Here is a 71,360-nt window from a genome sequence, read left to right as displayed (position 1 = left end):
TTTTGTTTAGTTAGGAAGTCTCTTGCAGTTGTGCTTGAGCAGGAAGTCTCTTGATTGTGTTCTTGAGCAAAGGAAGTCTCTAGCTTGTGTGCTTGAGCAAAGGAAGTCTCTTGCTTGTGTGCTTGAGCATTTGTAATCAGATATTACTCATAGTGAAATCTCCTTGGAAGTGCAAGGGGGACTGGACTACTTCCGGATTGTGGAAGGAACCAGTATAATTGCTTTGTGTCGTTCTTCTTCTCTCTCTCTCTGTTTTATTCCGCTGCATTTAGATTCTGATTATCACTTCAGAAGCTGTCTCACTTAGCTTCTGATCAGTGTGTTCAGTTTTTAGGAGAAACGAAGAATTTTTCAAAACACAATTCAACCCCCCCTTCTTGTGTTTTTCTCACCTTCACATCAAACATGAGATTTAAGCATGATATGATTAATGTATCATATCCTGTTTCCCTATCCTGACCATCAAACGAACCCTAAAAGTATTCAGTTGTTCTTAGCTATGAAGATTGAGAAATGATAATAAATTACGAATATTAAGGAAGTAATTATTTTCAGATTATTAATAGAATTGGTTTGCATTTTTTCTATAGAGTAAACAAGATGGCATGAGGAAGAAGGATGATCACAATTTGACAAGTAAAAGTAAGAGCCAAAAGGTACTACTTTTGTTCTTTTGATATTCATATTACCATACAATGATACAACTCTTCAGAATGATATTACTTAATAAATCTGAAACAAAATAGTGTATTTATCGAATGTTCTAACCAGGAAAAAGTTAGAAGTGCATTTTCTTTTCCCTCATTTTTATGACTTTAAATATGGAACAATTTTAAACAGTGGTTTTAGAAATAAATACTAAGTAATAAACATGTCATAAAAGAAACCAAACAACATTTTTAGATTTATGTAATACTGGTAAGTTCTTTGTTTACATTTATATTCTTGGTCAGTAGGCTTAGAAGTTTTGGAATATTTTTCAGGAAAGAGTCGTTGATCTTGCAAACAAGTCGCCTGACTCTGTCGCTCAAGCTAACATTCCCCCTTTTAAGAAAAGAATCGTTGATCTTGCAAACAAGTTGCCTGACACTACTGCTCAAGCAAAGATTCTCCCTTTTCAAGAAATAGTCGTTGATCTTGCAAACAAGTCGCCTGACTCTACTGCTCAAGCAAACACTCTCCCTTTTCAAGAAATAGTCGTTGATCTTGCAAACATCTCATCTGACTCTGCTGCTCAAGCAAACTATCCTCCAGAAGAGTTAAGGATGAACAATGATGGTGGCATCTCTTTGGAAGGTTGGTTCCTTAATAACTTTAAAATCATTTGATATTTGAATACATAATTTATCTTTTGGAATATTAAGCTTGGCATCTTATCTATTTGCATGTCCATTTTAATTTTTAAAGCATCTCCTTTGAACTTTGCATTTTGCTTTTGCAGCAATTTTAGGGGCCGCAAAGGCACTATTGGAGCAAAACAAACAGATCTTGAGTTTCATGGATGGAAATCTTGCTTCTATTGAGACTTTGAATTTAACGAAGGTAAATCTTGCTATTTTTGATCTGAACTAATAGTTTTCAATCTTATATCTATATTGTTTGCATTCTTAATCCATTGCTGTAATACTGACCGATATAATTTTTTTCGTTTCTTTGCTAGTTCACGGAGCATGAGATCAATTTTTTCGGCCAATTTTTGTATGAGTAAGTTGCAAACAGTTTTTAGTTGTTTATTATTATTAGTCTATTTTTAATAAAGCATAGCCGTACAAGTCCTATGATTGTCTTCTTACATTTTGGATGGTAATTGTTGCAGACGGCAGGAAGCCCTTCTAAGTAAACTCAAGGAGGATAACATGGTTCTTTTCGAAGAAATCAGATATAACATCAATAGAGTTTTGAACGCGTAAGTTGTAAACAGTTTTTAGTTTTTTATAAATATTAGTCTATTTATAATAAAGCATAGTATCACAAGTGATATGTTTCTCTTTTCACATTTTAAGTGTTCAAATGATTATAAATGTCAATTTATTTCAATATGACTCTAAGTAATCTTTTCTTTTTTCTCCATTTTTTCTGCAGTATGAATAGCAAGCAAATGCCACCTCTTTCTGATCGTCTAAATGAAATGGAGAAGAATTCCTTCCTATGATGGGTAAATAACGGATTATGTTCACAGCTTCGTATCTGAACTGAAGATGAACAAGCATTTATCACTGTACAAAAAAGAAGAAATTGGTGTTTTGCTTGTAATTAACTTTGTAACTGCATTTTGTAATGGGGTAATATATAAGTTGATATTATCCTTGTAAAGTCTTGTACACATTGTTGTTGCTGCATTCAGTTTGATCATAGTGATCTGCATATATAACTTGTGCATGAATGTACATCAGATATGTAATTTACATTTTAAGTTGAATATAATTAGTATATACTGGTTCAACACAAGTGTAACTTCAATTTGTTTTCACTCATTCACACCTATTGAGTTTTTGTCTATGAGATTGTTTTCTTTCCTTTTGTCAAAATTGTTTCTCAGTTTTTAACTATCAAGTCCAAATATTTCAAAAGTGGAAAATTATTGGTGTCGTGTTTGATACATACCTTATACCGATACTCATCACTTAAAATAATTATTGGTGTCGTCTTAGAAAGTATCCAATCATTTTTTATCCTCTTAAAATATTTCTTCAATACTTCTTTGGATATATACGACTCACAAACTAAAAATATTTTCGTCAAATGGAAAGAGACAAACATCTATGCTGCATCGACACTTCAAATTGAAGACATGTTTAGTGTCGGACATGTAGTTACATTCAATTACTTCTATTCTTTTAAATTAGGGTTAATAGTGTTTTTCACCCCTGTAATATAAGTCATTTCCGGTTTTCGCCCCTGTAAAATTTTCGGTTTGATTTGCATCCTTGTAAAACTTTTTTTTTTCCAGAAAACGCCCTTCCCACATCCAACTCAGCAATTTCACTTACGTGGCGCTGATTTGGCATTTTTTTTTTCATTTTTTTAATTGGCCACGTCAGATTTTATTTTTAAAATATTTGAAAATAAATTTTAAAAAATAAAAAATCCAAAAAATCATAAAAATATTCAGTTTTTTTTTTCCAAAAAATTTAAAAAATCGAAAAATAATTTTTAAAAAATTCAGAAAATATATTAAGATTTTTTCCGAAATATAAAAAAACAGAAAAATAGTCATATTTATTTTCCAAAAAATTTAAAAATGGAAAAAAAATTAGATTTCTCCAAAAATTTAAAAATTATAAAAAAAGCTATTAGGATTTTTTTTTGAAAAGATTTTTTTTTTAAAATTCTTGAATTTAATTTTCAAAATACAAAAAAAGTAAATTTTCAAAATTTTAAAAAAGGTCAGATTTTTTAAAAAAAATTCTGGAAAAAAATTTAATTTTTAAAAATCTGGATACAAATTTAGAGGGTTTTATATTTGTATAAAGATTTTTAAAAAAATTTCAATTTTTTTTTTTGAAAAAATCTGACCTCTTTTGTAATTTTGAAAATTAAATTCCAGAATTTTTAAAAATCTTTTTAATTTTAAAAAAATCTGATTATATTTTCTGATTTTTTTTCTAATTTTTTAAATTTTAAAAAAAAATCTTAATAGTTTTTTTTCTTATTTTTAAAATTTTTGGAAAAAAATATGACTACTTTTCTGTTTTTTTGTATTTCGGAAAAAATGTTAATAATTTTTCTGAATTTTTTTAAAATTATTTTTCGATTTTTCAAATTTTTTTGGAAAAAAACTGATTATTTTTATGATTTTTTGGATTTTTTTCTATTTTTTAAAAATAAAATCTGACGTGGCCAATTAAAAAAAAATGAAAAAAAATGCCAAATCAGCACCACGTAATGGAAATTACTGGGTTGGATGGGGGATTGCCGTTTTCTGGAAAAAAAGTTTTACAAGGATGCAAATCAAACCGAAAATTTTATAGGGGCGAAAATCGAAAATGACCTATATTACAGGGGTAAAAAACACTATTAACCCTTTAAATTATTATCAATGTTGTTGTTAGTGTTGTATTCGATGTCCATATGTCTATGTCAGGACATATAATTATATTCAATTACTTATATTTTTTTTCAAATCTCTATCATTGAAAAAATTAAGATTTATTTGCAACTAGAATATCATTTGATTTGTTATCAAAATGAGGAACCTTTTTTTTTAATATTAGATGAAATTTGGCACATCATTAACAACACTTGAATTATCATCAATTTTCTAATTTTCGTTTTCATGATCCAATTGTTCCAAATTTTTCTATGGCTTACTTGATAGTGAAATTTAGGGCTAAAAACACTTGATGGTGGAGTGGTATATATCAAAAATATCATTAGGTCTAAAAACTATGTTTATGTTTGGCCCATGGTACGATTTGCTATGTAAACCCTCCTAGGGTTGGATCCAATTCATGGGTACTTGTAGCCACACCAAAATTCTCCCATTTTTTTTTTTTTTACATATGAAGGATGTCTATAAAAATAAAATGTTAGAGATACTTGACGTCTTATTTTGTCACAATTAACAATTCTTAGGGTTATAAATAGACACACACTAATAAATTTGGCCCAATTAAACTACTAAAAATGTCCTTTAAAAAAAAAACTACTAAAAATGTTATTTTGAAAGAAATAGTATAGTTTTTAATTTCATTGAGCAAATTATTTTTTTTACATTATTGTTTTAGCCACACCAACAAATTAATGCTGGATTCGCCCCTGAACTCTCCTATAAAAAAAATCCGCTCCATACAAACCTGGCCCTAGGCCGTCGGCCCAAGGCTGGCCTTTGCTCCTCCCTCTTGTTATATTCATCCACAAAAAAAAATACAACTTCTGAACCTGGTTCATCAAAAGATAATTTCACTTATTCACATTTTAAATTAAATTATATGCATCAACGCTGAATTCTCACAGTATTGTCTCACCTTTCTTTGCCCTTCATATTTTCTAGAATATGTATAACTGAATTATCTTGTAAGTATTTGGTAAAATAATTTTTTAAGAAATTACAAAATGAAATTTAATACTCTGTGTGTACGTATTTGTGTAGTATATGTATCCAATACCAATCCAATATGTATACATCTCCATATCTGGAGTGTCCGAGCTTAGTAGGTTTTACTTGTTTGATTTTTTTTTTTTTTATGGTATATTAGTTTTACTTTTATTATTTTCCGAAATACATCATTCATAGTTAAAATATCATCTTCTTTTCATCAAAACAACTCATCTAAAAAAACACTTATTATAGCAAGTTAAAATCAATGCATATTCTTAAATATTATATTTTCCTTCAAAAAAATATCTGTTTTATATTATATTTTCCTTCAAAAAAATATCTGTTTTTTTTTCTTGCTAATAATATCTATATTATACACGCTCCGATCACTATTATAATAAAAAATTTACATTTTAGATTAACTTAATAAATTGTGTATGTGGTTTATAATGTAAACTACATACATTATTTATTAAATGAATCTAAAATATGAATTTTTGTTTATAATAGTTATCGGAAGATGTATTTTTTGGTGGTGGCTGGCCGGAGTATTAGTTAAAGGAAAAAAAGTTACATTTCCTTATAGGTGCTATTTATTTATCTCGTAAATTCTTCAATTGTATAAGTAATCTTAGTAACGACACGTGACAACCAATTCAACAAAGTTTCCTTAAAAAAAAAAAAAAAACAATTCAACAACGTCAATATCTTTATTCACATAAAATAATATTTTTCTTAATTCTCCTATGTTTCCTCCCCCCTGAATTTTGATGACTCTTTCTTGTCTATAATGACGACTGATTCAATGACTGTATGACGCAGTCATTTGTTCATTTCATGAAACAAAGGAAAGTAGATGAGAAAAAAACACGGAAAAAGAAAAACATGTCACTTTCAAAATTTATTACCCACATACACACTACTCTTAGACCTTTGTTGTCCCTCCTTTCCTTACCTTTGATAGCTTTCTTGACCTTTTCATTTCATTTCCCTTTTTAACAATTCATTTATGAATTCACACGTTCTTCCAACCTCACAATATTGCTACGTACCATCATTCATATATTATAAAGTAGTTGGTTGCCTTTCTTTTTCTCATAGTAAAAACCTTAGCTTTTCAATATTTTTACACCCCTACGAGTTTCAAGATTCAGGATATATAGGATCTTGAGTTTGTGAAAGAAAAAAATAAAATTTTCTATCTACCTTTTATTCTGAATTTAGTGTTTTCAAAGTTTCCAACTTGGTTCATTGATTTGCAAGTTGGTTAGTTTTTGGTTTTCACCTTCAATATTGGATGTTGATATGTCTGATGAATTTTGTTAAACAAATGTGGTTGGAAGATTATTGGTAGCATAGTCATGATTTGCAATTGTTTTGGTCCCTTGAATTGGTGTAAAGGGAAGGGTGAACCTGCTGAGCAGCCACATGAACAAGGTACATAAAATAAATATGGATTTAAAATTTTCATTAAGGATCAATTGTTTGCATCAAAATGTAGTTGTCATGATTTAGTGTTTGTTTGTGCCCTTTTATTTATCCTTCTAAGTTCTATCTCTTTTGAGATAATTTTTTTTTTTTTTTACAAAGATTGAGGTTAAAGTGAGTTCAAGGTAAAGTGATTTATCTTTATATAAGTTTATATAAAAGAGAGTTGAACAAACTTTTGAGACTAACAATCAATTCTAGAGGTAAAAGCTACAAATTATAGATTCAAGTAGAATCAATTCCTGAAGTAGAATCAATTATCTTGATAACATTCAACCATGTCAAAGTCAATTTTACACCTCGAGTACATTTTTGACTTGTTCAAAAGTGGAACTAGACATACATGTATCTTAATCTTAGTTTTTTAGCTTTTCTAAGCTTCATGATATGCTATGGCTTCCATAAGTTCTCTACAATAGCTTATTTCATGTTTTGTTATATAAATAGCTTATACACAAGCATTTTGATAAGTGCTTATGCTATAACTATTTAAGTAAGTTAAGAAATGCTTTAATACTCCTAAGTCCAACTTTGTGGGACTGATAGTTTGATACCCTTTTTCAAATTTAAATTAATGTTAATAGAACGATCAATGCTATCAGAGGTAGAAAATTCCTTGGCAGTAACTATTTGTACAAAAGTTAGAATATTTTTGTACTATCAGTATCAAACATTATCCATATTAATATTTAAACTATTTCTTGGTTATGTTATATATCTAAATACTTTTATTTTAGTGAAATTCTTCAATATATTGAAAATTATTGCAAATTATATAATCAAAATATGCTTGTGAAAGTGTTCTGATCTAGTGAGACTTCATTGACTTGGACACCATCCTAAAACTACATTCTTGACCCTTTGAAAATGTTACATATTTGAGAAATTTTGTATTCATTGTTTTTCTTTTGTGTGTAAAGCTTTCTGTTTTTGATTGATAGTGATGAAAACTAAAAGCTTTAGCTATAACTCATTGAGATCTGCTACTGGAGATTTTCATCATTCATGCAAAATTGGTGGAGGAGGTTATGGAGTTGTCTACAAGGTTAGGATCATAACCAATGCTTTTTTCGTCTTTTGTTTTTGTCTTATTTCTTAGTGTTTACTACCCGAAATTAATTTGTTTCATTATCATCAACATTTGTAGGGTGTTTTAAGGGATGGTACTCAAGTTGCTATCAAGTCTCTCTCTGTAGAGTCTAAACAAGGAACTCATGAATTTATGACAGAAATTACTATGATATCTAATATACAACATCCAAATCTTGTGAAACTAATCGGCTTCTGTATTGAGGGTAATCATCGAATATTGGTGTACGAGTTTCTCGAGAACAATAGCCTTGCAAGTTCTTTGCTAGGTAATGTGTACTTTTATACCATAATTATCTAACTAAAATGGCTGTTCAAACTTTCCATTTTTAAACTTTCCTTTTTTTTTTTTACAGGTTCAAAAAGTAAATGTGTTCCTCTGGATTGGCAAAAGAGGGCTGCTATTTGCCTTGGTACAGCTTCGGGTCTAAGCTTTCTTCATGAAGAGGCTCAGCCAAACATTGTTCACAGAGATATCAAAGCCAGCAACATATTGTTGGACGAGAACTTCAATCCAAAAATTGGTGATTTTGGTCTTGCAAAACTTTTTCCTGACAATGTCACACATATTAGTACTCGAGTTGCCGGAACAATGTAAGCATAGATGCATAAATTTACATTAATATATACCATATTATGTGACTGGTACCAGAATTTTGCTTTTCAAATATCGCTTGTTAGTTTAATCTTTGTTTAACATTTACTGAGCAGGGGATATCTTGCGCCAGAATATGCGCTTCTAAGACAGCTTACAAAGAAAGCCGATGTATATAGTTTTGGGATTCTGATGCTTGAAATAATCAGTGGAAAAAGTAGTAGCAAAGCTGCATTTGGAGACAATATTTTGGTTCTGGTCGAATGGGTATGATTCTGGATCCTTTTGTATGAATAATGTTGATTTAGTACATGTTGGGATTTCATCTTAGCTTCTTTTTTTCATGCCGTAGGCATATTGACACAATACGAATAAAGTCAAAAGTGTAGGTAAAAGAGGGAAGCTTCTTCTTTGTTTCTCCTAACATAGTAACATGTCATTCATATGTGCAGGCATGGAAGCTTAAAGAAGAAAACCGGCTTCTGGAACTTGTTGATACAGAAATAACCGACTATGACGAGAACGAGGTGTATCGGTACCTTGTGATTGCTCTATTTTGCACCCAATCAGGAGCTCAGCACAGACCAACCATGAAACAAGTTCTACAAATGCTTTCCAGACAAGTTCATCTTAATGAGAAGGCATTGACTGAGCCTGGAATATACAGATGGAATGCCTCCGCAAAGACGAGTGGTTCTTCGAATGAGATGTCATCGTCATCTCAAGTAATCAAGCACAAAAAATATGAAAATCGGTGTCAAACCTCTACGCAATTTAGCGGTACAGATATTGTGACAGAGATGTTTCCTAGATGATGGTTACCATTGCAAATGATGTTGGGTTCATATTTTTGGTATGGGAGGTATTTATCGTTTAGTTGTTAGGATACATGTGGTTCCAAAGGGAATCATGGGTTAGATTCATTATGATGAATCTTATTTCTTATGTTGTTGGATACTAAATTAAATAAATGTTCATATATTCACATCGAATAAGCGAGACTTCTGAATTATGGTTCAATCGCTCAAACCGGGATGAAATTGCAACCGAACCGCTCAAGTAACTGAACTGTAAACAGTGTCATTTGAGTTTGTTTTGATTTCTAAAACATTGATTTTAACTACATAGCAAAATAGTGTCATAAACATTTTGTAATCTTACATGTAATACTAGTGCATGTTTATTTTGGAGTTATGTGTTTTGTCACTTTCAAGTTTCCACTTTAAAATTGTAAGATCATTTTAAATCTATTTCCTGTTTTTAAAATTTTGTAACAAAAAACATAGTGGCTATCTGCAATAACATCACCTTAAAATGTTGGGAGAGGGATAATCCGGTGAGAAGAGTGCATGATATGATGGTGAGAATGAGATAAATTCAAAAGTTAAAACATGTTGTCAACTCTAGATGGCGATTCTATTGTGGACTACTTAGATGGTTTGCGATAGACATTAACGTCTCTCTGAAGTAGAAGCTCGCGACCCTCTTGTCTTTATAAATATGAGTTAAATTTTAAGAAAAAACATATTTTCGTCAAATAGGCATCAATCAAGTCAGGCGGGGAAGATCACAAACTTCTACTTCCAATAGGTGATGTAGTCGTCTTTCATAATTGAACTTCAGAATGATTTTGAAGTATCAGTTTACCTAAGACCATCAATCAATCAAATTAGTTTACTCTAGAATTTACCCAAAAAGGTGAAACCATATTCCATAATATTTTTTGGATCGCCAAAGTAGAGAATGTTTTACTAGTATGCACTTGAGACAGTTAAGAGACATACATGTCAAGAATGGTATCAATCGGACCAAGATTCAAAGGAAGTAGAGAAGATTTCTTTCTCATGGAAGAAGTCAAATGTTCCATGTTATCTCTTTTACACAAAGCAGGAAAAGAAGGTGAATAAAAAAATACGTAGAAAAATGCAGAAATGTTAAAAGGAAATTAGATAAACAAGTTTGAGCGAGTTATGTTTCCGATATCAAACTAAAATAAATGAACTCCTAATGGCATGTTGGTTATTGGATGTTTTCTGTTAGAGGTTGTGATTGCAACAGGGTTGGATTCTCAACTACCGTGTCTTTAGATTCCACCCAGTCCTGTACTTGAAGTACTTAAAGACGAAGATGTTTTGTCTGATCTTATGTTGTTGAAAAATCAATCAAATACAAATTCTGGTACTACATAATTTGTCTCAAATTTTTTCCCAAATGTGTTCGATCCAACATTCCAAGAACAGAGGGCGACCAAAATTAATAATATTGTCATGTTTTTAATTTTTTTTTTTTTATGTGATTAATATGAGGAAAATTGAGACCGAAACTGAGTGTACTACTGATAATCATGTAGGGACAATTTTCGATCCAGAAGCAAATGAGATATTAATGTAACAAAGGACCACTTAATAATAAATCACAGAGAAATGCAAATAACATAAAATCAAAATGCACCTTCTTCGAGCAACGAAGTTGTAATTGCGGTTCATAAATCATAAAAGCCATTCATGACGATGGTATGTGAATGAATTCAACATTATTTTCCAGATTCTTTGAATAAAAAATGCCTCTGAGTAATTGTTCATGTCATGAACCATATGAATATAACTATTGGAGTCAACTACTCTATGGTCAACTCCAAATGATATTGTGCGGAAAAAATCCATCAGTTCTTGATTGCTCATTTTGATTTGATCCACAACAATTTACTTGTCATTAAGAAGTTGTACCATTTGGCTTTTGTTGTTTTTGTGATATGAAGTTGTTCAATTTCGAGTTTTCCATTTTGAAACTTAAAAGTAAAAGTCCAAACCTTTCATTTCTACTTCTTCAGGAATATGATCCAAGTCCAAGTGCTTACCATTATATTGCAAAGCTATTACATAGTGATGAAGATACTAATCACATCACTTAGTTTTGCTATTTCTTGCTGCGCAAGTAACTGATATTAGGGTTCTTATACTCTACTGTTTGTACACTTTAGACTATCATGCACTAAGATGCTTGTATATATATCAGTTGTAATCATTTCTATCATCAATAAGAATTCACTTTTATTCATTTTCCTTTGTTTCCTAAAAAACGTCCACTTAAACTCTTAAACACCAAATTGAAGCAAGAAAGACCAATTGTATGAAAGCATAGCGCTTCAGTTTATGCTTTACCATATGTTGTTGCTGAGTATCGGTTATGTCCTCGCAGTCGCAGGATCTTCCTGGTGTTACCCATCCAAGTATTTGGATCAAAACCCAATTGTATGAAATGAGCTAACAAAATATTAAATTGATTGAAAACATTTTGAAAATGAATACATGATCTATTAAATGGATTGTAACTAACTGATTGTAAAGCACTTACACAAACACTAGGCATAGACAATAATTTGAGAAACTGAAATTATTGAATGTTAACACCAAAATATGCCTCCAATTTGAAGTGTCTGGGCTACAATAGTCAAGCAACTAAATTTTTTCTAAGTTTCTATTACCTGGTAAATGCAACCCTCTGTTTAGCTTTGCCTCTCACCTTTCTCGTTAACAAAAAAGTGGACAATATTGATGAGTCATAGATAGTCTTATTTATTGCCTTATTTAGTTTAGTTTTATTTTAGATTTGATTTTATTTTATTGCATTTTATTTTAGTTTAGAATATTTTACTTCAAATTGTGTTTTATTTTATTTTAGGAATAAATATATGGTGGAAGGTGCCTTGGAGCAAAAGAAAGAGGACTGGAACAAATACAGCGCAAGAATACGAAGATACGGGACAAAAATATGTTCCCCCAAAGTCAGAAGCTTGGCACGGCCCGTGCCAACATGTGGCACGGCCGTGCCCGTCCCAGAATCCACTTTTGCTGCTTTTCTTCAAGCCCAAGTTACCCTGTTGCAGCTTTACTGTTTTATCCCTTTAGTTGCTTAGTTTCTAAGTCGAATGTAAAGCTATAAATAGAGTAGCTCTCCACCATAAATAATCATCCTTTACTTTGTTTATTTCAATTGCTATTTTAATAAAAGTCTTTATTTTCCCTTTTACTTTCTTCGCAATTTACTTTACTGTTATTTTCTCTCTTCTTCCCCCATGTCTACGATGAACATGAGTGAGTAGACTTCTTCGTCTTGGGATTGTTGGGGAGTCTAATGACTCAATCCTATACAAAACATGTCTAAACCCTAATTTCTATGTAACCCTAATTTCTAATCTAGATTCACCGTCTTAACGTGGATTAACAATTATCAAACTGTGGAAGCGAAAGCGGAGGGTTTGATAATGGTTAATCCATCATCCCAAACATCAATTCATAAAGCGAAAGCGGAGTCTTGATGTTGGAAAAAGTGAATCTAGACAATAATTGCAAAACAGTGAAATAGTCTTTGCAATTATTGAGACAAAGAGTAGTTTCAATCCTCTATGCATCTTCTAGTAATCATGTCAATGAAATAGGCTTGGTTACTAGAAGTAAACTCTCACTGGACTTTCATCGGAAAGGTGAGGGGCTAAGGGAAACCGGTCTTTAGAAATTAGTGTGTAAATCATGAAATTAGATGTTTAGGTTTTGTCTAGTGAAGGATTAGTCATTATGATGAACCAATGATCCTAAGGCCCTTTATTATTATTGTTTTTACCTTCAGCAATCAAACTCTCTTTTATTAACTCTCTCTCCTCTAATCATTCATTAAAAGTTAATTAAGTTGAACAACTCCCTAGCGGAACGATAACTCTACTTACTACTATTACTTCGATAGGCCGTGCACTTGCGGTTTGGCTCTATCAAGTTTTTGGCGCCGTTGCCGGGGAGTTAACTAATTTAATTAGCTATTTCTTAGTGATTAGAATTCTCTCTTCTTCTTTCTCTTTTCTTTTTATTTTAAATTTTTATTTTTCTGTTGTCGTTAACTTCTTGGGTTCTCGACCTTTTATGCGAAGAACTAGAAATCAAGCGGTATTCATACCCGAGATCGAAAGGTTCTTACATAGAAGAAGGAGAGCAGCACAAATAACACCGCCATGGCCAATCGCACTCTCAAAGAGTATGCAACGCCGTCTACGGCTGAGGCACAAGCTGTTATTGTGTACCCAACGGTTGAGGATGAAAATTTTGAAATTAAGCCTGCCCTACTTAACTTGGTGCAGCAAAACCAATTCTCGGGATCCCCCACTAAGGATCCCAATCTTCACATCTCTATTTTCCTACGAATTAGTGGAACCATGAAGGAGAACCAAGAAGCCGTAAGACTTCATCTCTTTCCCTTTTCCTTAAGGGATAGAGCTAGCGCTTGGTTCCATTCCCTCGAAGTCGGTTCCATTACTTCATGGGATCAGATGAGGCAAGCATTCCTTGCCCGTTTCTTTCCACCATCTAAAACCGCTAAACTTAGAGACCAAATCACGCGGTTCAACCAAAAAGATGGGGAATCTCTCTATGAGGCGTGGGAGCGTTTCAAAGAAATGCTAAGACTTTGTCCCCACCATGGCCTAGAGAAGTGGCTTATAGTCCACACTTTTTATAATGGCTTGTCTTATACCACTAAGATGTCTGTTGATGCAGCTGCAGGTGGAGCACTTATGAACAAGAATTACACGGAGGCGTATGCCTTGATCGAAGACATGGCTCAAAATCACTACAAGTGGACCGACGAGAGAGCCATCACTAGTTCTTCACCCTCCAAAAAGGAGGCAGGTATACACGAAGTCACTAACTATGACCACCTTGCTTCTAAAATTGATACACTAACTGAAAAACTTGAAAAACTCAATGTTAGTGCTATCAATTCTGTTTCTACTCCTTCTTGTGAAATATGTGGTATAACTGGTCATGCAGGTGTTGATTGCCAACTAGGTAGTGCTATTAATGGTGTTGAGCAAATGAATTATGCTCAATACAACCAAGGGAAGCGACAAAATCAAAATTTTTATAAAAACCAAAATCCCTATGGACAAGTAGCACCACCCGGTTATGCAAACAACCAAAGATTCACTCAAAAATCCAATTTGGAAATTTTGTTGGAAAACTCTATTGCCAACCAAAACAAACAACTTCAAGAACTTAAAAACCAAACTGGATTTCTGAATGATTCTCTTTCCAAGCTCAATACCAAGGTTGATTCTATTGCTACTCACTCTAAAATGCTTGAAACTCAAATCGCCCAAATAGCCCAACAAGTGGCTACCTCTTCCCAAACACCGGGAGTCTTTCCTGGTCAAACCGAAGCCAATCCCAAAGCCCAAGTTAATGTCATATCTTTTGGGGGTAGTAAGTTAGGCGAAACTTTTGCTAAGGTTAAAAACATTGGGAAAGAAAATGTCAAGCCCTTAGGTGATAAAGTTGTGATAGAAGAAGAAAACCACTTGAAGAAAACAAAACTCCACCCCCCTTAAATCCTGAAAAGCTTAAACTAGAGGGTAAGTTTGAAAAATTTGTTAACATACTTAGGAAGATTTGCATTAAACTTCCCTTTGCTGAAGCTTTGTCTAGGATGCCTCTATATGCCAAGTTTTTAAAGGAAATTTTTTCAAAGAAAAGGGCTATAGAGCATAATGAGACAATAGCCTTGGCTAAGGAAACTAGTGCAATCATCCAAGAAGCACCCCCTAAGCTTAGAAATCCAGGTAGCTTTGCCATACCGTGTGAAATTGGGAATGAAACCATAAACAAAGCCTTATGTGACTTAGGAGCTAGCGTTAGTTTGCTGCCTTTGTCTCTTCTTAAAAGGATAGGGATAGGAGAGTTGAAACCTACCGAAATGGAATTAAAGTTAGCTGACCGTTCTACCATGAAACTTGTAGGATTTGTCGAGGACATACCTGCTAAGATAGAGGGGATATACATCCCCACTGATTTTGTAGTCGTTGACATTGAAGAGGACGATGACGTCCCTATAATCCTAGGTAGACCTTTCCTCGCAACTGCGGGAGCTCTCATTGATGTTAAACTTGGTAGGATAGTCCTTCAAGTGAGTGATAAGATGGTAGGTTTTGAATTGGAAAATGTTATGAAGGGTCCCGCTCTTTACTCTTGTTGCATGCTTAACGATCATGTTGTGAAAGAACGTTTTATAGCGTCATCTACACAATATGATATCTTTGATCCATTCTAAGGACTCTTTCTAACCGTCAAGCTAATGACATTAAAAGAGCGCTTCGTGGGAGGCAACCCACGCATTTAATTGCTTTTGTTTTGTTTTTCTTTGTTTTAAGCGTTTTTGTAGGTAATTGTCCAAGTTGATTCGGAAAAAATGGAAAAATTTTGAAGCCCCAGGACCAGAGAAGAGGCACGGCCCGTGCTAGGTATGGCATGGCCGTGCCATGTTTTGAAGCAAAAAAATGATGGATGAAGTCAGAAAGATGGCACGGCCCGTGCCAATAGGTGGCACGGCCGTGCCCGACCTCTTGTTGCCCATATATACAAATTTTTCTTTCTTCTTCCTCATTCTCCAACACAAACCTCTCTCTACCTTCAAACTTCTCTCTAAACCTCCATAACCTTCAAACCTTCAAACCCTCATATCTTCCTCAATTCTTAACCAATTCACTCAATTCTTTTACCAATCAATCACAAATTTCATCCAAAACAAAAACCACCAATCAAAAACATCTTGCATCCATCCAAACCCATAATTCACCAAAACCCTAATCTTTCACAACCTAACCCAAACACCACAAAACCTTAACCAAATCTCCACATCCAAACCAACAAACCTTCCTTAAACATCAACCCCAACCCTAAACCAATCCTTTCCACCAAAAATCCTCCCAAACCCTAAACCTTCAAAACCAATTCCAACAAGGGTCAATGGCTTCAAGAAGAAGTGGTAAAGAACCAGCAAGCTCTCAAGGAGGACCTCCCCCAAAGAAGCAAGCACAAGTGAAGAATCATGGAATAAACTTCAAAAACAACAAGCAAAGGGACAGGTATAAAATTCTAATCTCTAAACACTTGCATCCTTCTCGTTATCCTGATCCCAATACTTTAGATGTGCTAGAGCTGTTTGATGATGTTTCTAGGTTGATAGGAAAGTTAGGTTGGACTAATTTGCTGAAACCTATGCGGGGTTATGAAAACTTCACTTATGAATTTTTAAGCTCAATTGTTTTCACTAAAGATAAGTTGAATTTTGATAACCCTAACCATAAAGTTGTTTTTCGGTTGATGAATATTGATTATGACATGTCACTTCAGCACTTTTGTGAGGCCTTAGGTTTTGCAAATGAAGGATATATTCATGATCATTGGGATCCTAGCCTAAAACCGGATAACTATGACCCAACTGCCTTTTGGACACGTATCACCGGCGTTTCCAACTATGTTCCTAGAGCCAACAAAGCTAGCAACATCCACAACCCCGTACTTAGGTACCTCCAAAGGGTAATGGCTTGCACTATTTGGGGTAGAACCGAGCTAGGAAACACTAGAACCGACGAATTGTTCATGCTATGGGCAGTGCTCCACGACCACCCCGTCAATACTTGTTTTTATTTGATTGATTACCTAGACTTTGTCGGTACTAGACCGGCTGGTAGAGGAGACATAGTGGTGGGTGGCATCATTACATATATAGCTAGGTGTTTTGGAGTAGGTGAAGATGAGGGGATCAAACCAATTGAGGGAAACAATAGGCTTAACATAGAAACCCTTATTGCTATGAATTTCATCAAACATCGTCCACCCCTTCATTACCAACTTAAGCTAAATGTGCCAATCATGTTTTTATTGCCTAACCCATCTCGGACTACCACCGAGGTGGAAGAAAATTGGTTGTATGTTAATGATGTGCAGGTTCTTGGTGAGCAAGATGATGATGAGGGAGAAGGTGCTAACTTGCACCATGATGAGGGAGAAGGTGCTAACTTGCACCAAGAGGGGCACCATGGCCATGAAGCCGGTGAGCTTAATGAAAATCAAAGATGGACAAGGATTCACAATGAAATCGAGAGGATAAGCACCGAGCAACAAAGGCAAGGTGTTGAGATCTCCGGCCTTCGCAATGAAGTTCAAAGGGGCAACCGTGTCAATGATGAAAATAATGAGATGCTCCGTCGGATGATGCAACACCTCCAACTCCAAGGTCCTCCTTACGGACCTCAATAAATTGTGAGCTTTCCTCTTCCCTCTCTTCCTTTCTCTTCACTCTTTCTCCTACTCTTCTTCTACTCCTTCTTTCTTTCTTTCTTCTTCTTCTTCTTTTTAATTTCTTTTTCTTTGAATCATTGAGGACAATGCTTCCCCTAAGTGTGGGGGGGGGGGGGCCTAATAAAATGTCTAGAGTCGTAGTGTTCCCAAACTCCCTTGAACTTTATTCTTTTGTTTTGTTTTTAGGGCAAGAGGCATGACTAGTAGCTTGTTTTTAATATAGAAATGGAATGAAAATTTTTTGTTTTGTCTCTTCCTTAGGTTGCTTCTTGTACATGAAAGTAGTTTCATATGTTTCTTGTGTTCTTGCTATACCCATATCTTGTTTTAATGTGAAAATTCTCCAATGAGAAAAGCACCCGGTTGCAATCCTTGAGTAAATGTATGAATAGGTATTTTAAGGAACACGTTCTATCTTTAGTGTTAACTTAGACCCTTTAAAGTCTTAAGAGTAAAAGTAGTATAAGTTTGTGTGGGAAAATTAATCAAATTGTTCTTAATTGTTACATTCTTTTTAATTTGTTAATGATAAATGGGGCGGGAGAATGGCACCAACATGTGGGGGAAAGGACAATTACATCCTAACTTCCTAATTGTGGTGGTGACTCCTTAATTTGAGCTTAAAGTGAAACAAATTCATCAATGCTAGGGGTAAAGGACAATGACATCCAAAAATACTTCCTACGCGGAGATGAAACAAATAAAATTTTGCAGCACTGCTTAGGGTGATTTTGAATCTAGGGGGAAAGGACAATTACATCCGAGAAGACTTCCTACGAGGATAGATAGCCCCTAAGCATCTGCAGCCCCCTTGTGCTTAATTGTTAAATTAATTCAATCTTAACTTAAATTCCCATCACTCTTATATGAAATGAAGAAAGGACTTTTCTCGGTTACTTTAGCACTAAGGATAGAACCTATTCCTCATAATATCTGTCTTATACAGGAGCAAGAAAAGGGTTGGACTGCACACACACACACTCACTTGAGACTTGATGTTGGGTAGAATAGGTTCATGAGAAGTATTTGAAATTGTAATTAGTGTACTTGAAGCAAAGCCTTTCTTTTGAGACATTTGTTCTTAATATTGCCATAATCAAATCTTTTGTTGCTGCTATGTTTGCTGCCTTTTGCTTGAGGACAAGCAAAGATTCAAGTGTGGGGGAGTTTGATGAGTCATAGATAGTCTTATTTATTGCCTTATTTAGTTTAGTTTTATTTTAGATTTGATTTTATTTTATTGCATTTTATTTTAGTTTAGAATATTTTACTTCAAATTGTGTTTTATTTTATTTTAGGAATAAATATATGGTGGAAGGTGCCTTGGAGCAAAAGAAAGAGGACTGGAACAAATACAGCGCAAGAATACGAAGATACGGGACAAAAATATGTTCCCCCAAAGTCAGAAGCTTGGCACGGCCCGTGCCAACAGTGGCACGGCCGTGCCCGTCCCAGAATCCACTTTTGCTGCTTTTCTTCAAGCCCAAGTTACCCTGTTGCAGCTTTACTGTTTTATCCCTTTAGTTGCTTAGTTTCTAAGTCGAATGTAAAGCTATAAATAGAGTAGCTCTCCACCATAAACAATCATCCTTTACTTTGTTTATTTCAATTGCTATTTTAATAAAAGTCTTTATTTTCCCTTTTACTTTCTTCGCAATTTACTTTACTGTTATTTTCTCTCTTCTTCCCCCATGTCTACGATGAACATGAGTGAGTAGACTTCTTCGTCTTGGGATTGTTGGGGAGTCTAATGACTCAATCCTAAACAAAACATGTCTAAACCCTAATTTCTATGTAACCCTAATTTCTAATCTAGATTCACCGTCTTAACGTGGATTAACAATTATCAAACTGTGGAAGCGAAAGCAGAGGGTTTGATAATCGTTAATCCATCATCCCAAACATCAATTCATAAAGCGAGAGCGGAGTCTTGATGTTGGAACAAGTGAATCTAGACAATAATTGCAAAACAGTGAAATAGTCTTTGCAATTATTGAGACAAAGAGTAGTTTCAATCCTCTATGCATCTTCTAGTAATCATGTCAGTGAAATAGGCTTGGTTACTAGAAGTAAACTCTCACTGGACTTTCATCGGAAAGGTGAGGGGCTAAGGGAAACCGGTCTTTAGAAATTAGTGTGTAAATCATGAAATTAGATGTTTAGGTTTTGTCTAGTGAAGGATTAGTCATTATGATGAACCAATGATCCTAAGGCCCTTTATTATTATTGTTTTTACCTTCAGCAATCAAACTCTCTTTTATTAACTTTCTCTCCTCTAATCATTCATTAAAAGTTAATTAAGTTGAACAACTCCCTAGCGGAACGATAACTCTACTTACTACTATTACTTCGATAGGCCGTGCACTTGCGGTTTGGCTCTATCAAATATCAAGAATGTGAGGGGCTTCAATGCTCTGAACCTGAAGCTGAGAGTAGCCTAAAACAGACATGATTTATTTTATTTTATTTTCCAGAAAGCTCGTTCCTTCAATAGGGTATAGAGGACCAACCATTAGGGCCTTGCGGAGAGGAACCACCGATTGTGGTATCTGATGTTGGGTCTCCTCCCCAGGAGTGTCGAGTGGAGACGGAGAGCCATCGCAGTTGACGCAGGGAACTTCGCTTCTTAACTGGGTGGATGCACCGTCATCCGTTTTGTAAGTATGAATGTTTTTGGGTTTTTTTTGTGTAATTTTTATATGCGCCACTGGTCTTACTTGATCAGCAGAGCGGTTTCCAATGCGGTGAGTTTGTTGGTCTCATAAGCTTGGGACGGAGGGAGGTGGTGTACCAGACACTCCAACGCCCAAGTCATCATATGATCAGAAAAGGGTGTTAAGGGTGAAATGAATCATTCCTTTGAGGACCGTATAAAGTCCCTCATATAGAGGGGAGTGCAGGTTGTCGTAAATACCACGTTCGTAGTTGTTGCTTGGCCGTCACGAATGCAGGATTTGTAACGGAGCGTTACAGCTTGCAATCGTTGGAGGCAGTCATGAGCTCCAGATTGCTGTGAGCACCCCCTCGCAAAGAGGGGTGTGATGCAAATAATTGGACCAATATCTGAATTGGGCCTATGTTGTGGGGCCCTGGACTGTTGCAAGCATGAGCTTTTGAGCAGTCCAGAACAGGGTCATAGTATTTAGAGGATTGCTTTTCCGACAATGAAAGTTTCCTATTGACACATGGAAAATACTAAAATGCCCCCAGCGGTAGTTAACTACCGTTGAGGACCTGGCGGTAGTTAACTACCGTTGAGGACCCAACGGTAGTTAACTACCGCTGAATTCATTTTATGTCACTCTCTCTGTCTTCTTTTCTTCTTCTCCATCTTTGTTGCTTTTCATTTTATGTCACTTTCTCTGTCTTCTTTTCTTCTTCTCCATCTTTGTTGCTTTTCTTCAATTCACACTACCATGTTGGCATCAATTATACATCATATTTTCACACTGCTCACAACCAGTCTTACAAGGCTCACAAGAATGGCATCAAGAAGCCAAAGAGGCATCGGCACACTTCCACCAAAGGGATGGATCCAAAGTTCTTGAGTTATGAGATTAACATGACTATTTTTATCTGGTTTTTAATGAAGTAAAAGCCATGAAAGAGAAGGATTTGGGTTTTTTTTTTTTTTTTTTTCCAGAAGCAACAACAAAAAATACCCAATTCAAAAAAATCAATTTTTTTTTTTCAAAATCATAATGGGTAGTTTCATAAACAACAATAAGAAATAACCAATTCAAAAAAAATGGAATTATGAAACATTAATTGATAGACTCCAATTCAATTATTTTACAGGTAAATTGACTGATAAAAGTGGTGTGTATGCCTATGGGGTTGTACTCCTGGAGCTCCTGTTTGGAAGGCTTTTCTTGTGGCTGTTCTTCCAATTTGGCAATGATGGCTGTTCTTGAATGATGTCTTCCAATGCTCTCATTCAATGGATGTTGAAGTGGTAGACGAGAAAAAGGCATCTGCAGAGGAAAATGACAGTAACAACAGAAGTCCAGACATGAACAAGACCAATATCAGATCTAGCGGTAGTTAACTACCGCTGAGTGTCCAGCGGCAGTTAACTACCGGCGCTTTAATCAGCGGCCATTAACTACCGTGGAGGTAATTTGGTCATTTCCATGTGTCAATAGGAAATATTCTATGTCAAAAAAGCAACCCTCTAGTATTTAAACACCCCATTATTATATGTAACTATAAGCATTACATATACTAATACTAGAGTTGCCGCTCTGTTGTCCAATAAATGAATGAATACAATTGGACAAACTACATTACCGTTAATCTCTTATGCTTTTTTTCAGTTTTCACATCAGAAGAGAGTCAATGTTGAAACTTTAATTGAAATTCGTGGGAAATTAAAGAGCAAACATGAAGTCTTAAGACTTTGAATTAGAGTGTGTGAATTGAATAATAGTGGAAGTTCTATATTGAAAAATTAGCACAAAATAATAGTGTTTATACGGTTAGAAGTGAGAATCCAATGGTGTGCCTTTGGAAGTATCAACTTTTGTGAACAGAGGTGAACAAACACAAATATTAATTACCACACGTGCTATTTCAATTGCAAAGTTCATCTACAAATAAAGAACTCCACATAAATCGCAAAACACATCAAAGAATTTTATTTTCATAATATCATATTTAAGTGGTTTTAGTATGTAGAACTCCACATAAATCGCAAAACACATCAAAGAATTTTATTTTCATAATATCATATTTAAGTGGTTTTAGTATGTATTTATAGAACGGAACCTACAATCCCGCAGGATTTCGAGTCATTAGATTGAATATTTTGTGGGGATTGCTATATCAGCAGTGTTATATCTCACGATTTATATCATAGCGAAATCATCCCGACGTATTTACCACGTTAGACGCTTTTTTTAGCGGAAAAAATGGATGGTGGGATTGAAAAGAGAGTTTCTGCAAAAGAACAAGTACAACTGCTCGGGATGATTTCGCGTGAATTGGTTTCGCGAGAATAAGCATTCCTCTTGCTATATATCCCGAGAAAATATTCAGCGAAGGCTTCACAAATTGCAAATTTCTTTGATAACAAAAAAAATTCTCCCACTTACCAAACATGATGTCAGCACACAATAAATGCAGCAGTATTGTAAAAGGTCGTGAATCTTTCGTGATTCAACTTGTCACTTTATATACAACATTTTCCATATTTTATTTATGGAAAATTCTATGGTGAAATCATAAGAATGACTTTTTTGGTGAAGTTAACACTATAACATAAAAAATGTAATGAGTAACACCTCACTGTTTGTACAATGACATCAAAAGTTCAGTCCGCATAGTATCATCAATTCATCAGATTAACAAGACTACACTTAATCTAATTTTATCCTACCTTGTTATAAGCGTAACACCCACAAAGTGTAACATTTAAGACTATCATATAATATCATCAACTCTGTTAAAGATTCCAACGATAAAATAGTACTTGTAAGTCCAAGATGTTGCAAGCATTACTAGATGAATTATTATTGATCATTAACCAGTAATCAACAATTTAAAAATGAATCAAACATTAAAATCAAAATTAACTTTCTCAAAAAAATCAGTTTCCTGATTGCACCGTAGAAGCTCCCTTTATTTATATGTTTCCTTTAAAATATGATTTGTGAACGATGGAATAAAAGTACTTATTAATTATTAATTGTTGCCCGAGTGTTTTTTTTTTTTTGTCATGAGTTGTAGTTCGTTTTTGTTTAATCGATGATTTCACAAAATGACAAATGTATGCATTGACTTCGATGATTCTAGAAGATACAGTGCCTATATTACGGCAACGCGTAGAAAGAGTTTTGTCAAAAAAAAAAAAAAAAAACGCGTAGAAAGAGTCTGTTCCTCAAGCAATTAATCTATAAGGAGAATACTAATATAAAATTCGAGCATTTATACACATGTAAACGGGTGGTGAGATATTTGCATCATCTGCATCATTCACATATGCAAGAAGTTGAAATTCAACCCTCAAATTATAATTTATTAGGTGGGGACGTGGGATGGTCCTAAATTTTTGAAAAATGCAAAGTTTTATTCACACTGTACCAAATAATTTTTCTAAAATTAGTTTCTATTTTCAAATATTGCTTCTTTCATACGAAAGGATTTATTCCAACTTGACGTGGTGTTCAGACTGAGTCTTCATTGTTGGTGAACTTTTATTCATTTTTACAATCTTCATTAGAAGTGTGAAAGATCTATCTGTTGATTAATTGAAAGCCATGGAAGGAGAAAACAATAAGCACAAAAGATGGAAGCAAAATACCATGTCATTGGTAGGTGCTGTATCTCATGATTTTCTTCAACCATATAGCATTCCCGTTGTTCCAGACGAACTTCGAAAATTGAATGAGAATGCTTACATACCAAAAGTTGTCTCCATCGGTACTCGATACATGGGAAGAAAAGAGCTAATGCCAATGGAAGAGATCAAATGGCGTTGTATGGTTTATCTTCTTTCTCGATCACCAGTTGAAATATCAAGTTTTGACACCTGCATGGAAGCTATTCTCGAATTAGATTCTATTGTTCGTGCAAGCTATATGGACAAAGTCAAACTAGACGAGTATGATCTTGCTACAGTTATGGTTTTTGATGGTTGTTTTTTGTTAGAGCTTCTCATTTCCTACTCAGGGGACTTTGATTCAAAACTACCATCACGGGACAAGTACCCTTCTCCGGCAATACCATTGATCTACATGGAACATGTCTATAATGATTTGCTTATGGTGGAGAATCAAATACCATTTCACATTCTAAATGTTTTGTTTCGCAAACTTTTTGTAGAAAGTGTTTATGATCGGGAGTCGGACATTATTTCTGATTGGAGTTCAAACCTCGTAGAACTAACCCTCTCTTTCTATAGCTATGACCTTCGTCCCCAAATTGATCAACTCAATCTCAACTTCAATGGACCTCACTTACTTGAAATTGTTTCCGCTCGTATTGATGCGGAGAATGATGTTCAAATCGTGGAGAATAATAAGGAAATAAAGCATGCATCGATTGAAATTGATGTCGGAGGAGGTACAAGTTCAATGAAACATTTGAATCGATGTGCGACTAGGCTTTACGCATCTGGGATTGGTTTCCATTTCTCACAGAGTATTTTTAAGACATTAGGTTATTCTGCTCATGTCAAAAACATGTTCAGTTTTGATTTAAAATTCATCAATGGGACACTACTTGTTCCAGAATTGGTTATTACAGAGACAATGGAATCAAAATGGCGGAATTTCATTGCTTGGGAGCATCACAAGAAATGGAAGAAGAGTTCTTCTTTTTCGGCTGATTCTGAAAAGTGTTGCAGCTTATTCACTTCCTCTGCTTTGCTTTTCAGTGATTTAATATGCTGTACAGCTGATGTTCAATTGCTCATAGATCAACGAGTTATACGTAACGATTTAGGCATGAGTAATCGAGATCTGGCTGCTCTTTTTCATTCAATCGCAAAAGGAGTTGACCGTGACATCATTGACAATGAGTATAGCAAGATGTTTCATGCCTTGAACACATACTCATCATCCTATTATGCTATATTAGAAACCCCTGCATTACTTTGCCACTATTTCAGCAGGATTTTAGATTGGATTTACAACCTTCACAAATTTTTTAGGCGTGGTTACAACTTTGCTGCTACGTTGATAACTCTTCTGGCTGTTGTTCAGACTTGTTATGCCATTGTCGCCTATCATTTTCCCAAGTAAGTCCTACACTTTGCTTAAAAAAAAAAACAGTAATTCCTACACTAAATTTTGGGTAAAAATTTATGCAGAGCGGGGGGGTTCGAACCATTAGATTACTTGAACAAAAATAAAAAATTTAAGTAAAATTTTAATATCGCGTCCTTTTTAATTGTCGTATTGTTAGAAAAATTCTATTCTGATTTACATGTCAGTTTCAAAGTTTAATGTAAGAGAGATGCTATTCGTCGCTACAAAAACCGTCACGAGCTTTTCACGAAAAAGTTGAACTGTTGGATTCTAAGGAATAAGTGGAATACACGGTGGATGGGTGGGCTAAAATAGTAAAAGATGCAGGATGGTAATTATCCACATGCATCGGGATGATTTCGCTGGACATTTCTCTCTAAAAGTAGCTTTTCCCTTAATGTAATACTTATGTCTTGCAAATTCTAACTCGACCGACTATATATATTTTCGCCCCTAACTAAGATTTTAGGTTGGTAATTTACCAAAATCAAGATGTGAGTCATTAGATTTATATTCAACAGTCGGTTTAGATTTAGATATGTTTACTGTTTTGACAACAACATTATTTACCACAATAAATTTGAATTCATGAGTTCGGATTCTCATTTAGAGCCCGTTTGGATTAGGCTTATTTTAAACTTATGTAAAACAACTTATGCAAATAAATAAGTTTTTATGTATTATTCATAAGTTTGTAATTATAGCTTATGAAAAAATAGTTTATAAAGATACAATTTTCGTTAGTAAGAATTTATAAATTAAGATAAAAACTTATTTATTTGTATACGTTGTTTTGCATAAACTCAAAATAAATCTAATCCAAACGGGAACTTAGAGTATTTAAGAACAAAACTTAAATATTGTAATTCCTTGTGTATTACTCCCTCCGGTCCTATTTACAAGAGAAAGTTGACTTTTTAGATACATTGAATAATGTATGTATCTAGTCAAGAACATAAACCAAATACATAAATTATTTAATGTATCTAAAAAGTAAATTGTTTCTTGTAAATAGGACCGGAGGGAGTATTATTTTTTGGGACATCCTTGTGTGGTATTTTAATTGTTCGTTAATTTTATGCTTGGAACAATAATGCAGGAACTAATTCTAGCGAAGGAGGAAATTTTTGGCGGTAGAGATGAAAAGAAAATCTTGAAGAAAAGTACCGGTTTTATAAAGTGGTTAGAGATCATCAAGTGTAGCTGGGAGAAAAATAATAATTTGTGTAATAGAGAGCACATTGTATTTAGGGGTGACAATTTGATCTTTCAATTCACTATCATCCAATCTAATTTAATAAAATTTGATCCATCAAGCACATTGTATTGTGTGTGTGTGTGAATGTTAAAACATACAAGAAAACTTGAGACACTCTAAATAAAGTTGAGAGTGGATGTTATCGCGTGTGAAAATTGTACACAAAATATATGTATTTGTATCTTAAGTGTGATAATTTTATACTTGTTTCGTTAACTTCAAATTTTTCATACTTCTACCAGCAAGAACAATCACAAAATTGTTAGGACCTCAATCAAATTCAGATCAGATGCACATTATCCCGCCTCTTTACAACCTTGATCGAGAGATATTTTGTTACAGAGGAGTAACTGGATTTACAGAGAAAATGTTATGGTAGGGAGCAGTATGAAAAAAACTTTGTACCACTTGGCTGAGTAGGGACAACAAAGATGCAAGGTGAAGATGTTATGAGAGGGAGAAACCATGTATCAATGACAAAAATGGGACTGCAAAGAAGCAAATTGGGACAACAAAGAAGAAAACAAACGATCGGTGATGAGATACTTTTATCACAATCAGAGCATCTAACAAATAATCATAATATGTCACATGTAACCTGAATACAATGCTCGCTATCATTAATGCAACATTTGAGTTATGCTTGCTGCAAGAAAAGTTATACCATCTTTTGTAGGTACCTTACATTCAATTTGACCTTCAATTAATACCTCTATTTAGGCATCTGAAAAATGTCAACCTCTGCAAATTGGTTCTGTTAGTCCACTATTAGAAATCTCGCCTTTTGGTGATCGAAAACGGTTGCTGTCCCATTTAGCGACTACAATATAGACCATTTTCTTTCAGTTGGTAATCTGTTAGTTTCTATGCTGTTGGGGAAGGTGTTAGCGACAGTATTAGTGACTGATTAGTGACTGAATTAAGTGAATCGGTCACTAATGCCTACTTTTTAAAATAAAAATATAGTCTAATAAACGTATATATCAACATCAAGCATTACAAAATGTATTAATACATTAAATTCATGTATAACAATTTATTTTAAAAAATTAATACATCATGTAAGATTGCATTGTCAGCCCTAAATAGACAACAAAGCCACACAAAAAAAAAAAACGACGTTCCTATTGACACCTCTGTAGCTGCAAAAAATGACCCGAAGCAAACAACAGATGCAATCCAAAACCTACACAAAACAGTCCCAAAATTTCCTGCAGAGCACAACCACCAAGCCCAACGCTCGGCCAACACACTTGATCTCAAAGCACTCATCGCAGCCTAATCCCAACGATTCTTCAATGTCAAAGATGCAAAAACATGAACATAAAGACAAATCCACATAACTTAGAATTAAACATCCAAACAAGTTATGGAGTAATGTCACCTGATAGAAGAGCAAAGAATTAATGAAATGAAGACATGTAAGTACCTAAGATATAGGAAGATCATGACAGTTCTAATTAAAGGAGATAACTCAACAAATTTCAAATAAACTTGTTCCAACCTGAAACAAAACAAACAAATTACAAATGTTTATCAATTTGATAAACTCCTTACATATAAGAACTGGTTTACTTCTTACCAATTCTTACGTGTAAGGTTAGAGAACATCGAAATGCATCTTTGCTTTGCCTCTTTTAGATCATTATTCCTCCGAAAGCCCTTTGATCTTGTCTCAATCTTTGTTTATTTTCAATTTTTGAGTTTAAGATAACAACACTCGACAATTTCAGGGCTTTTTCAATCTTTTTGGATGATCACACCCCCTCTGTTAACAAAATAGCATATTCAGTGGATAAACTATGCATGGTCGCATGGATGATTATGCAATAGTGTTTTAAAGCCAATCTATGTATATCAACACTTGAGCCTTCATTATTTTTTTTATTTTTTTGTGTTAACCCTCCGGTTCTTATCGGAGCCTTAGTAATCCAGTGTTCGGCCAGAAGGTAAGTAAAGTCTGACCAGGAATTGTTCCCATTAGGAATCGAACTCAGGTTCTCCTGAATGATTCGTCCTAACAATTTGTGTTCAATCACTTGGTTAACTCTTGAGCCTTCTAGCTGAAGTAAAGCATAACTATTTTCCGTTTTCTTCATGGGTAATTAATGGAGCTTTTATTTCTATAGTACAGCCAAAACAAATGTTCTGAAATATTAAAACTTTGGGTTTAAAATTAGTATGTCACTAAAATATGAAACATGTTCTACAAATGCTTTCCAAACAAGTTCATTAAGGAGAAGGCATTGACTGAGCCTGGAATATACAGATAGAATCCGCAAAGACGAGTGGTTCTTTGAATGAGATGTCATCGTCATCTCAAGTAATCAAGCACAAAAAATATGAAAATAGACATCAAACCTCTACGCAATTTAGCGGTACAGATATTGTGACAGAGATGTTTCCTAGATGATGGTTACTATTGCAAATGATGTTGGGTTCATATTTCTTGTATGTGATGTATTTATCGTTTTAGTTGTTAGGATATGTGGTTCCAAAGGGAATCATAGGTTAAATTCATTATGATGAATCTTATTTCTTATGTTGTTGGATACTACATTAAATAAATGTTCATATATTCACTTCTTTTATTGCTTATTGGTTCCGGCTTCCATAAAAAAATTGATCACCATAATCTATATATTGAAGTAAGATCAACAGACACCACTGGATAAAAACAAATGTTCAGTGTATCCTTTGAAGTTTGAAGCCGGGAAAATTTTAGTAGTTTTTTAACAAAGTTCTAATGGTTTTCACTATTTTTAATTGGATTGTCTTTGCTTCTTTGATTCACTTGTTTCATTTGCGCATGTTGGTCTTATATTTCATATGATTAAGCATGTTTAGAGAATGCTAGTAACCTTTATCTCAACAGGTACTATTTAGACATTTTGCCAACTATATATATTCATTATCATATCATTTTTGTACTTCCATTCATACCATTACTATATGCATATTATATTTTCTAAACACCGCAAACATTTAAAGATGTCACGTTAGAATGAATCATTACTGCACACACTTTAGTATAATCGAGGAAGATATCCAACAAACATAATAACAAAAACGAACTCAAGGAAAATATGGAAACTCAAAGAACCAAAGCAACCGATGTATGTATAAAATTAAAATAACGTTACATGCAACTCTAGATTGGAAAAGGAATGTTCAACCTTGCTCTTTCTTCCATAATTTGCCTCAATGTATTAGAAATGCTTTGCATAGCTTCTCTCCCATTTGAAAGCTTAGCTGTATTTTCATTTAATCTGCGTGTTAAGTCTGTACCCTCCGCTTCCAAGCTAGCAACATATGTAAAATAAATAGGTTCAAGTTTGATCAATGTTTGTAACCCTTCGTTGGAAACATCAAGAGAAGTGTGAGGGTTAAGACGAAGAACTAAGCGATCAAGCCATTCACCGCTGAAGCCAATAATCTTGATATCATCAAGATAATTAGAAACTAATGTTTTTGATGTAGTCATCAAGTCTAAGGTAGAGTGAGATCGCAAAAACCTGAGGAATTTGGCGAAATATTCGTAAGCTTGACGTCTCTTGTTCGGAGTGTGTATCTGTTCTGAAAGAAGGAAGCCAGTGTGACGAGCGGAAAATTGTGTGAGGAGGTCTGCATCTTCTGGACAGAAATCGGCAGGAACTGGATGACCATCAGAGTTTGGTAAAACATAAGGCAGCCGAGGTGCAGGACCTGTAAATAAAAATCAACTTTCATACTAACATCATGGCTCTCTTTGGTAAACAAATAGCGGATGAACTTATAGCGGATAAACTGATGAACTAGCTTATAGTTGATATGGGACAAATTAGTTGATTAACTTTGTAGTGTTTGATAAAATGAGTGGTTGAACTATCATTTTTTAGAGGATGGTTGAAATAGCTTACAAGCATGAAATGCATAAAAAAGTATATTGAATTTTTTTCTTTCAATTAAAGCAACAAAGGTAAAATTGACATAATTGATGATAAGTTATAAGTTTTAAACTATAAGCTACTTGAATCCGCTTATTACTAGTGAAAATAAGTTATAAGCTCGTGAGAAAGTGACGATTATCAAACAAATCTTTTTAATCAATTTTTTAATTAAATAAACTTATAAGACATAAACTATAAACTATAAGCTCAAATATATTACTTTTTTTTTTTTTTTGAAGAACTCAAATATGTTACTTGCCAAACAGACCCTATGTTTGGTAGCCTTTGGTCCGATAAGAAAGTGGGAAGAATGATAATTAAAGAGTATAATGTGAGATTCTTGGTAGTTGTTTGATAGAAGAACAAAATCAAAGAACATATTTTTTCTACTCTTCTCTTATCTGATTGGATTAAAAATAGAAAAAATTGCATTCACCTCCCCTATAAGTCTATTGAAATGTAATCACATACTTCTACACATTCTGTTCATCTACAATGAAACCTAAAAAGTAGAATATGACAAAAAGAAAGTAGAGCTTTCTTTTGTCAAAAAAAAAAAAAGAAAGTAGAGCTTTCTACAAAAAAAAAATAAATAAATAAAGAAGAAGAAGAAGGAAGCTAGAGCTTATTTAAAATCGAAAAGTTATTAATTTCTTTCCAAAACTGGAGAAGAAATATTTGAAAAGTCTATGTTCTTTCCATTGTGTCATTTTTCTTATTCCTTCCAAAGAGTGGAAAAGTTTTGGATGTTCTTGTTTTCATCTCTCTTTGCTTGTTTTATTTTTCTTATTCTTTTCATTGGAAAAATTATTCTTAAATATATTATCTCTTATATTTTTTTAGATAGGCAAAATGATAATAGTTATTGAAAAAACACAAAAATGAAGGGTCTGAAATTCGAACCCGATCATGTTGTCCGACTTAACAATTTCGACATCTTTTACCATTTCAGTTAAGACCTGTACACTCATCTCCTATAAATTTATGATTTTATAACCAATCTAAGTAGCAAAATACTCATTTGATGATCTAACTAACTTATTTATGACACATTTGATAACAAATTTGTAATACATTCAAGAATTATAGTAACAATGCACATTTTCCAAGGCATAGTATTAGTCAGTATATTCGGGACCACCGGATGTCTTTTGAGATACAAGGGTAGGGAGGATTTATTTTAAAAGAAAAGTTAAAAAAGATCAAAGAGAATTTGAAAGTTTGGGATCAGAATCACACACAGAATATGGAAGGTAAAATTAGAGAGGTGAAAGACCATATTTCTTCCCTTGGTTCTAAGGGGGTGGATTTGAACCTTATAAAGGAAGAAGTGGTGGAGCTTCATGAGCTTTCAGAAATTTTGCTTTCTTTGGCAAGAATTAATTTGAGTATGAGTTCGCAGAAGTCAATGGTACTCAAATTGAAGGGGTCCAAAGAATAACTATCTTTGATCATTTTGCTTCTCATTTTATGGAAAATGTTGTGGATCGATCTAGGGTGGAGGATTTGAATTTTAAAACTCTAATCCAAGGTGAGTCAGGGGAGCTAGTTAAACATTTTACTTTGGAGGAGGTGAAACATGCAGTCTGGAATTGTGAGAGTTTTGAAAGTCCATGTCCCGACAAGATCAACTTTAGTTTTATTAAAGAGTTTTGGAGAGACATCAAAGATGATTTCTTGAGATTTATTTCTGATTTTCATCGCAATGGGAAGCTATCAAAAGGTATAAACTCGACTTTTATAGCCCTTATTCCGAAAGTGGACAGTCCTCAGTGTTTGAATGATTTTAGGCCTTTTTATTGGTGGGATGTATGTATAAAATGTTGGTAAAGGATCTTGCAAATAGGCTAAGGCAGGTCATTGGGAGTGTGGTCTCAAATTCTCAATCTGCTTTTGTGAAAGGGAGGAAGATATTTGATGGTATTCTTATTGCTAATGAGGTGGTTGACGAATCCCTTAAACTCAAGAAAGAAATGTTGCTCTGTAAAGTGAATTTTCAAAAAGCATATGATTCAGTTGATTGGAAGTGTTTAGACTCGGTCATGGGTAAGATGCGCTTTCCTACTTTATGGCATAAATGGATATCATAATGTGTTGGCCCCACTTATGAGTTTCCTTTGAAAAGGGGAATGCAACAAGGTAACTCTTTATCTCCTTTTCTGTTTTTGCTTGCGGCAGAGCGGTTGAATGTAATGATGAATTCTTTGGTTGATTCTAGGTTATTTAAAGGTTATCATGTGGGTCGAAGTGATTCTGTGAAAATTTCTCAATCTTCAATTTGCTAATGACACTATAACTATTGGTGACAAGAGTTGGTCCAATGTCAAATCTTTGTGAGAAGTGCTTCTTTTGTTTGAAGCTGTTTCAGGGTTAAAAGTTAATTTCAATAAAAGTATGTTGATTGGAGTGAATGTGGCAGACTCGTGGTTGGCGGAGGCAGCAATGGTTATGAATTGTAAAACTGGTCGGATTCCTTTTGTTTACCTTGGGTTACCGATTGGAGGTGAAGCTAAGCGCTTAAGATTTTGGGGTATGATGATTGATCACATTTAGAGTTGGAAGAACAAAAATTTGTCTTTGGATGGTCGCATGATTCTTCTAAAATATGTCATGTCATCTCTTCTAGTTTGCTTTCTATCTTCAAGGCATCTAGGATGGGGTGACGGGGGAGAAGCATGGATGTGGAGACGGAGGTTGTTTGCGTGGAAGGAGGACCTTGTTAGGAGATATTGTTTGTGCCCAATAATATTGTTATCCAGGAAAACGTATCATAAAAGTGGAAATGGCTTTTAGATCTAGCTAAAGGTTGTTCAGTTTAAGATGTTTATCATTTCTTCGTAATGGAGGAAGAGCATGGTGAACATTTTATGGTTGATAATATGTGGCATATAAATGTTCCTTTAAAAGTTTTGCTTTTTGCATGGCGCTTGTTTTGCAACTGTCTATCAACAAAGGACAATTTACTAAGATGTGGTATTATTCAAGTTGATTTTACTTTCTTTGTAATTGGGTGTGGTATGGAGGAATTGGTTGGTCGTATTTTTTTGTGTTGCGACTTTTTCGGCAATATGTAGTATCTTATTTGGGTTTGGCTTATTCTTTCTTCAGTTGACCCGGCTACTTTAGCAGACCATTTTTTGCAATTTAGTTAGACAAATGGTTTTCACAGATCTTTTCGGCCTTTTTATGCATCTGATTTGGTTCTCATGTGTTTGGACAACATGGAAGGAAATGAATAATTGAATTTTCGACAACAAGGAAGTTTAGTTGCACCAATTGCTAGATAAAATTAGGTTGCGATCTTTTTGTGGTTGAAGACAAAGAATCCTATGCTTTTGTCTATTCCTTTGACTTGTTTGGTAACCAAAAAAAAATTCCTTCGACTTGTTTTTTGATTTTGTCCTTGTAATTAATTGTTACTGTTCTATTTTGACACATCTTGTGCAGGAAAGAACACTTGACTCATTTTAATATATATCATTTTACTTGTTTAAAAAAAAATGAATTCAAAGGACTGTTAGTTTATTTGAAAATCTATGTAGATATAGAATACTCGCCAATTATTATTTTTTAAATTATTTGACTGTAGTTTATTTTTAAAAATTATTTTATTTTAAATTTTCTCTAATTTTTTTATTATTTTGTAAATATTTTTTCATTACTCAACAAATTTTTTAAGTGGGTGTGGTATGGAGGAATTGGTTGGTTATCTTTTTTTTGAGTTGCGACTTTTTCGGCAGTATGTAATATCTTATTTGGGATTGGCGTATTCTTTCCTCAGTTGAGCCGGCTACTTTAGCAGACCATTTTTTGCAACTTAGTTAGACAAATGGTTTTCACAGATCTTTTCGGCCTTTTATGCATCTGATCTGGTTCTCACGTGTTTGGACAATATGGAAGGAAATGAATAATAGAATTTTCGACAACAAGAAAGTTTAGTTGCACCAATTGCTAGATAAAATTAAGTTGCGATCTTTTTGCGGTTGAAGACAAACAATCCTATGGTTTTGTCTATTCCTTCGACTTGTTTTTGATTTTGTACCGTTCTATTTCGACACATCTTGCGCAGGGAAGAACACTTGACTCGTTTTAATATATATCATTTTACTTGTTTAAAAGAAAAAAGAATTCAAAGGACTGTTAGTTTATTTGAAAATCTATGTAGATATAGAATACTCGCCAATTATTATTTTTTAGATATTTTTTCATTAGATTATAATAAAAATATATTTTTACACATAGAATAATAAGAATAAAAATAGCTGGTAAAGTTTTTTCCCTAAAAAAAAAAGCTAATAGAGTTTCTTTTTACTATAGCTAGTAGAGTTTTATTTTGTCAATATCATAATATATTTCAATCTCCATATATTTCAAGTTGTCAACAAAAATATATTTAGATTTATCAAGAAACATCTATAGTAGAATTAGGGATTTAAGAACCACACTACCAAAATAAAAGGGATTTAAGAACCCAATCAATGAAATGATGAAATCAACAATATAATCCAAACAAATTAAATTTGGTTTAGTTTTTTTTTTCCATGTTGAAGTGGAAAGAAATTAAATTTGATCTCTATGGTTTAGATATTGATTTCACTACATAAAATAATTTACCATGATATTGATACGAAATTTCAATCGCCGACTAATCTCTTTTGGAGAATTTGTGGAACATAAGGTGAGTTTTCCTTCCAAACCGAATTAAACCATAATATTTTATTATTGTTTCTTTTATTTCACCATATATTAGTAGTTATTTCTTAAATAAGTGTTTTCTTAGAGACTTAAAAAAGTGTTGTATTCATATATAAAATTATCAATAAAATTGAATCAAATCAACCCAACTATTTTTTCATTGATTTGATATATGGTTCAGATTTCATGGTTTAAATTTTTCGCACCTAAAATCGGAATCTTCACGACCTTTCCCCGAGTAGATTTCAAAACAAATCTTAGCTACACGAAATAGCAAAAAATTCAAACTCAAATATTTCAAGAAACCCAACACCATCATCTAATGACAACAAACAAGCTCTTAGTTTCTTCCTTTTTTTTTCTTTATGGATTTTTCCAGATTGTTACCTCCACTATATAGGTACCGATCTAATATTGAATATATATATGAACAAAACAAAACGATGAAAAATTGTTAAAAAGTGAGATTCAGATGCAGTAAAAGTAACAAACATACGTACCAATATTCTTCAAAAAACATACGTACCAATAATTGTTTGTAAGGCTTGAGAATTTCCTCTTCCCTGAAGCTCGTTGTGTCTATACCTCGGTCTTTTGTTGTTTAGAATGTTATTTGGAAGTTCATCCCAACCATTGTTGGACATATTTTGCTGGATGGACACGAGAAATTTGCAGCTATTTGTCTATTTTGGTCAACTCACTTTTGGAGTAGAGACAATAATTAAAATCATATACATCCTTATACTTTTTAATTTATTTGGTTTGATGAAACAGTCCAGTCATCGTACTTCTTTCCACACTACAAACTTCTTACATCTCTTAATATTATTATCCTTTGCACACTTGCCTTTTCGTCATATAAAAAGAAAGTTAAATAGTGCTCTTAAAACATTTTATTAAGGAAATAATATAAAAAATATTTGTTGACAAAAGGTAAAAAGTAGACTTTCAAAGTTTTATTTTTCTTCTTTTTAATACAAAGTTTTTTTTTTATTTATTTAACTAATATCTTTAAGACACTTATTAGTTTTTTTTTTTGAAGGATTAAGACACTTATTAGTATAATTCTAAAGCACAAACTCAGTGGAAAAGACATATTGACATTTTCCCAAATAGATAGCTAATTCATAATAATTATATAAATAATGAAAGTCAAAGTCTCGGTATAAATACAAATATATATGACGATGACAAATGCAAAAGGAAATGATAAGGTGTGAGCATATTGCATAGTTTTTTACTCTGGTATATTCTAAAAAAATGAATATAAAAGATTTTTACAAATTGAAATAAAACTCCAAATTTATGTTAGGTTATATGCTATTCAACATATATTTTTTCATTCAATATGTGACTCGTAGTCACACATGATATACAAATAATCTCTCCTTCAAGTGAGGCCATCCATTAATTTGGATATGTTCCCCCTCAAACATATGTTTTTTTTTTCTCGTCCACATGCCCTTGTGTCATATCGTTGCTTGCATCATAAACAAGACATGTTGATGACCGCCATTTTCAGATAGACTTTCAATACAAGGAGCCGGTTAAAACCTAACTCTAATACTAATGTTGGATCATGAAGGGGGTTCGAGAATCACCACGTTGAGTTTTGAGCAAACACATAGTAAAATTGAACACCACATTTTTTTTTTGAAGAAACAAATTGAACACCACATTTTAATGCCAAATTTCCTAAGGAATTAATTTTATAGGTCCTCTCACTTAGATGTTGTTCAACCTCCATTTTTTCATCAAATGTTAGACTCTTACTCACACTTCATAAACAAAAACATGGAGCAAACAACAATGACCACCAACAATCAAGCAAAAATAAGAAAAGCAAAACAAAAATGAAACCAAAGAACAAAGATAAATACAGTAAAGGAACAAACACATGAAACATTCAAATTGAGGCACACAATAAAATATGCATTGATGAGATTTTGAGGCACACAATACAATTTTCCTTCTAACCTTAAAAAATTGACGGTGATGCCAATTTAACTATCAACCAATTTGCTACTATCTCTATCCATAAATTACTCTTCAAGTGATTTTATCAAGTCCAAGCCCGACTTTAACCTTGACTAGACACCGACCTTCACTTACATTCAATCACCCGCAGTAGTACCACAAGCTTCGAAGTCTCATTCCTTTTCTTGCATCCAACCACACTCAAGTGAAAATATTAATTTTCTAATCCATAAACAATTAATATTAAATAATCCTCAAAGGCGAATTTTTTGTTACCAAGATATTGATGCGAAGTATGATAGATACCAACTGCTACATCATCATCTGGCATGCAAGGAAGAACCGCAACTCGCGATGGGATCTTCACGCCTCAGGGCGAATTAACTGAAACTCTATTTTTGTTCATCCATCATTATCGTTTGAACAATATCTTCGAACACATGTTTGAAATAACCTACTATTAGACATGAATGTTTATAATGTATACCCCCGCATAACGATTAGAACGATCACTCATAGATCCCCAAAGTAAAACGACACTTAAAAGTCCTCACTTCATTATTTAACGAAGAGACAAATTTGGGGAGGAAGGGCACCATACAAATCTAATCTAGTTAAAATTTAAATCCTTGATTAAAATTTGATCCTACGAATTATCTAATTATTATTAGATTGACTTAGCGTCAACGACTTTGTTCAAACAAAACAAACGAAAATACTTGTTGAAAATAAAACATGAACCGTAAACAAGTAAAAATTGCATTAAAAACATGCACGACAAAAATGAGGATGATATCAAAATAATCATTTTATAAATAAATGAAAAGAAATTAAAATTTGAAAGGCCACTAAGCCTGATTTTCTTCTTCTACTTCTTCATCCTCTTCCCCAGGAGATCGCTACATTCGGTGGCCGATTTCAACGCAGATTCAAGCCCTTTCTTATCGCGCTCGAGCTCAGCCACCCTCTTAGTCAATTCCTCCGCATATTTGTGAGTAGCATTAACTATTCCTCGTACTTGGTTAGGCCTGGATTTCTGTCTTTATGGGAACACTCCATGATCACACCCATCTAAATTTCATGCTTGTCCTTGTAATCAACATTACAACGTCGGCTCCAACTTGGCCAAATTAAGCTCAAAGGCCACCTTCTTATTAAAGAATCTCTCAGCTCAGGCCTCGTACTCACTCTCTGATCCACTCAAGGCCATCACAATACTAAGGGCTCACTGCCTTGATAAAACCTTATGTCACTGTTCGACTTCTTTCAACAAGACCGAGCTGATTGGTTATTGAGCCATCAATACTGCTCAACATCAAAGTGAGTTGATTGTGGAACTTCTATGGGTTCGACCAGTCGCTTGGAGGGGTCAGCACTGGACAATCCAAATTCTCGGGGGGGATTTCCTTCTCAAACTACTGAGCTTTCCCTCGAGCAACAATATCAATCCTAATCCTCTTCGGCTAATGCTCTTCCACGTCTATGACCTCCCTCAGATAGGACTCGATCTGCTCCAATGGGATGCCTGTCGAGATTGGGGAGTCCCCTTCAGAAGTGGACCCCATTGAAAAGTATTGATATTATGAGGACCCTTTCTCTTAACAACACTAGCCTTACTCACACCCTTCTTGGTGAGCCTCATCAACTCTTCCTGAAGGTTAGGCATGGCGCTTGCGAGCAGCATAAAGGAGAATAGTTAGTAACAAGCTAACAAAAAAACAAAAGAACCAATTGCAGGAAAAATACATCAAGCAAAATGCAAAATTTACCTAGTAAGACCCTCGCCTCTAAGGCATTCGAACACCTGACAAGCTTGAATGTATCATTGAAACTAGGCTCGGAAAGAGGAAAACCCTTAGAAGTCTATAGAATTTATTGCCTACTACCTACTACGGTGTAATGGATCAGGATACAATCATAAGCCTAGAAACTAATGTAGTTCTCGGTCTCCTTCGCTGACAACCGCTCATAGGCAGACACAAACTCTCTCATTTGATGACTAAAATTCTCATTGCACCAATATAAAGGAAACATAGGGACCTCTACTTCAACAAAGGACTCATCAACCATAACGCGTCTTCTTGTTTGTATCACACTATTTGAAGCCATCATGTTCTTCGGCTTTATGATCAAATACTTATGCTTGAAACTTTGAACAAAATCAGTGTAGATGCTAAGAAGAAGGCGATGTATGGACGAATTCAATGTGCGCCGCACACATTATTTGAAGGTCGGGATGAAGTCCATCAAATTTGGATAAAGTTACGAGGGATCTAATTCAAGCCATTTAAAAATCTCATTTTGAAAATCCGAGAAGGGCATTCTGAAGCCCATATCTTTAGAGACAACCTCATATATAGGGATCATGTTCTCCATTTAACAATATCATATCATGCTGTCTATCGAGGGAATTCTCACATCATAGTCCTCTTCGCCCCTCGAGTCAACAACTATAATCTTAATGCTCGTCTCATGGAAAGCGTAGATAGTGGGGGTCATCATGGGATCGTCCCCTATCCATCTGTCAATGGGTTCTTCAACGGAGATTCTGTAACGCCCTGGATTTTCATCCAAGATGTTAATTAAAAATATTCACTTCTTTAAAAATATTTGAACGAAACTAATGGAAAGATAAACTATTAAATTAAATTAATAGAAAATTACTCGTTTTAAGATTAATTATTTCCTAACGGAAGAAATAATAGAGTTCAAAAATATTTTAAAAGTTACAATTACAAAATAATAAAAACTAATCTCCTTTTTCATTGAAAAACCCAATTTTCCCCGTAAGCGTTTCATCACACATCAAGCTTCATATTTCATCTTTGGTACCTACAACATTATATTACTGTAAGGATCAATTTCCGGCTCCACACGGGATCAACTAAACTCAGGAAAATGCCATAAAATAATAATAAAAATACTCATCAACTAAAAAGGATTAAAAATGGGCAAAAGAATAAAGTACACAAAAACTATTTGGTAAGACTTTATGCATCAAGTGCATGATATGCAAGACTCAAATGATCCGGATATCGTCTTAACGCACCCAGCCACGACTAATGGAAGAATGAACCCTATATATGAGGTTGTCTTTAAAGATATACTACCAATCTACCAATCTAAAATAGATAAACCACCACAACAGTGGTTTTCTTAAACAAAACTACCAATCTACCATTCATAGGAAAAACAGAGCTGGCCACAACCCTATCATCATCTTCTACCTTAAAACGTGCATAAACTATGCCTTAAAGCATTCTTAGTGCCTAGAGGTACACCCCACCATCCCCTCCCCTACCGTTCGAAGCTTGCAAGAAAAACAACTCACCATATCAGACGTCGTTTTGCTGATCAGGTCATATCAAAAAGTAATAGTGATCTGCAGTGTGTTACTTAAAATGTCCGGAGAGGCGGGATAATTCAGTAAGTGTCGGTGATAATGAGATAAATTCAAAAGTTAAAATATGTGGTCGACTCTTGATCACATATTCTATCGTGGACTGCAAAGGTGGTATGCGAGACAACAGTTGATCTAATTAGTGTCAATTTTTGCCATTTAGGCATCAATGACGTCACGACAGGGAGAATCACGAGCTTCAACTTCTGATAGGTGACATCATAGTCTTTCATTGTTGGAGTTTCAAATGACTTTGAAGTATATCACCATGAATCAATCAAAGTAGTTCACCCTATAATTTACCAAAGAAGGGGAAAGCATATTGGAAATAAAGGTTTTTCAAACACAGCTAACATTTAAAAATGTAGTAAGTAGTAACACATTACAATGAAATATTATTGAACACTTTAGAAATCTCGAGGAAGATATCCAATAGACATGATAATAATGAACACAAGGAAAATGTGGAAACTCTCAAAGAACCAACCGTTGGTATAAAAATTAAAGTAACGTTACATGCGACTCTAAATATTAAAAGGGGCGTTTAAGCTTGCTATTTCTTCCATAATTTGCTGCTTCCTATTAGAAACGTAACCCATAGCATCTTTCTCATTGGAAATCTTATTTCTCAATTCTTGTAATTTGTATGTTAAGATTGCATACTCCTCCTCCAACTCTCCAACAAGTTTCAAATTAGTAGCTTCTTGATTAGTCAGTTTTCGCACCTCTTCTTTGGCGATATCAAGAGTGGAGGGATTCAGACGAAGAACCAAGTCATCAAGCCATTCACCTCTGAAGCCATACATATTAATAACATCGAGTCCTTCAGCAACATGTGATTTTAATGTAGTCATCAAGTCTAAGGTAGAGTGTGATCGCAAGAGCTTGAGGAAGTTGGCGAAATACTCGTAAGCTCCACGTCTTATGTCAAGGGGATGTGTTTGTTCTGAAAGAAGAAAGCCAGCATGACGAGCAGAAAATTCCCTGAGGAGTCGCGCATCCTTAGGTGGAAAATCGGCAACAACAGAGCGTGGTAAAACATTACGCCAAGGTGCAGGACCTGTAAAGAAAACACATCAACTTTCATACTAACAACTAATTATCAACCATTTCAAAATAAAAATAAAAATTGTTAAATAATAAAAAATAAAATAAAATAAAATTTCTTCTGTTACTTATATTCTCATTCATTAACCATTTTTTCAAAAAATAAAATAAAATAAAAACTGTTAAATAATAAAAAATAAAATAAAATATCTTCTGTTACTTATATTCTCATTTCGAGAAAATTGTATATATCTTGAGTTCCACAAATACTTATTATTATTATTATTATTTGAGCAAAGGACAAATACTTATTATTTTCTCTCATATGATTTTTATGCTATATTTGGTTTATAAAATAAAGTGAGAGGAAAAAAATGTAAGAGAAAATTTTATTAGCCAAAAAAAAGTAGGAAGTTTTTTAGTTTTTGTTTTTTGAAGGAAGTTTTCTTAGTTGTAGATAAAGTAGTAGACTTCTAATAGGTAGATGGAGGTATCCATCAAACATTACTCTAAGTTATATTGTTAAATTCAAGAAATCCAACAATAATATCTAGTGGATTATGTGCTTTGAACTATCCATAAAAGGAATGATTACCTCCTTTTATTTTTATGTTTTTTCAGATTATTTAGGGTTCTTTTGTTAATCTATAATTTAGAGATCAATTTTAAAGATTTTTTTAAAAGATAGAAGTTGTATTGTGTTTACTTTCTGGAATGAAAATATTTTTTTTAACGAAATCAATTATAAAAAAAATGATTTTGTGAAAAGCTAATACGGGTAGTTTGTTTGGGTATATTTTTTGATAAATAATTATTTTTAACAAAAATATCACTTTTTTAGTAGTGTTTATTTCAGATTTTTGACCATAAATTAAAAAAACTTCCCAATAACTTTTTCAAAATCTACTTTTTTTAAAAGTAAGAAACTTCAAAAATTGGAAATTAGCTTTAAATTTTTATAAAAAATCTATAAAAAAAATCTTTAGATTTTTTGAAGACCAATAACATTGTTTTTTAAGTCAAAAAAGAACAACATCTCATTTGAAGCAATTTTTATATTTTTTTCTTCAGAATACTTAAGTGTTAGAGCTTCGGATTTTTAAAAAACCCTCGTATAATAGTAAAAAATTGGAAATTAGCTTTAAATTTTTATAAAAAATCTATAAAAAAATCTTTAGATTTTTTTAGACCAATAACATTGTTTTTTAAGTCAAAAGAAGCACATCCTAAGAACAACATCTCATTTGGAGCAGTTTTTATATTTTTTTCTTCAGAATCATATTTGTTTTTGAAAATTTATAACACGTACCAATAATTGTTTCTGGGGCTTGAGTATTTCCTCTGCGCTGAAGCTCGTTGTGTGTTTCTAACCGTCTTCTGGTTCTTCTACTGTTAGTATGATGTTCATCTTGACCATCGGTGGGCATTTTTTGCTGGATGAACAAACAATGAAATTTGCAGCTATTTATCTACTTTGGTCCACCCACTTTTGGGTAGAGACAATAATTGAAATTATATATATATATATATATATATATATATATATATATATATATATAATCCTCATAACTTCTTTCCACACTACACCTTCACATTATTACCCGTCATACACTCGCCCTTAACGATATAAAAAAGAAAAGAAAATAAAGAAACACAGAAATTCAGTGTGAAAGGACCGTTGAATTTTTCAAATAACAATATATATTGTACCCTCCTATAAAAATAATGGCAGTCAAAGTCGCTGTATAACAGTGTATGCTCCCTATTTCATTCAAAAACAAAAATACTGCCCAAAAAAAAAACACAGCAATATGTACCCCCTCTAAAAAAACAATATATATCATGACAAATGCAAAAGGAAATGATAAGGTGTGAGCAATTGCATAGTCTTTTTTATTTTATTTTTCTTTTTGTTTTTTATGATAAATATTTAGGATAAATGGCAGTGGCTGAGTCAGAAAAAAAGCTCGGGTGGGCCACTAAAATAAATTATAATATATAAGGGTCATGTTAACTTGTGTGGGCACAAGTTAAAAAACTACAAATGGAATTAAAAAGTAACTTTTATACTATTAAAAAGACAAAATTTCAAACTTTTAATATATTGAATGCACAATGTTCAAGAAAAAGTTTCTATGTTTAGTTTCTAAACTTGTGCAGTGCACAAGGGCACAAATTAACATTTCCCAAAATATAAACACAAATTAAAGTTGTAATAAGCATTAAACACGAAGTTGAAATGACGGACTTTGACTAAAAAGTTAGGGTGGATACTTAAATAATTAATATTTTACAACAAATATAATTATGAAACTTTTTTTTTATAATACAACTGTTAACTGAGAGAATTTTCAGTTGACAGGACAATATGTGGAAAATTTGAAACCCATGCAAACTCGAAGGTCTATAAACCTCCACTAACATGTCAAGTATAAGCATCACATAAATCACGTATGCCACTTTTTTGAAACCGCCGAAAATTAAAGCCGTTGAAAAATTGTTTAAAGTCTCGCAAAATAGACATGTAATTGAATTATTTAAATTTTTTGGGTGGGCCATTACACCACTTTGTGGGAATTTGGATCAACTAAAACCTAAAACCGACACAAAATTGTATAAAATCTCGCAAAATAGACATACAGTCGTTAATTTTTTTATTTTTCCGGGTGGACCGTTGCCCACTCTAAGCTATGAAGGGCTCCGCCTCTCATAAAGGGATGATGTTCAAGTTCAAGGAAGATAAGACCTTAGAGTTCAAAAAACACTTAAATAAATATTTAAGATGAGGGGATGGGGAATTACATAGTCTTTTACTGTAGTAAATTGTATGAACAATTATAAAATATTTTAACAAATTGAAATAGAACTCCGTATATTTATGTTGGGTAATGAACCGAGTCTAGAAATCACCACATTGAATTTTGTGCGACTAGACAACTAAAATTGAATATCATATTTTAATCCAAAATCTTAAATCATTAAGTTTACGGGTGATTTCACTATATGTCACACAATATCCAATTTTTTATTTAATGTGAAACTCTTACTCAAAATTTTGATAAAATATGTGTAAAGCAAAACCACAATCAAAGAAAAGAACAATATTTAAGAGAGTAAAGGAACAAACATACTAACATTTAGTTACCCAATTCAGCCTAAAACCGACCTACGTCTAAGGAAGAGAGTAGTTATTCCATCCATTATCATGAGATATAAAGAAGTTTCAAGAAGTTGTCTTCAAGAGTTCTCCAATAGAAAACCCTAATTTCAACCTCTTTTTCCCAACTATTAACTCAAAAGAAGATCCTAAGTAATTCGAGAGGGAAAACTTATATCCTCCCTCTAATGAAATCTCAATATCCAAGGTATTTGAATGTGTTTCCCAACCCAAGTATCTCACCTAAAAGCACTCAACTTTAACCCTTGAAAGTTCACGAGTTTGGTTTTTCAAGATTTCTATTCGAAAGAGTAAAAATCTTCAAAGCTGCTTGACCCAATACAAATGCCTAACATTTGGGCACTACCACAATTTTAGCCTTTAATAGCACAATATTAATAGCGTTTCTGGATAAATGCTATTAAAAATGCAACTCATAGGCCAGTTATAGCACTTTTCAGAAAGCGCTAAGAAAAATTTGTTAAAAAATGGGTTAGATAGCGCTTTTTTACGAACGCTATTATATTGGTTCGCACTAATAGCGCTTTTTAGAAAGTGCTATTGTTGGAGGGGGGTATAGATAGCGCTTTTCGTAAACGCTATCTTTGGGCTTTATGAAAATTAAAAAAGGGCGGATGGTTTTTTTCATTTTCGCGCACAAAACTAAAAAGCATTGGTCATCAGAACCCATACCTTCATTCCACCGTCCAAAGCTCTTTACACTCTCTCTCCAAATCTGAAAAAACTTCCACCGTCAAAACTAAACCCATACCACCGTCCTTCATTCCACTCTCTCTCTCTCTCTCTCTCTCGAAACCAGCTTCATTCACTCTCTCTCTCGAAATCCAAACTAGCTTTAGTCAAAATCAAAGTCAGAAGTCACTCTCTCTCTCTCTCTCTCTCTCTCTCTCTCTCTCGAATTTGAAGTTGAAATCGAAGTTGAAGTCGAAATTGAAGTCGTACAGAACTTTCAACTCACCGGACTTAGTCATCGTCCGCCGCCATCACTAACTGGTTTTCATTTCTTTTCTATCTATCGCTTTTTTCATTAAGCGATTCCAACGCAATTTTGTGTTAAAGAATAAAGAGATTCACGTTGTAAATAAGCTGAACTTATTTTCCAACGTGATTCTGCGTTAAAGCCTTTTTATCCGTAATTTCGTTATTTTGATTTATTTATTTTGCTTCATAATCCTAATAACGTATATGTTCATTCACTATTGGTTTAGGGTATTTCGTCTATTGAAATTTACTTATCATCCCCATGCCGACGTTTGGTTGCTCATGGAAAATTATATAATACGGGTAGTGATGTTTTACACAACAAGAAATTACCACCCGGATATGTCAAGGTTAGGATAGATGTTGCTGTTGAGAGGAAAGCTTTGTTGCCTATACCTGTTGAAGAAGGTGATGTCTTGACTGTTGGTGAAGCAATAGGGACATTTGTGGCATGGCAATTGAATCTTGTTAAATTGGTTGATGAACATCAAAAGGTAAATTAATTACCTATTATTAACCTTTGTGATTGATAAGTGATATATACTTGTTTTATTATTTGGTCACTAACCTAAAGTATTGTAACTAATTAGATTCCAGCTAAATCTAAAAAAATTGACAAGAGACCCCAACATAGTGCTGAATCAGTTGCTTCACCAAACAAAAAGATGAAAACTGTGAAGCCTGCTATGGTACCATTCCTTGATACTTATGTGAAGGCAATAATGACTGAAGGACAATCAGTCCCAATTTACATGGACAATGTTATATATGGCAAAGCTTATACAGACGAAGTAGAAATAGAGAATATAGAAGAGCTTGTGCAACATGATTGGTTAAGTGCCACTGTTATAGCTGTATATGCCAGGTACCTCTGTTAAATAGTTGTTATTTAGGACTGTTACAGGGCTTTATTATATTGGCTTTCTGTCACGAACTCTGCTGTTCTGTTATTCCTATTTTTGGGAGTGTGTTGTTTGGTTTTTTATGTTTCTGTTTTGTGCTGTTTGTTCTGTTTCAAGTTTCTTGTATGAAAATTTGATCAAGCCTCGTGGGTTGGAAAATAAGTTCTCATTTTTATCCCCGCATGTATCTCAAGAGGATAAACAAGGGCAACAAATAGCAGACATCCTATTGACACACAAGTTTAAGAAGAAGCTGATTTTTGCACCGGTCAATTTACGGTGAGTTTTCTCTACAAAACATCATTCAAGATGACTAAATTTGAAAATGTGGTTTTTTAATTATAATTGAAATATATGTAAATTATGATGTATGCAGGCTAAATCATTGGGTGTTACTTGTCATCAATCCCGGAGCTGAGATGATATATTATATGGATTCATTGCCGGGGGGACATCCTAACATTGACATTGTAAGAAGAAAGTTCATGAAGTGAGTATTGATTCTTTTGATTTATAATTGACATAAGTATGATTATTGAGTGTTATTACTCATTTGAAGTTGATTTAATTTTGATAGTGCCATGTGTATTTGCCGTTCCCTTCATCCCAAGTCAAAATCAAAGTCAAGTATAATCCCATGGATAGAAATAAAGGTATATTTTCTAATCAATGGTATTTTTTTTGACAACGTAATCAATGGTATTTTTAATTCATCATGTGGATTAAATTTCAATTATGTAATTTTTTTCCAGTGTCCTATGCAAACTAATGGCATTGACTGTGGCTATTTTGTCATGCGATTTATGAAAGAGATAATATTGGCAAATCAAGACATCATCCCCGGAAATGTATGTATGTGATTTTTAATATAAGTGTACATTGATATCATTATATACCTTTTGTTTCTCTTATCTTTCAACATGATATTCAGACCCAGTTAGACAAATCTAGTGGACGCTTGGTGCATTGTTGAATTTCTTGCTCCCGTAAATTGTGTCTTATCTCCATTTTTCGGTGTCAGACCCATTTTTGTCCCCCTATTAAACCTCTTTACTAGTGATTGTCGCTTGCTGCTGTCGGTTTTGATCTGGTTTCGACTCTCACCAGTCGTGTAGTCTCTTTTGTTGTTTTCAAACACATTTTCAGGTCACCTTCATAGCAATCCACCACTGTCAGTTATTTGTTGATGACTTATTAACTGAAACCTACAGAATTAGTACCACCTCCACCCTATCTACATGCTATCGAAATATCAGATCCATCTAACCATCTGTTCATTCTCCAATGCTTCATTTATTGTCAGTGTTTTATCCCATTGTCCGCACAACTGTTAATTTGTAATCATATATATATATATAGCTAGGCATTCTTTTTCTAACTCAATTTTTTGCTACTTTTATATTTGAAGTATTTTGGAGATTACAAATGTAAAACCTATTCTAAAGATAAGCTAGTTGAGGTCGAGGAGGATTGGGCAACCTTTATGGTCGAGTATCTTAGTGAGTTTTATTTTCTTTTTCAACAATTTTCATTTGCGTTTTTTAATTGAGTTATTTTAAATCGTAATTGGTAGTGCTGGAAATTCTATGTTAATTAATTTTTTGTTTCATATTATATGATACAGGAGGCTATATTGCTGAAAAACTTAAATTGGGTAAAATGCAACACTGATGGTGCTGCCAGCTCTGTTAAAGCTGCTTGTGGTGCTTATTTACAAATTCAGACTCAGGTTTTTTAGGTTACTTTTACTATCAATATTGCTAGGAACAAGACTGGTTTCCCAAATTAGTACTTTTTGGAGGGTTTTGGTTTTATGTCCCCCCTCATCTTCATCTTTATTTTGTACTTTTATCTATTTATGGAATGAATTCTGAAGATTGTAATGAGATTATCATGAATGTAATTTGCTATATTCATATTTCAGTATCTTATTATAGCGATTAATTATAGCATTTTTGGTTACAAATTTTAAAAAAAAAAAATATGCAGATTTTATTAGCGCGTTTAGTAAAACGCTAAGAAACCCCTATTTGAGTAGAAAGGCTACTATAGCGCTTCTCAGAAAGTGGTAAGAAACAACTGTTAGAAATGCTACTTTAATAGCACTAGAATAAGGCTATGTTAGCGCTTTCCTAAAAGCACTATTGACGTGTTGCTATTTAATAGCGTTTAGAAAGCGCTATTATAGGCTCCTAACCTTTTATCACGGGGGCTTTCTTAACACTTGAGAAGCGCTATTAAGAGCCAAAATAAGTGCTATTAAAGGGGGTATTTTGTAGTAGTGGGGTTAAAATGCTTACCATTTTAGGAATCGTAGGGGGGCATGTGATAAAGGAGTTTTGACCGATTGGTTTCACACCAGGACAGTGGCAATTATGCCGGTTTTATCAAACAAATAAAATACTGTATCCACAGAGATCTCGCTTAGTCAATTTGAGTTTGTATCGATAAATTTCCTAAACATGTTGTTTATAAAAGTCTTTTAGTGGTTTGAATCAAAGTAAATTGAATAAATATAGATAGAGTTATGCTAGGATTGAATTTCAATAAATATTCCTCGTATGGTTCCTCTTCGTTGATTACATACTTTTTATGCTTCAGATATAACTCCACCCTTTCCTTAACATACGTGATGGTCAAATTAGGCAAGTGTAACAAATCGTTTACCAAGTAATAAAATGATAAGTAGAGCATCATATCCACATGGATTATCGTTTAGTCTAAACAATTCGCGTTACTTATTTGGGAACAAAATAAATAAATAAATAAATAAATAAGATAATGGTTTAGAGTTTGCAATTTAATTTGTTTGCAACAGAGCAAGTTTACATGTTTTGATTGCAGAATGTTTGCGGCGGTTAGGATTATTTGAATCCTCCCTATTCATTTGTTGGAATTAATTAGCAGTCAAGTCGCGTTCAATTATTCTAAGTAGACTATCTGAGTAATGAGTTCGTCGAGACGTGATAACCTAATCAGTTTGTCAAGTTGCATCTGCTGCTCGCACGGTGATCCTTACGTGCAGGGTCTTACTCTCTCGTTCGATTTCGGTCTATGCATTCGCCTGTTGAGTTGCATCTGCTGGTCACACGGTGATACTTACATGTGGGGTCTTACTCCATCAAGGGTAATTGAAACATAGACTTAATTAAAGTTCCTACAAAGGTACGGATCCCAGAGTTCCTAAATGTTCTCTCATCTATGTGTCTTAGAAGTACATAACACACTCTCCCTCTTGGTAGTTCTACAAACAAGCAGCCCTATTAGCTTCTACCTTACAAAGGTGCGAAGAGAATGGAGTCACTAAGCTGATTTAAGTCGTGAAGTTTCCTTAATTACTAACTAGTTACTACCTGATTTCAGCAAATGTTCATCAATATTAGGTATGTCACCTCCCTAAGTACTTACTATCAAAGTACGCTCGCTTCGGTTTGTTTCCCTAGTTACTAACCAATTACTTCCTGGTTAGACAAATATAAATATCTAGATAAGAATATCATTATTAGACCCTGTCACTACCTAAGTGCCTAAATCAGGGTTATGCTTCAGAGGAGACAAATTTTACGAACTACAGTAAAACTAAATATCGAACAGAAAATATCTGAATAAACGATTTTAAATTAAATAATTATCCAACAAATAAAATAGAGGTTCATCTTAGAACCCTAGCCTAAAAAGATTTAGTTACCCATGGTAACTAAAGACAAATTACAAAAGAAATAAAACATACCCTAGAGAAACTTGGAGTGAGGAGAGAGAAACTCCTCCCTGGAAGCTCCTAGTGCTTGCCTTCCTCTTGAATCGCTTCATTCTGAATGAGAATTTGTGAAAGAGGAATGTGGTATTTATAAGGAAAGTTTCCACATGAATTCGGGCCAAAAAATCGGGCTTTTTCCCACTAAAAGGTAGCAAAAAACAGTTTTGGCCTGCACTCATCAATGCTATGGACGTAAAGACTTTGCTCGGGAAGTCTGAGTGTACAAAGAATGCATGCTCGAGGCACCAAGGCCATGCTCGGGATGCCTGTGAGTGCGTTTTGATGCATAAATATCTGTTTTTCCGTCCTTTTGGGTGTTTGATTTCATATAAGATGTCTTGGGACCTGGGAACATAATTTCTCCCTGTGTAAAATCTTTTGAGGCATTTTGAATCTTCACTCTTGATCTTCACAAAGTCTTAACTAATCTTCAGATGTCTTGATTTGCCGATTTGCATGATTTCTTCATGAATTACATCAAAAATACCCTATAATTGCTATGTTTCGGGAAGAATAGAATTACTGACTCAAATATATAAAACATTACAAAAGTCCCGAAATCATAGCAATTGTTCTAATTCTCCTCTGTTCTGCTGGTAAAACCTATTGAAAATGATTGAAAAACATGTTATTAAGTTGGATATTGCTTACAGTATGCACCACAAATGTTTGATGTATTTGTTAAGAAAGACTCGTTTTAGAGGTAGTATATCTTAATCAAAGGGTTTATGATGGCTATCACCATGTTATGTATCCTCTCAACCTCGCAAAAGTCTTGTCAATATGGGGTAGAATTTGTCATCTCAGAGACCACTTATAGTCGATTTGAGCGAACACCTTCAAATAGCTTTCTCCGAAGTTGGATGAAATTAAAGACCGTGGATCTCAAATTATTACTGACCTTCGACCATAGATGAAAGATTTTAGTTTGGTTGCTATGATTTGTATTTTGGTTTGTTAACTCTCTATTGTCTTTTGAAAGTTCTATATGTATCTCTAGCGAGTATTTAGTTATTTTTATCATTAGTATTGATCTCAAAAAAAATTTGAGATCAGTACTAATGATAAAAAAAAAGTTGGGAATGTCCCAATGCATAATCCTTTTGATTGTATTGTTGCTATTCCAACATTTGAATGAATGAAATTTTATTTTGCTGTAAAAAAAAAAACTTGGATATTGCGGGGTTGTTTGTAAACTCATCCTTTTCAGTTTTCACTACTAGAAAAAGCAAAATTAGGGAGAAAAATTAGCGACGGAAAAAAAATAAAATCCCTCCTAGATTCCTTACTCACAAAATTTAGTGATGAAATTAGAGAGAGATTTCACATTTTTCCTCTCTGAATTTCCCTCACTAAGTTTTGTGTTTTTAGTAGTGTTTAACGAAACAAAATTTATGTTATTTTCAATGTAATATCTATCAATTTAATTGAATGAATACCTTACTTATAGAAAGAAAAAGAATTATGTATTAATTTTCTATACCATACAAAATATTATTTATGCATGATAATTCAATATTTCATCCTACATATTTGGGACTTGCTGGAAGAATCAAATCCAACTGTCTTTTCATATAAACAAATAGACTCTTATCAAACACAAAAATAAATAAATAAACAAACTGACTTAGTTTGTAGTCTCGATGATATTGTAATTAAAGAAACTGCCATAAGAAAACAAGATTAGATTGTAATTAAAGAAACTGCCACTAGAAAACAAGATTAAAACGAAACATCATGTGCATATGATTAAACTATTTCGTGCTGAAGTGTATTGGTAGGTATCAAATTTCAACTTTTGAATTGGACTTTTTTTATTCTTTTTTCACACAAGTTGACCTAGCTTGGATGATGTCGATTGGGTATTGCTGTATATTACGAAGTGGGCATTTGGTTTATATTACATGAAGATATATACAATATGTATTAGGTGGAGTGGCAAGATATGTTAGAACCTGGGTCTGTTACAATAACTTGATCAAGAAGATGATGAAGATGAATACGATAAAGAGTGCATATAAACTTCAAAGTGTGTTTGTAACACATTAACCTTTACGTTTGATTCGTCCCCACCAGTTATGCCAACCAGATTCAAAAGGGTATATGGCAAATCTCATTTAGGATACTATGGAATCCTTGACGTGACTTGCACATGTAAATTTTTCTCGTGCACTTAAGAAAAAGAGAGAATGATTTAATATCATTTTCGACCGAATTTTGACTCACAAGAATGTGATGTTTTGTCTCTTTTCTAAATAGTGTCTCTATTTATAGATAAACTTATGTCTTATGGGAAAGAGAAACAACTCTTTAGAAAATTTTTTGTTCATGAATGACTACTCTTCTTCAAATCAAACATATTACACCCTTTCGCTAAGAATCTGACGCTCTTTCTCATTTCTGAATGATTTAATGCTTCCAAAGTGTCTCTATTTATAGAGAAATTTATGTCTTACGGTGAAGAGAAAAAACTACTTAGAAGAGTTTGTTCATAAACGGTTACACTGCTTCATTGATCAAGCATTACACCCTTTTACTAAAAGGTCTATTTTAACCGTTGCAAATTTTCAAATTTATATTTTAAAAGTTGCTCTTTACACCATTTCGTTAAAATGTTTCTTTTAACGATTACAACTTTCCAGATTTATATTTTGAATCTTACTCTCACAAAATAGTGGTGTGGATCAAATTTGTTCGTTTTTGAATGAAAAAAACAAATTACAAATCGTTCAATTTGAAATTCAATATTTCAATTTTATTATTTAATGTCCAGCCATTGAATTTAAATCAAACATGACTCAATTATGGTTTTTTTTTTTTTTTTGGTACAACAATTATGGTTTTTTTAACAAGCCAAAATGAAACATAGATTAAAGAACACATTTTCTAACTAGCAGAAAGCAGAAAAAATATACAATGTTAAAGCTACAAGAAACGAAGCCTGATAAGAAAAATTCAATGCCAATATCCAAACAAACCAAGGGATTAAGCCACCAACAATGATAACTAAAAGCAAAAATTACATGTTTCGCCTTCAACCACCAAAATGATACCAGCTTAACTTTATCCACTAATTCATAAATCGAAGCGGCCTTGTTATTAAAAATCATGTTATTTCGTTCTTTCCATAACACCCAAATGCACGCTAGCCATATTACAAGAATAGTAGACCGAAGACGTCTGTAACCGCCTTCTAATTGACCAAACTGCAAAAAATGACCAGACAAACACGTCAGATAAACCCCTGAAAAACCAATCCATCTGCACAAATGATACCAAATAGTGCCGAAAGTAGAACAAGAAAGAAACAAGTGATCAGACGTTTCCTTCATACCGCAACTACCCACGCATAGTTGATTATCATGTGATAGAATGTCGCGCCTAATAATATTATCCTTTGTAGGAAGCTGATCACGAAGAAGCAGCCAATCAAAAATAGTAAATTTCAAAGGCACTTCCTTATTACGAATCAATTTCGAAGTTACCACGTGGATAGGTTGCTCCGTAGTAGTTAGCATTTGGTACACACCATAAACTAAATAGCCTTTGTCAGGATCTAAATGTCATTGCCACTTATCCTCAGTGTCAGCCTGCAAAACAACATTAGACAACATTCCACTACATTCCCCAACCAACTCTTCCTCCCAAGCAAAAAAACTACATCGTCACTTACATTCATCACCACCAACCCCCACCCTAAATGAAAACATCGCCGCCACCGACACTGCAGTATCCTCAGCTAACTCGAAAAGACAAGAAAACCGAACACTCAGAGGGACACCATCTAACCAAGGGTCAGTCCAAAAATGAGTATCTGACCCATTCCCAACCTGCCTCCTAATATTATCATCAAGACAACTACCCATAGCCACATCCCCTCTTCTACAAATACCCGCCAAATCCTTCCACCAAACCGATCCCTCCCTCCTACCTTCATTGAGCCGCTCCCAACCTTACCATATCTAGTCGCCAACACTCTATAGCACATACTCCCCTTCTCAACTGACAATTCTCAACACCACATACCTAAAAGAGCAACATTAAACTCAAGAATTCTCCTTACCCAAGACCTCAACCTCCTTCTAAAAAAAAACAGTATTTCAATTAACCCAAGATAAGAAAAACATTTTAAACTAAATTTGATAGAGAAGATGATACCTTAAGGAACCCTGAAGAAGGAAAGAAAGTAGACCAAAAGGGAGGACATGACATATTTCAGAAGAACCAACCGGCCTCTAAAAGATAAATTTCTACTCTTCTATATAGACAAACGATGCTTAAGGCGCTTCAATAAAGAGTTAAAAAAAATTCAACTGTCACATATCACCACCAATTTGGTAAGCCAAGATACACGAATGGATACTACATGTTCTGCAGTACATAACTGAAGCCACATCTGCCAACAAAGAATTAGCCACATGTATACCCACCAACATGCTTTTGTGAAAATTGACCTTCAAACCCGAAACTCTTTCAAAAAGAATAAGAGCTGCTTGCATAACACAAACATTACCCTAACTCTTCTCACCCAATATCAGAGTGTCATCAATAAATTGAAGATGAGATACTTGCACGTAATTATTACTCCCCACCTTATAACCTGTAAAAATGCCAGCCTCCAGCATAGAAGACATAACAACGTACAATCCCTCTATTGCGATAAAAAACAAAAAAGGGGAAAAAATGTCTCCTTACCGAAGCCCCATCTCCATAGGGAATTCATCCGTTAGGCTACCATTAACCAAAACAAAAGCGGTGGCTGTTCCTATACACTTCATAATCCACTTGCGCCATAAGTTTTGAAACCACATTTTCCCCGTAACAATGTCTAAATACTGTCAATCAACTGAATCATTAGCTTTCTCAAAATCCACCTTAAAAAGTAATAACTCCTTTTTCATTTACGAGCCTCATCAACCACCTCATTAGCAATCAAATATCACTGTCCCTATAACCGTTCGCAATCTATTTGTTAACACCTTAGCGAAAATCTTATACATACACCTAACCAAAGATATAGGCCCATTCACACACTGAGGGTATCATCCTTGGGAATAAGGGCAATAAAAGTTCAATTTATACCATTAGAAAGCAGCCCATTCTGATGAAACTCTGACATAAAATGCATCAACTCATTTTAATTTCTGGCCAAAAGTCCTTAATAAAGCCAAATTTTATACCATCTGGTCCCAAACAGTTACCTCTTCCAAATTGAAAGGCCTAACAAGAATCCCTCCTTCCATCCCACTTAAGGATTTAAAATGAAGATTTTCCACCGAGGGCCCATCTACAATAAGCGCCTTAAAGTGATTACCAAAATGTTGAAATCTATGAGATCGAACATTCTCCACCCCCCTCAACTTGAATCCCATTAGCAGTCAAAGAAATAATAGCATTCCCCCGTTTTCGGTTAGACATAATGCCATGAAAAAACTTCGAATTCGCATCATTGTCAGTCAACCAAAGCATGCAAGACTTCTGCCAATTCATGCTAGAGTTCATTTTGGAAGAAGAACAAAAGTTAAAAGTAAGTGTTGCATATCAGATTAGGCAAGTGTACCAAATCATTTAGCAACTAATAAAGTGATAAGTAGAGTATCGTATCCACAAGGATTGTCGTTTAATCCAAAAAATTCGCGTTACTTATTTTTGTAAGTTGACGATATAAAAGTGTTGGATATTTGTAGGTTGGCTTCACATTTGCCTAAAACAAATATTCACTTCAGATGTGGAACACAATGTTCCAACATCCAGACCTGGTCTGTACGTTCTGTGGTTTACCTATGTTTACGCACGCGCTTACTTGATTGAAGGAATCCACGCCAGCTTGAGTTGGTTTGAACCGTGTGCAATTATGAGGAGATCAGAATTGTTAAGGAATTGTTAAAATGACTTAGGAAAGTATTTTTAAGGTGATAATAATGTCACTTTTAATGAGCCTACTTTCTAGGAGTTTCCTTATCCGGCCATGTTGATTGAGCAATAAGTCACAGGTTTGATCTGAAGCTTGATTGAAGGGATGATACGCTTTGCTTCAGTATATAAAGGAGGATGCAAGACCTGGAGAATCATTCAAGACATTGTTTTACAAAATAGAGTTTTGTTTAGGTTTTGAGTCTTATATCTTGTGAGCCTTTCGTGTATCATCTTGATGCATGTTTAGGACTGTACTTTGAGTTGTAATATTGTGCACTACTCCGAGCTTTTAAGCAAGGAGCTAGGTGTTATACCCTAATTTTGGACCTAAAAATACTAGCTCCATTCTCCTTTTCTTGCATTTCAAGTCATTTGAACTGTCTCTGATCAATTACATCTTTCTCTGCATTTTATTTCAATATTACTTGCAAAATTCATGAAAAAGGGCATTTTAGTCATTTCCTATGTTAAAATTTCTTTCAATCTTTGAAAATTTTTTTGAGTCCTTTCAAATAGTTTGAATAAGTATTCATTTCAATTCTATGTCAAAATCCATTTCAAAGATTGCATTTGAAGTCATTTTGAGTCAGTTTAGCCCCTAGGGGCATTTTAGTCTTTTCATGTGTTAAAACTCTGTTTAATTTCTAAAAATTGTCTCTGAGTTCTTCAATTCTCTGTTAAAAATCATTTTAAAAATTGCATCCGAGTCATTTTTAGTCGTTTTAGTCCCCAGGGGCATTTTGGTCTTTTCACACAAAATTTCGGCAGAGAGAGGTTACTTTAAAGTACCTCATTTAAGTAGTTGGTTCGTTTTAGTCCGTTTTGTCATTATTAATCGTTTCACTTTACGTTATTTTCCATTTTTGCCAATTTTAATTCAATTTTATTTTAGTCCTAAAATTGTTAATAATTGCATTATAGTCCCTAGAGTCTTTTTGTTTGCATTTTGGTCCATTTTTTTTTTGAGTCCTTTAAACATTTTTTTTAAATTCACAATTAAGTCCTTTTTTGTCCAAAAGTTTGCAGTCCAGTCCATTTTTTCGAATTGCAGATTGGTCCCCAAAGTTCTGAAAATTGCAAAATGGTCCTAAAACACCAAACTCAGCAAGGCCGAGCCAATCAAGCCCAAAGTCCACATGTCAACATTCTATTGGAGCATCAGAACACATGTCAACTATATAAAAGGCCCCAATCATTACCATTCCATTGAGAATTGAACAACTCAGCAAAAATCACCATAAACACGTTTCACTCTCTCTCTCTCTCCTCCAACAGAATCAAAACCACTTTTCATCAAGAACATGATGAAGTTCGTGAAGAACTTCATCACCTAACAAACCCTAACCATTTCCAGATTCAATCAAAACAAACAAAAAATCCACAAATTCATCACCAAATACACCGAATCAACACAAATTTCCAAAGGTCGAAGCCAAAACACTTTCAATTTGACAAAAATCTTTTTGAATTTAGCTAAGTTCTCAGCGATTACGTGCGTAATCATCATCATCGAACTTTATTCCTTGCAATTCAAGCGTGAATTCGTCAAATCACGACGAATTCAACACGATCACAAGGAAAGTGCTGAGAGAAAGAAGAAGAAGAGTTGAAATTCGAAGTAAACCAGAGAAAGATTCGAAGTGAACCAGAGAAGAAGAGGAACAAGCCACGAAACACTTACCAGAAATTCAAGGAAGATTCGAGAAGGTTTTCCTCATCTTCCCACTCAAATCTCCATTCAAATCCAGGTAAACACACGAATCCCTCTCGTTTTTGTTTAAAATCATCATCGAAGGTTCGCAAATGAAAATAAACGGTGAAATGAAGTAGGTTAATAAATTCCAGAACGAGTTCTTTCGAAAAAGACTGAAAAAGATTCAAAAACGAAACATCAAATGAAGATCTACAGCGTTTCGCCGTTTATTTCTAAAATCTAAGTTCATATTCGAAATCAGCATAAAAAATAGAGTGGTTTAGGGTTTAGATCCATGCAGATCGAAGAAGATTAGGTTTCCGTCACCAGAATCTTCGCCGGCGGTGGTCAAGTCCGCCGGAGAAGATGACGGAAAGTTTAGAGAGAAGGGAGAGGTCTGAAACCCTAGAGAGAGAAGTGAAGAAGTGGAATGAGGCCTGGACCGGCCTCTGGTGTTTATAAGGGAACGTGAACCAGACCGGTTCACTTGAACCAGTCTGGTTCACCTCTGGACCAATGTCCCTACCGTCAGATCTAGGGTTTGATCCATCTGGATCAATCCTACGGTCTCTATTCCTTCCCTGTAACCCTGATCCATCACGTGCTTGGGCCTGGGCCTTGTGTTACTGATTTTTCGTTTTGTATGAATTTTCTTGCTGTTTGCACCACAGGACATGCTTTTTACGCCCCCTGTTCACTCAAAATTTCTTTTAAAAATTCCTAAAAAATTTCCTATGTATTCTTGATTATTTTCTTGATATTTTTATGATGTTGTTATGTGTTAAATCTTGATTAAAAATATGTGTAGCATTTTTTAGTTTGTTTACTATTCTTGTTAAAATTTGTGATGTTCTTGTACATCTTTAAGCCCAAAAATCCTTTAAAAATTCTAAAAAAAATTCATATAGGCTTCTTGATAGTTTTGTAATGTTTTGTGATGATTTTTGTACTTTAAAAATTGGTGAAAAATAATGTGTTGACTTTCTTGCTACTTTGTGTTGTTTTGAATCAAAAATTGATGAAAAAGTTGCTTGATTCTAGTCCCAATTTCTTGACAAATGTTTGTGACCTATACCATATGACTTTGTGAAGTTTTAGCTACTGTTTGTGTGTGCTTTTGCTGCTTGTGTATGAATTGTGTTCAATTGCTTGGTTTGCAAGTTATGTTTGTGAATAAATGATGCAAATATGCTTAAATATATCATGGATCTTGACTTGAATATGTTCTTATAATTCCCATGTCATTAATTGTAAGTAAACCCTTTAGAAAACTGTCATGATATGAGGATTATAGGTCATATATTTGTTTGGATGTCATGGTAAATTTCAAGTGTATTTTGCCACTTTTAGGTTAGGAATTTCATTAACTTTTGCCAAGTTTTAGCATTTCTTTTGCTTATAATTTTCAATTCCTATTATTCCTTATGCCACTAACTATCTCATTTCATGTTTCATTCATTCATAAGCATTCCATACTTCATCTCCTCCTTCATCTTATTTCTTGCACTTTAAGTTTCACCAAAAATTAGAATGTAAAACTTAGGAATTTTGTAATATTTTTCCTATGCTTTTAAATTCTTGCAAAACCATAGCATGTATCTAGGGTATGATGTAATAAGGACAATGGACTCTAATGATGTACACCGACACAAGCACCGACACATGCACACACCTCACTTTAGATGTATGGCTAGGATATGCATGTTTAGGATTGAATGTTTAGATGAATGCTTAGGCTTTACACTTAGAAAAATCTCTTTTCCAAAAAATATGAACAATATCACTCAAACCATTTTCTTAATAAACTTTGGGGTCCAAAACCCCATTGATTTTCTCTTTATTTTCTTGATCAAATTTCAATGAAAATTAATCATACTTTGACTTTCTTTTGCAAAATAACCAATTCAACCCCACAATTTCACAATCTTATGCCCTTGAGGCCTCTCTCTCTCATTCTTCAAATTCCAATTTTCAAACTTAAAATCAACCAACAAAAACAAAAACCTTCTTGGAAGAGAACTACGGTGGATTTGATCCCTTAAACGGGTACGTAGGCAAGGAATCAAAATTCCTTCAATTCAATTCAAATAAAATAAAAATTTAAACATCTTCTTCTCCCTCCAATTCTTGACTTAGTAAACCCTTAGGTGTAAATATCATTTTCCAAATAGCATTTAAAAATAAAGCGCGCGCGTAGAAAGTAAAGACGGTTCCTATAGGATACTATAGTCGTTATGGGTGCCTAACACCTTCCCGTAGCGAAAACAACTCCCGGACCTCAATTCTCAAGGGTTTTGCTTATTTTTTCCCTTCCCAAGAAAAAATGAGATATCACCGGTTAAAAAGGTTCAAACGTAATCAATGTTTGACACCCGAAAACCAAGATAAAACAGCTGGCGACTTCACTGGGGACATTCGAGAGTCACACCTAGTCTTTATTTCCACGCTTGCGCTTTCGTTTCTACTTGATTCTTTTTGTTTTCTTATGTGAATAAATGTTTAAATTCTTGCAAACGTGTGGGGTGAGAATATCAAAAGTCCTACACCCAGGCTGAGTGAACTTAGGACTTAGGAGGGATATAATCGACAATTCATTCCGGGGGTTGCCTCGTGTATTGGATTATGCGATCAATCCCACATAGCTGAGGCATTTTAGGGGGGATGTTGTCGGCGCGTGTTGTCGCGTTTAGGCACTTTACTTCTAATTGTTCTATGACGCTATGAACCGTAGATAACCAAACCCATTCATGGCCATTTTCTAGGATGTAGTGCGGAGGCTAAACCGAGTGTTGTCTCGAGTTTTAGTCGTCACGCGATACTACACTCAAGTTAGACCTTCTTACGGATAATCATGGAGTGAGTGTCGTCTCGTGGCACCATGATATACGTCGGAGAGGTTGCAACTTGGGAACCTTTTTAGAACCCGGTTACTTTTTCCTAAAGCCCTAGTTTCACCGGACACCGTGTCCACCCATGACTCCTCGACTTTAAACTTCAACCCACCATGTTTTCTCCGAACTTGAACATAATCATGCATTCATGCATACATGCATACATGCATAAACTTTTCCCATGCATTGTTATCGAAGGGCTTAAACAAATTGAATTTGTAAACATTGTAGGAATGGGGAAGACTAAGTCCTACAAGTTCAAGGAAGTGGATTTAGCTAGTTTGAGAGATTTGGCGCTTAAGATCGAGGATCCGACTGGTTTCCGACATCGTTACGGGGCTTTACTTACTATTCTCCAGACTAATGTGGATGAGAAGCTTGTGCACACTCTAGTGCAATTCTATGATCGGGAGTATCGGTGCTTTACTTTTCCCGACTTTCAGTTGGTGCCTACTTTAGAGGCTTATTCTTGCTTGATGGGTCTATCTATTGCTAAGGGGGTACCCTTCGCGGGACTTGAGCATCCTCCTACTCCATTGGTTATTGCTAAAGATCTCTATCTCAAGACCACCGATGTCTTTAAGAATCTTGTCACTAAGGCTCGCATCCGAGGGTTCACTTCAAAGTATCTACTTGAGAAAGCCAACCTCAAGACCACTTGTCAGGACACTCTTGAAGCCATTCTTGCACTTCTCATCTATGGGCTTATTCTCTTTCCAAATCTTGATGACTTCGTGGACATGAATGCTATTATGATCTTCCACTCCAAGAATCCGGTTCCTACTTTGCTAGCTGACACATACCATGCTATTCACGATCGTTCCGGCAAGGGTCGTGGATACATTCTCTGTTGTGTACCACTCCTCTATAGGTGGTTTATTTCGCACCTTCCGAAGTCTTTCCACGACAATCCGGAGAATTGGTCTATTTCACAGAGGATTATGGCTCTCACTCCTAATGAAGTGGTTTGGCTCACTCCAGCTTCTAGAGTCAAGGAAATCATCTTCGGTGGTGGGAAGTTTCTTAATGTACCTCTTCTTGGTACCCGGGGTGGAATCAACTATAACCCGGAGCTTGCCTTGCGACAATTTGGTTTCCCGATGAAAGAAAAGCCCATCAATCTTGCTACATCTCCCTACTTCTTCCACTATTCCAATGCTCCCACAGGAATAAGAGAAGATTTCATGGAAGCTTGGTCCAAGCTTCGGAAGAAAGAGGTGAAGCATATGGGTGTAAGGTCCGGTGTTGCTCATGAGGCCTATACACAGTGGGTGATAAACCAAGCTGAGGAGATTGGTATGCCTTACCCCTCTATGAGATATGTGTCTGCATCTATTCCTACCATGCCTTTGCCTCTACTTCCACCTACTCAGGAGATGTATCAGGAGCATCTAGCTATGGAGAGTCGGGAGAAGCATCAGTGGAGGACTAGATATTATGAGGCTGAGAACTTGATTATGACTTTGGATGGAAAGGATGAACAGAAGACTCATGAGGTGATGACACTAAAGAAAGAGTTAGCTAAGGCTAGGAGAGAGATTGAAGAAAAAGATAGGTTGCTTATGAGGGATTCCAAGAGGGCTAGGGGTGCCCGTAACTTCTATGCCCGATACTGCATTTATGAGTCTGAGTCTGAGGATGATGCTTCCACTTCCTATGCTTGAGGATCTCCATTTCCTGTTGTTATTTCCATTTGTTTATGTTGTTTTACATTTCAAAGTCTATCCCTTGGCTTAGCATTTCAAAGGGAATCGTCTTGTAAAACTATATGTTGGTTGTTCGTTTCCCATTTATGATAATTGTTGTTTAGTAATGTTTACAAGAGCTCCAATTTGTCTAAAACCCTTCGATAACATAAAAAGAGTCTTTTTTGCATATGCATTAACACATTTCATGCATCATATGCATTCATTGGTCACAAAAGACTTCTCTCATGCTCATTGCCTCCTGGTTTTGTCCGCCGCAGTCTGAAAAGTGGCTCGTGCTCGTAAGGTTTACCAACCAGATAGAATTCGTCAAACAAGATTTCACAAGAGAAGAATCATGGCTAACTTTGAAGAAGAAAATGCTCAGCTCCGTGCCGAATTAGCTGCTATGAAAGAAGACTTGGCTAAGGCTCATGACGCTATGTCCACTATGATGGCTGCACAAGAACAACCAGCCACATCTGTCCCTGTTTCTACTGAAGTGATTCCATCTATACCACTATCCACGATGGTGTCTGATGCTCGGTTTGTTATGCCTAACGGGCGTCCTTATGGGCTCTCAGCTTTCTATTCTCCTAATACTGCTGCTGGTGTCTCTGGTTTTGCTGGTCAAGGACAGATTACCGTATCCACCTCTATGCCCCAAGTGACTACTGTTGTTACCGATCCTATTATCCACACTGTGCAACAGGTAATTGATGTCGATACTCCGCGTGGACAAAACCCTGCAATGGAAGCTATAAGACAACAGTTAAGAGAGTTGGCTGGAGAACTCCGTGAGGTCAAGGCTAGCCGTGGGAATGGTGTTTCTGCTAAGGCTCGTGATCTATGCTTGGTATCCTGATTTGAGGTTCCTAAGAAGTTTAAAGTGCCAGATTTTGACAAATACAATGGATCTTCCTGTCCACATAGCCATGTCATTCGGTACGTCCGGAAGATGGCCAATTATGCAGATAATGATGCACTGATGATACACTGCTTCCAAGACAGCCTAGCAGAAGATGCGGCAGATTGGTACACCGGTTTGAGCAAAGACAGTATCCATACTTTTGAGGAACTTGCTGCTGCTTTTGAAAGTCATTATGAGTTCAACACCCGTCTGAAGCCGAATAGAGATTCTCTTAAGTCTTTGTCTCAGAAATCAGATGAAACCTTCCGTGAATATGCTCAGAGGTGGAGAGGGGCAGCTGCCCGTGTTTCTCCTCGACTCGATGAGGAAGAATTAACACAGACATTCCTGAAGACTCTGGAGAAGGAATATAAGGAAAGAATGATAGTCTCTGCTCCAAACAACTTCTCTGACATGGTTACCATGGGAACTCGTCTAGAAGAGGCTGTCAGAGAGGGTATCATTGTTCTTGAAAAGGGTGAATCTTCAGCCAGTGCACCGAAGAAGTATGGTAATGGCCACCATAAAAGGAAAGAATCCGAAGTAGGAATGGTATCTGGTAATCAGTCTACTCCTGTTAATGCTACTCAATTACCTTTGCCCTATCAATACATGCAGTACTCTAAACATCCTTTCTTCCCGCCATTCTATCAGCAATATCCTCTACCACCGGGTCAACCACCAGTGCCTGTTAATGCCATTGCTCAGCAGGTACAACAACAGTCTCCTGCTCCACAACAGCGACAACAGGGTCCCCGACCCAGAACTTCTTTTCCACCAATACCAATGCGGTATGCTGAGCTGCTCCCAACTTTACTTGCTAAGGGACACTGTGTCACTAGACCAGGCAAGCCTCCGCCTAATCCTTTGCCTCCTAGGTTCCGACAGGATCTTACATGTGAATTCCATCAGGGCGCTCAAGGCCACGATGTTGAGGGTTGCTATGCCCTGAAGTATATTGTAAAGGACCTGATAGAAAAAGGACGGTTGACTTTTGAAAATAGTGTTCCTCATGTCCTTGACAATCCACTTCCAAACCATGCTGCTGTTAACATGATCGAGGCTTTCGAAAGAATCCCCGTTCCTCAAGAGGATCCCATGTTGGATGTCCGCAATGTTGTTACTCCTTTGGTGCCACTACATGTCAAACTCTGCCAGGCTTCTTTGTTAAATCACAATCATGTTTCTTGTTCAGAATGTCTTCAAAATCCTATGGGTTGTTGTGTGGTGCAAGATGATATACAGAGCCTAATGGATGACAAACACTTGATTGTCAGTGATGTATGTGTGATTGTGCCAGTGTTTCATGATTCTCCTGCTGAAAGAACACCTCAGATAAGAAATGTTGAACCTTTGGTGATTAGGTTACCTGGCCCGGTATCTTATGCCTCTACAAAAGCAATCCCTTACAAGTACAATGCAACCATGATTGAGAATGGGGTAGAAGTGCCTCTGGTATCTCCAGCTACAGTTGATAATGTTGCGGGAGAAATTACAGCCCTGAGAAGTGGAAAAGTCCGTCCACCCTTGTTCCAAAAGAAGGTGGTCACACCTGTTGCTACAATAACTCCACCAGTTGCTCCTCCTATTGACAAGAATGCTGGCCCAACGGGCCAATCTATTGACGAGTCTAATCTGGACGAAATTCTGAGGCTTATCAAGAAGAGCGATTATAAGATTGTTGACCAGCTGCTGCAAACTCCGTCAAAGATATCCATCTTGTCTCTGCTCTTGAGCTTAGAAGCTCACAGGAAAGTGTTGATGAAAGTACTAGAGCAAGCATATGTGGATCATGAAGTCTCTGTGGATCAGTTCGATGGAATAGTGGGTAACATTACTGCTTGCAATAACTTGGGGTTTGGTGACGATGAGCTCCCGGAGGCAGGGAAACACCACAATTTAGCTTTGCATATCTCAGTACACTGCAAGTCTGACATGATATCCAATGTGTTGGTGGACACTGGATCATCCTTGAATGTAATGCCTGAGTCTACACTGAGACAGTTAAGTCATCATGGAATTTCCCTAAGGGGAAACAACTATTTGGTTAAGGCTTTCGACGGATCTCGCAAAGATGTTCTTGGGGAAGTAGACTTGCCAATTACAATTGGTCCTGAGACATTTCAGATTACTTTCCAGGTCATGGACATCAATGCTTCTTACAGTTGTCTCCTCGGAAGACCGTGGATTCACGACGCTGGAGCAGTAACTTCTACTTTGCATCAGAAACTCAAGTTCGTGAGGAATGGTAAGCTTGTCACTGTACATGGTGAAGAAGCATATCTGGTTAGCCAAATGTCATCTTTCTCTTGTGTTGAAGCAGGGTCCGTTGAAGGGACGTCGTTTCAAGGTTTGACTGTTGAAGGGGCAGAACCCCGGAGATCTTGTGCTAGTATGGCTTCATTGAAAGACGCCCCAGAAAGCTGTTCAAGAAGGGCAAACTGCCAGCTGGGGCAAAGTGATTCAGATTTTGGAAAACAAGCGTAAAGAGGGCCTTGGGTTCTCACCGACCTCAGGCGTTTCAACAGGAACCTTCTACAGTGCTGGGTTTATCAATGCTATTGCTGAAGATGCTGCTGAAAGTAGTTATGTGCCCACATTCGTTGTACCAGGAGGCACTGTGAGAAATTGGGAGGCCATTGATGTTCCTGTAGTCATGCATGCTTCCATGTAATGTGTCTCGTTGCTCATGTTTTTCTTTGTTTTCAAAATAACAATCCTTTCGCTCTGTCCAAGGCGAAAGTGATATCATTGTAAGGGCATGTTTGTTTCGGCATTGCCGTTATCAATAAAAGTTGTCGTCTTTCTCACGACTCTTTGTTTTTTTACTTTTTAGTGCCTTTTTCTTGGAAATAATGGTAATGCCAGAAAAAACCAAAACATCTGTATTTTCTTATTAATTTCAAAAATCTGCATGAAAAACTTTTTCTAAAAATCATTCCAATCATATTATGCAGATTGAACCACAATAAACCCGTTGAACACAGTGACCCTATGGTTCCTCCAAATTTTGAATTCCCTGTATATGAAGCTAAAGATAAGGAGGATGATGAAGAGATACCGTATGAGATCACTCGACTGCTTGAGCAAGAAAGAAGAGTCATTCAGCCTCACCAGGAAGAGATTGAGCTTATCAACCTGGGTACTGAAGAGAACAGGCGAGAGATCAAGATCGGTGCTGCACTTGAGCCAGAGGTGAAAACGAAGATTACTCAGCTTCTCCATGATTATCCAGATGTTTTTGCATGGTCCTATGAAGATATGTCGGGTCTAGATCCCAAGATTGTGGAACATCGGATACCGACAAGACCTGAATGTCCTCCTGTCAAACAGAAATTGAGAAGGTCTCGTCCAGACATGGCTCTTAAGATCAAGGCTGAAGTACAAAAGCAAATTGATGCAGGTTTCCTCATGACGGCTGAATATCCTGAGTGGATTGCCAACATTGTACCAGTACCAAAGAAAGATGGGAAAGTTCGAATGTGTGTTGATTACAGAGATTTGAATAAAGCCAGTCCAAAAGATAACTTCCCATTGCCTCATATTGATGTGCTTGTCGACAGTACTGCTCAGTCTAAAGTGTTCTCTTTCATGGATGGTTTCTCCGGTTACAACCAGATACGAATGTCACCTGAAGATAGAGAAAAGACGTCCTTCATTACTCCATGGGGAACATTCTGTTATAAAGTGATGCCGTTCGGCTTGATAAATGCCGGTGCTACCTATCAAAGGGGGATGACTACTCTGTTTCATGATATGATTCACAAGGAGATTGAAGTATATGTTGATGACATGATTGTGAAATCAAGTGATGAAGAGCAGAATATTGTGTATTTGAAAAAGATGTTTGAAAGATTAAGAAAGTACAAGCTGCGGTTGAATCCCAACAAGTGTACATTTGGTGTAAGATCTGGAAAGTTGCTAGGCTTCATTGTCAGTCAAAGAGGCATTGAAGTTGATCCCGACAAAGTCCGAGCCATCAGAGAAATGCCGGCCCCTCAAACTGAAAAGCAAGTCAGAGGTTTCCTCGGACGTCTGAATTATATTTCAAGATTCATATCTCACATGACTACTACCTGTGGACCAATTTTCAAATTGCTCAGAAAGAATCAGCCTGTTGTATGGAATGATGAATGTCAGAAAGCGTTTGATAGCATTAAGGAATATCTGTTGGAACCACCTATCCTTGTCCCGCCAGTGGAAGGAAGGCCCTTGATTATGTATCTGTCAGTGTTAGAGGATTCAGTGGGTTGTGTTCTCGGTCAACAAGATAAGACCGGAAAGAAAGAGCATGCTATCTACTATCTGAGCAAGAAGTTCACCGACTGTGAGACTCGGTATACAATGCTTGAGAAGACTTGTTGTGCTTTAGCTTAGGTTGCCAAACGCCTGCGTCATTATATGGTGAATCATACAACTTGGTTGATATCCCGAATGGATCCAATCAAGTATATCTTTGAAAAGCCTGCTGTTACTGGAAAGATTGCACGTTGGCAAATGTTGTTGTCTGAATATGATATTGTGTACAAAGCTCAGAAAGCAATCAAAGGAAGTATCCTTGCTGAGCATCTTGCTTGTCAACCTCTTGATGATTACCAGCCGATTAAGTTTGATTTCCCAGGTGAAGAGATTATGTATCTGAAAGTAGAAGACTGTGAAGAACCACTGATCAATGAAGGGCCGGATCCCAATAGCAAATGGGGATTGGTGTTTGATGGTGCTGTTAATGCTTATGGTAAAGGAATTGGGGCCATTATTGTAACCCCACAGGGGCACCACATTCCTTTCACTGCTCGAATAACCTTTGAATGCACGAACAACATAGCTAAATATGAAGCATGCATCTTGGGCATTGAAGAAGCCATTGACCTGAGAATTAAGCACCTTGACATCTATGGAGATTCTGCACTTGTTATTAATCAGATAAAGGGTGAATGGGAGACTCATCATGAGAAGCTGATCCCTTACCGTGACTATGCAAGACGTCTGTTGACATATTTTACCAAGGTTAAGCTGCACCATATTCCTCGGGATGAAAATCAAATGGCTGATGCGCTTGCTACTTTGTCTTCCATGTTTCGTGTGAATCACTGGAATGACGTGCCCGTAATCAAGGTGCGGCGTCTTGATAGACCCGCTCATGTGTTTACTATTGAAAATATGACAAGTCAGGCTGATGAAGATGTGAACGATAAAAAGCCTTGGTATTACAACATCAAAAAATTCTTGCAGAATCATGAATATCCACCTGGTGCTTCCAACAGGGATAAAAAGACCTTGAGACGATGGGCTAGCAAATTCCTTCTGGACGGAGAAATCCTATACAAGAGGAACTATGACATGGTCCTATTGAGGTGTGTTGACAAACAAGAAGCTGAGAAATTGATGCATGATGTACATGACGGTACCTTTGGGACCCATGCGTCGGGTCACACCATGTCAAGGAAACTGCTAAGAGCCGGCTATTACTGGATAACTATGGAGCGTGACTGCCATAAACATGCTAAGAGATGCCACAAGTGTCAGATCTATGCTGACAAGATTCATGTGCCTCCACATGCCCTCAATGTTATATCTTCCCCATGGCCTTTCTCCATGTGGGGCATTGACATGATTGGAAGAATTGAACCAAAAGCTTCCAATGGACATCGTTTCATTCTAGTGGCGATTGACTACTTCACCAAGTGGGTTGAAGCTACTTCCTATGCAAACGTGACCAAGCAAGTGGTAATAAAGTTTATCAAAAATAACATCATCTGTCGATATGGTGTTCCCAACAAGATCATCACTGACAATGGTTCCAATTTGAATAATAGCATGATGCAAGCTTTATGTGAGGAATTCAAGATTGAACACCACAACTATTCTCCTTATAGACCTCAGATGAATGGTGCAGTTGAGGCCGCTAACAAGAACATCAAGAAGATTGTTCAGAAGATGGTCACTACTTACAAAGACTGGCACGAGATGTTACCATTTGCCTTGCATGGTTATTGTACTACAGTGCGCAGTTCAACCGGGGCAACTCCTTTCTCTCTTGTGTATGGTATGGAAGCAGTTCTCCCTCTGGAAGTGGAGATTCCATCTCTTCGAGTGATCATGGAAGCAAAGTTAACTGAGGCTGAATGGTGTCAAAGTCGGTATGATCAGTTGAACTTGATTGAAGAGAAACGTATGGATGCTATGGCTCATGGACAGTTGTATCAAGTGTGAATGAAGAATGCTTTTGACAAGAAAGTCCGACCTCGAGAATTCAAGGAAGGCGAACTTGTACTGAATAGAAGGGTAAGTCAGCAGCCTGACCCAAGGGGCAAGTGGACACCTAACTATGAAGGTCCTTATGTTGTCAAGAAGGCTTTATCTGGTGGTGCTTTGATTCTTACACACATGGATGGTGTTGAACTCCCAAATCCTGTTAATGCCGATATAGTCAAGAAATACTTTGTCTAGAAAGAAAAGAACAACGTGGTAGGTCGAAAACCCGAAAGGGCGGCCTAGGCAAAAATGCGCTTCCCGGTGGATCGAAAACCCGAAAGGGCGATCCAGGCAAAAGTTAGGGACAAAAAATGAATATGAAAAAGCTCGCTGAGAGTGTACGCAACTCAGGCAAGAATGAGCGCCTTGATGAGCCGAAAACCCGAAAGGGCGGTTCATGCAAAAATGAGGTTGACAATAAAAGACAAGTAACTATATCCGGCAAATCACCATCACCCCTTGGGGCATCTGCAACTGTCAATGATTTTCTTCATCAGAAGCTTCTGTACTTGTGAATTCAAAATTTCTATGAAACGTAGCGGTCATCGTGTTCAATGTATCACCAACCAATAAAATTACCATTTTCCAAGCTTTGTAAATCCATGGAGTTATGCCTTTGGCTGACCCTCGTTCTTCTACATCAATTTGAGCCTGTGCTATTGTTTGAAATTCTATTTCTCTTTCTACTTTCAATGCTATATACAAAATATTTTCTTTCTATTTGATAATGTCAATATCTGAAACAAGCACCTTTGAAAATTGAAAAATCTTTTCCTGTTTATTTTTGAAAGCAAACCTGAGCAACAGGGTACACTTCAATGAAACATGCATGAATAAATGAGTGTCAATGTCTGTTTCAATACATGTTACAAGCAGGTTACTCCCCAGGATGATCTGTGGTCAATGGCAAGAATGAAAAAACAAAATGAAAAATCAGAAAAAAATACAAATAAAAAGCTCGCTAAGTTGAAAACCCGAAATGGCGGCTTAGGCAAAAATGAGCACCCCGCTGATTGACAACCTATGAAGGCAATTCAGGCAAAAATAGGGCAATGAAAAGAATTTTATTCCCCGGTGAATCGAAAACCCGAAAGGGCGGTTCAGGCAAAATGGGATTGAAAATTGAAAAATGAAAAATGAAAAATGAAAGAATGAAATATTGAAAAGCATTGACCACAGATGCGAACATCCAATGTTTACCCAGCACTGACACGCCTAGCAAACGGCGACCTATATCCAAGAATCTTCCAAGGTTCCTTTCTCTACAAGTTTTATTGCCCTCAGCCATGGTCTTGATACATCTTTCAACGACGGTCTCTCCAAAGAGGGTTTCCATGTGAATACGTTGCAGCACGAGCCACTACGTGCCCAATCTTCCGATGTTTTGTCTATCTCTGTGAAACTTTCTTGTCAAATTACAAACCAATCATGCATTTCAAGCATTCATACATGCATAATCATGCATTTTATGTGCTCATACATTCAATAATTTTGTTATACCATACATACATATTGCATTTCCAATTTCAACTTTCAATCCAACTCAGTTTCCACTTTCAATTCAGTTCAATCTCCACTTTCAATTTAACTCAACATTCAATTTCCAATTCAACTCAATTTCAATTTCCAACTCAACTCAAATTCCAATTTCAATCTCCAATTTCAATCCAATCACAATTTCAAATTCAATTCAATTTCAACCTTCAATCCAATTTCAATGTCAATTTAACTCAATTCAATTCCAATCTCCAATTCAATTCAATTTCAAACTCTCAATTCAATGTCAATGTCTATGTCTCT

At 35.2% G+C, this 71,360-nt stretch overlaps 7 protein-coding genes, 1 long non-coding RNA gene and 1 other non-coding gene across 9 annotated transcripts; 5 read left to right on the top strand and 4 right to left on the bottom strand.

Annotated features, from left to right (window-relative positions):
* Window positions 1-1,826: 1,826 nt before the first annotated feature.
* On the top strand, window positions 1,827-2,443 carry LOC146907979 (uncharacterized). Its single transcript, XR_015020629.1, has 2 exons — window positions 1,827-1,906; window positions 2,083-2,443. It is a non-coding gene; the product is annotated as an uncharacterized LOC146907979 (long non-coding RNA).
* A 3,414-nt stretch (window positions 2,444-5,857) lies between these two features.
* LOC146907978 (Protein kinase superfamily protein) lies at window positions 5,858-9,233 on the top strand. The gene is made up of 6 exons (XM_085724869.1): window positions 5,858-6,478; window positions 7,471-7,574; window positions 7,677-7,887; window positions 7,975-8,212; window positions 8,330-8,480; window positions 8,666-9,233. The coding sequence occupies exons 1-6, from the start codon at window positions 6,403-6,405 to the stop codon at window positions 9,026-9,028; spliced, it is 1,143 nt and encodes a 380-aa protein (XP_085580995.1). The 5' UTR covers window positions 5,858-6,402; the 3' UTR covers window positions 9,029-9,233.
* Window positions 9,234-13,578: 4,345 nt separating this feature from the next.
* LOC146907977 (small nucleolar RNA R71) lies at window positions 13,579-13,685 on the bottom strand. The gene has a single exon (XR_015020808.1). It is a non-coding gene; the product is annotated as a small nucleolar RNA R71 (small nucleolar RNA).
* A 6,948-nt stretch (window positions 13,686-20,633) lies between these two features.
* On the top strand, window positions 20,634-20,964 carry LOC146907976 (uncharacterized). Its single transcript, XM_085729203.1, has one exon. The coding sequence runs from the start codon at window positions 20,634-20,636 to the stop codon at window positions 20,931-20,933; it is 300 nt and encodes a 99-aa protein (XP_085585329.1). The 3' UTR covers window positions 20,934-20,964.
* A 2,492-nt stretch (window positions 20,965-23,456) lies between these two features.
* LOC146907975 (UPF0481 protein At3g47200-like) lies at window positions 23,457-26,540 on the top strand. Its single transcript, XM_085724868.1, has 2 exons — window positions 23,457-25,076; window positions 26,186-26,540. The coding sequence occupies exons 1-2, from the start codon at window positions 23,596-23,598 to the stop codon at window positions 26,190-26,192; spliced, it is 1,488 nt and encodes a 495-aa protein (XP_085580994.1). The 5' UTR covers window positions 23,457-23,595; the 3' UTR covers window positions 26,193-26,540.
* A 2,803-nt stretch (window positions 26,541-29,343) lies between these two features.
* LOC146907974 (uncharacterized) lies at window positions 29,344-35,753 on the bottom strand. The gene is made up of 2 exons (XM_085727411.1): window positions 35,495-35,753; window positions 29,344-30,049 (listed from the first exon to the last, which is right to left on the bottom strand). Exons 1-2 carry the CDS (start codon window positions 35,610-35,612, stop codon window positions 29,496-29,498), a joined length of 672 nt encoding a protein of 223 aa, XP_085583537.1. The 5' UTR covers window positions 35,613-35,753; the 3' UTR covers window positions 29,344-29,495.
* Window positions 35,754-40,680: 4,927 nt separating this feature from the next.
* Window positions 40,681-42,884, bottom strand: LOC146907973 (uncharacterized). Its single transcript, XM_085727412.1, has 2 exons — window positions 42,702-42,884; window positions 40,681-41,405 (listed from the first exon to the last, which is right to left on the bottom strand). The coding sequence occupies exons 1-2, from the start codon at window positions 42,817-42,819 to the stop codon at window positions 40,870-40,872; spliced, it is 654 nt and encodes a 217-aa protein (XP_085583538.1). The 5' UTR covers window positions 42,820-42,884; the 3' UTR covers window positions 40,681-40,869.
* A 350-nt stretch (window positions 42,885-43,234) lies between these two features.
* On the top strand, window positions 43,235-48,339 carry LOC146907972 (uncharacterized). Its single transcript, XM_085729202.1, has 9 exons — window positions 43,235-43,261; window positions 45,779-46,045; window positions 46,142-46,416; window positions 46,571-46,732; window positions 46,830-46,943; window positions 47,031-47,106; window positions 47,206-47,301; window positions 47,862-47,952; window positions 48,078-48,339. The coding sequence occupies exons 1-9, from the start codon at window positions 43,235-43,237 to the stop codon at window positions 48,122-48,124; spliced, it is 1,155 nt and encodes a 384-aa protein (XP_085585328.1). The 3' UTR covers window positions 48,125-48,339.
* Window positions 48,340-50,753: 2,414 nt separating this feature from the next.
* Window positions 50,754-54,076, bottom strand: LOC146907971 (uncharacterized). Its single transcript, XM_085729201.1, has 4 exons — window positions 53,884-54,076; window positions 53,545-53,766; window positions 53,369-53,454; window positions 50,754-50,813 (listed from the first exon to the last, which is right to left on the bottom strand). Exons 1-4 carry the CDS (start codon window positions 54,074-54,076, stop codon window positions 50,754-50,756), a joined length of 561 nt encoding a protein of 186 aa, XP_085585327.1.
* Between the last annotated feature and the right edge of the window lie 17,284 nt (window positions 54,077-71,360).

This window comes from Medicago sativa, chromosome 7, assembly GCF_051527215.1.
Source record: "Medicago sativa cultivar Bolivia chromosome 7, Bolivia_mono, whole genome shotgun sequence".
NCBI classification, from domain to species: domain Eukaryota; kingdom Viridiplantae; phylum Streptophyta; class Magnoliopsida; order Fabales; family Fabaceae; genus Medicago; species Medicago sativa.
This window is presented reverse-complemented; position numbering and strand designations above follow the sequence as displayed.

Bases quoted from the DNA above. Each gene is read 5' to 3' on its own strand.
- LOC146907978 (XM_085724869.1), top strand. From the start codon at position 6,403: ATGATTTGCAATTGTTTTGGTCCCTTGAATTGGTGTAAAGGGAAGGGT. The intron at 6,479-7,470 runs GTACATAAAATA...TTTGATTGATAG, and splicing joins TGAGCAGCCACATGAACAAG to TGATGAAAACTAAAAGCTTT. The intron at 7,888-7,974 runs GTAATGTGTACT...TTTTTTTTACAG, and splicing joins CCTTGCAAGTTCTTTGCTAG to GTTCAAAAAGTAAATGTGTT.
- LOC146907976 (XM_085729203.1), top strand. From the start codon at position 20,634: ATGTCACTCTCTCTGTCTTCTTTTCTTCTTCTCCATCTTTGTTGCTTT.
- LOC146907975 (XM_085724868.1), top strand. From the start codon at position 23,596: ATGGAAGGAGAAAACAATAAGCACAAAAGATGGAAGCAAAATACCATG.
- LOC146907974 (XM_085727411.1), bottom strand. From the start codon at position 35,612: ATGTCCAACAATGGTTGGGATGAACTTCCAAATAACATTCTAAACAAC. The intron at 30,050-35,494 runs GTACGTATGTTT...TTTTATTTACAG, and splicing joins AGCCTTACAAACAATTATTG to GTCCTGCACCTCGGCTGCCT.
- LOC146907973 (XM_085727412.1), bottom strand. From the start codon at position 42,819: ATGCCCACCGATGGTCAAGATGAACATCATACTAACAGTAGAAGAACC. The intron at 41,406-42,701 runs GTACGTGTTATA...TTTTCTTTACAG, and splicing joins AGCCCCAGAAACAATTATTG to GTCCTGCACCTTGGCGTAAT.
- LOC146907972 (XM_085729202.1), top strand. From the start codon at position 43,235: ATGACAAATGCAAAAGGAAATGATAAG. The intron at 46,733-46,829 runs GTGAGTTTTCTC...TGATGTATGCAG, and splicing joins TTTGCACCGGTCAATTTACG to GCTAAATCATTGGGTGTTAC. The intron at 46,944-47,030 runs GTGAGTATTGAT...TAATTTTGATAG, and splicing joins GTAAGAAGAAAGTTCATGAA to TGCCATGTGTATTTGCCGTT.
- LOC146907971 (XM_085729201.1), bottom strand. From the start codon at position 54,076: ATGGGTAGTTGTCTTGATGATAATATTAGGAGGCAGGTTGGGAATGGG. The intron at 53,767-53,883 runs GTAAGTGACGAT...AATGACATTTAG, and splicing joins GGGGGTTGGTGGTGATGAAT to ATCCTGACAAAGGCTATTTA. The intron at 50,814-53,368 runs GTAATATGGCTA...CATTTTCAATAG, and splicing joins GTCTTCGGTCTACTATTCTT to GTTTTACCAGCAGAACAGAG.